At 40.0% G+C, this 72,089-nt stretch overlaps 1 protein-coding gene across 1 annotated transcript; it reads left to right on the top strand.

Moving 5' to 3' along the window:
- Positions 1 to 39,286: 39,286 nt before the first annotated feature.
- LOC140004712 (uncharacterized) lies at positions 39,287 to 53,903 on the top strand. Its single transcript, XM_072044855.1, has 4 exons — positions 39,287 to 39,431; positions 39,714 to 40,298; positions 40,971 to 41,380; positions 53,670 to 53,903. Exons 1-4 carry the CDS (start codon positions 39,287 to 39,289, stop codon positions 53,901 to 53,903), a joined length of 1,374 nt encoding a protein of 457 aa, XP_071900956.1.
- The last annotated feature ends 18,186 nt before the right edge of the window (positions 53,904 to 72,089 follow it).

The following is a 72,089-nucleotide window of genomic DNA, read 5'->3' as shown; positions in this document are numbered from 1 at the left end:
AATCGAGTCGAGCCGGCAAGGGCCTGGTCGATTAGATAACAAACCCTGGGTCACTAGTAATGTCGAATGGAGTGTTATCTCCTCAACTAAACAGTATACTCGAGTATTACCACCCATGTTTCGTGTGGCGTGCGGGCCCGGGAAAGGAGGTTGATCGGTGGGTGGAGACTGGCGTGTAGCGGAGTTTTATTTGGACTAGTTATTACTTGAAAGTTGACGGAGTGTCAACTACTGATTGATCAAGCTGGAATGGAGGCGAGACTTGAATTACTGTATCCTTACCTGTGAATGTGAACTCGATGTTGCTACACAGCTCAAATGCTATTTCTCTGATTTAACTTGTTTGCTCGCTGTTTCACTATTATTTTGCTATCCCTTGGTCGCTAGCCAATTTGATATCTGGAACTTCACTGAGCTTTGGTTCACCCCGTTAGTTTTGTTTTCCTTACAGGGGTACGAGCGAGGCGTGAGACTTGAAAAGACTAGTGTAGCCTTTTGTTTTTGATCTTTGACTTTTGGGCTTGTACTCGCGCTATTCCTCGAATGAAACATTTTGTACTTGGATTGTATACGATTTGAACTAGTTTGGTATATTGAGACTTGGTACCTTGATTTGTATCAATGTAAATTATAAGCTTGAATTGTGGATGTTATTTATGGTTCATGAATGTGTGTACATGATTCGAGTTCCATAGTGAGTGAGTCCTGGCGAGAGCTGGGCAAGCGGTCCGCCGAACCCTTTGGTACGCCTTAGGGGGAGGTGGGGTTGTCACACATTTAATCCTTGAATAAACCTCCTTATCCTTTTTTGTTCGGGGAGTACAAGCTCAGGGGCAAATTTGAAAAGTTTGGTGAACCGCTCCTTATACTCGACCATACTTAATAACCATTGTTTTAACTTAATAAAGTCATCCTCCCTCTTTTCTTGTATAATTGGCGGGAGGAACTTGACATTAAACTCCCTCTCAAAGTTTACCCAAGTCCAAGGGATTTGATCTCTTTCCCACTTTGCACTAACAACATTCCACCACGAGTGTGCCACCCTTTCAAATTGGAAAACGGTAAAATTCACTTGCCTTTTCTCGGTATATTCTAAAGCAGCAAAAATATCAACTATCATTTCAAACCAATTTTCCGCTACTTTGGGCTTAGACCCTCCATGGAACTTAGGGGGAGCGAATTTCAAGAATCGCTTGAGGGCTCTATCCTCACTCCTCTCTTGATTCCTAGGTTGGTCGACTGGTTCAGGTCCCTGGCACTCAGCTAAGCGCTCGAGAATATCGATTATTCAGTTAATGGCTGTAGCCACTTGCTCACCCTCTTCGTTTCTAGGGTTTTGGTTTGGTCCATTCACGGATCTCTCACCTCTCTCGGGAGTGCGAGGTTGCCGAAGCCCACGGCCACGTCCCCACCCACGTCCTCGCCGATTCATTTAGCAAGCTTCTAAACGCATAATAGAAGTAGAAAGTATAAGCATGTGAATCGAAAATAGGTACACATTGCAAGAACACTTTAAATCAAAGCATAACTATTTGCATAAGATAGAAGTCATGTCACATGTCAACGTGCATACAACGAGTTAATAGTATCAAATACAGGTCATAGGCAACTAAGTGCCACAAATATAGTACTTGCAGGCAAAATACAAAAGGCCTTACGACGAGCACCACCCCTACTATACTAGGCAGGATCAAAAGAAAAACCATATGCCTAGTTAGGGACAAAACTAGAAGAATCCATGATACCAAGCCACATCATTCAAATGATTATAAACTCCAAATTGCACTCAAAAGCCTAAGCTACCTCCTAAATTCTTAGCCTCCTAGCTAGATTCAAGGTGAAAGTTCTTATACAAGCTAGGGAGATAAGTCAAACCAAACGGAATGCAAAGATGTCTCATTTTCAAGTTCAAAGTGGAGCCCAAAATTGTTCAAATAGTTCAACTTTACTTTTGAAATGTTCGACAAGCAAAAGAGTGGGGAAAGCAAGGTTTCTAACCCTTAAACTCACTAGATAGCTATTTAGATTTTCTAATATTGACCCACCTCCAACCTAACTTGAAGAGTAAAATCTTATAGTATTTTGTGAGCAAAAATAGTGCTACAACCTCAAGCACCAAAATTACATTGCACTTAATACACAATCAAATCCCACAGTTTGGCATCCGAAACTTTTAGGCCTAGGATACACTACAAAGATATAAAGGCTAAATTCTGATATCAACTGTAACGCCCCCACTTCTCCCAAGGGCGAACCTGTGACGCCCCCGCTTCTCCCAAGGGCGAACCATAGGGTATCGGCGGGACGCCTGCCTAGCTCGCGCCAGGACTCAAAATTTCAAAACAATAAAATTAGATAAACCCAAAAGCATACTATTCACAATATGTCCAACGCCAAAAAAGTTCTATTTACATTCCCAAAAGCAGCTATTCAAACCACCATATTACATTATAATAAGAACCAGCAGAAAGTGGACCCTAAAGGGGGTCCTTGTACAAACCACCAAAACAAAAAGGAACATCTTAGTTGACCAACTATTACGAACTAAGCCCCGCTATACTAGTGCTAGTGCCAAAAGTTTCCCCGTGTCGGCCCCTGTTAAGGAAAACAAAGGAAAGGGGTAAGCTAGAACCTTAGTAAGTAAACAGGGATAAACACGTAAATTTCACATTAAAATAAACAATTATGTCACAAAATGTCAAATCAACAGATATAAGTAACAACACAAGTAAGGATACAGGTTGGCTCCAAAGCCAAGTCATTCGCCAGGCGTGACCTCCTGCCGACACTCCGTCGACCACATATAAGAGTCCGTAGAACTCCATTTGTACTCCCACCTAACACCTTATCACCCTCACTGGCCAGTCACCTCACAAACTTGCTCGAGTGAACGAAATCACAAACTTGACTTGAGTCATAAGCTCGGGTTACAAACTTGGTTCACAACTTGAACCTACGAACTTGGTGACCTCAAGACTAGGTTGGACTAGTTTCGACCAAGCCCCGACCGGCTCGAATAGTCCGTCTAGGTCTTGAGATCGGGCCCACAACTTCATCATATTTCACAAATTCATGAAAGTCACCCCGAGCTCCAAGCTCAAGGGGTTCAGCACCAAAATAATTCATGTATACACATCTCATGAAGAAGCATAGGTACAAACTAGGGTTTAGGTTGAGTGTGATAACGTACACTCTCACCTAGGTACCCTTTTCATACATATCAAAACACATAAGCAGCTAACACATAAGAATGGCCTGAATACTTACTCCAAAGATACGTATAGCAAAAATGCAAGGATCACGTCACGTATACAGCTAGTAGGCCCCACCGGCACCGTCTAGCCCGTCACCGTCTGAAATAGAAGATTGCATCACAATATATCACAAACGGCCACTAACATGCATAACTCAAGTAAAACGGCAAAATTGGCACATGCAAGTGCGGAAACGGCACACGGAAATGGAGACAGACATGGAAACAGAAACAGAAACGGCTAGATTTGCCATCCCAAACCATTTTGATCAAAAGTTAGGCTAGGAATTTCGGATCAAGGTGGGTGAGACACCGTTTTGAAGCTACGAGGAAAGGCTACAACTTTTATTTAGACATCTCAACCCAGATCTAAATGAAACAGGTCGAAATCATGGAAAACTGTACCAGAAGTTTGCATTTTAGGATGACAGACAGGGTCTGTTTGCTGGACTATAACTCCCAGCTCACAAATCCAAATTAAGAAATTCCAAAGGCATTAGAAAGCTATGTCATAAGGTTAAAACTTTTATGTTTTGGACAAAACCTGAATCAATACAGAGCATGGGGAAAAAGGGGTTCAAAGTTCCTGTCAGAACTGTCCAAATCCAAAGGTAGTTCTGAGAACCGATCTTGTTTTGGTCATAACTGAAGCTACGGAACTCAGATTTTGATACACTTTATACCGTTTCGAAGCTAAGACCAAGATCTACATTTCTTATTAAGGGGTCAGCACCCAGTTCGCACGTTATCAAAACGAACAGAGTATGGTCAGAAGCAAAATTCAAAAACGTAACACAATCCAGTGTACAAAACAGGTGCAAGTGTTTTGGCTATAACTCGGGCTACACTGATCTGTTTGACCGGAAATTTTGTAGGCATATTCAGGACTTAAGAAGATACAACTTTCATGTTTTGAGAAACTTCTGAATAATCACACAACATAAAGAAAAATGGAACTCAAGTTTGGATTTGTGGGCTGCCCTGTTTTTCCAGATTTGCCGGTTTTGTACATCGCAAACGCATGGTCTATCTCTATGCTTCTTATACCAGTTTTCTAACCAATTTTATACCAAATAATCATACATATACCAGATCCTAAAAGACCTACTAATGGTTCGAAACTTCCCCTCTAAGTCACAACAAAATTGCCCAAAAACTAACCATAATCCCTAACTTAACTTTATTTGCATCACTAAACTTAATCTATCAACCTACTAACCAAACCCTAACTCACTAAACATTAGCCAAGCTAAACTAACCTAAGGAAGCCTAGGGTTTCTTAACCCAAATCAGTTTTTACCATCCACTCACCAAACCAATGAAGCCAATCATCAAACACAACCACTACAAGTTCAATAACACAAGATTAGAGCTAACTAGAATGCTTAGCAAGAAACCCTAATCTTCCATAGCTTTAACCGAAATTTTTACAGCAATAACCCACTAAAATAAACCATCAATCAACACAATAATCACCACATGAACCTTACAAGTTCATAATCACAACAAAAACTTCACTTTCATGACTTCAAGATTAAAACCCCAAAATTTAACTTTCAAAAGAGGTGATTTACCTTCAATCCAACCTTGTTGATGATTAACCCACAACAATCAAGTAGCAAAGATGTTGTCTTAAACTCCAAGACCAAGATGGAAGCTAGAAGTTGAAGAATTTTGAAGGAAAATTTTCTCTTTTCTTTCCTCCTTGGTTCGGCCACCTCTCTCTCTCCCTCCCTTGGTTTGTTTTGTTTCTTTTCTTATGTTTATCTCACAAATCCTATGATATATAAGGCTAGTCAAGCCTTGGAAGATATTTTCTCTCTTCACCAATCACATAAAAGCTCACATTTTGCTCTCAAGCCCTTACACCTTCAACTTTGCATTTGATCAACTCTTGCATTTAAACATTTAAAAAACTTTCAATTAACTCCATAGGTTATAAACTTAATCTAGTCCAAAACACTTGACCATACTTAATTACTTCACTAATCACCCTCCTACATTAATCACCTATACTAAAACATACTTTATCCCACATAAAAGCAATTAAACAACAACTTTTTTGTCAAGGGCAAAATTAGGGTTTTAAACCCAACTTAAACTTCTAATATCTCATAACACTAAAGGTTTTGCTAGCTTTTAGGGTTTTCTAACTTTTAAACTCACTTAACCGATATAAATTAGATCAAATCCTATACTTACATGTACTAAAACACACACTAGCATAACTAACTTTAATCACCACTCGAACTTATGATTAATACAAAAACTAGGGTTTTCGAATTAGTCCCAAAACCTAATGTTACCGCACAAATAATGAATATAACCTAATATCAAACTTAAGAATTGACCAGGGTCTCACAGAACCCAAGGGTATTGGCGGAACGCCTGCCCGGCTCTCGCTAAGGCTCGGTACTAATTCAATTTAAACTCAATAATAACCAATCGATACTAAAAAAAATCAAAGAGATAAAGGAAGGTCAAATCTTTAATAATCGTTCAAGTCTTACATCATAATCTACCCAATTACTTTACATTCCCAAAATATACAGCTTCCAAAATCAAATTCTAAATAAATGCATTCACAATTCTAATCAAATGAAGCATCATGTAAGCGTCTCCAGAATTCCTCCCATTTCAGCTCCTGTTAAGGAAAACAAATCTAACGGGGTGAGCGGATGCTCGTGAGGCTAAGAAAACATGCAAGACAAATAATTCAATAGCAATAGCACTTACACAATAGTGAAAACTATAACATTCACGAAATTCACAATTTATAATAAACCTCTTTGAGTAGGATTTAGGAGCTCTCAGGAGCTAGATCTTTGCTTACTTTGCCCAAGTTCAATCAATACTTTCTCGTGACGACACCCCGTCACCCGGGTAGATAAATACATTCATAGCACTTTACGTATTCCATTTATGATTCTAAGACGACTCGAGAGGCACTTCTCACCCAAATCGATGTGGTACTTACTATCGCTCAGTTTATAGGTTCTGAGACTATTCGAGAGATACCTCCCATCCGAATCGGTGTGGTACTTGCTATCGTTCAGAGGTTTAGGGTACTGAGACAACTCGAGAGATACCTCCCACCCAAATCTATGTGGTGCTTACAATCGTTCAGTGGTCGATGAGGCATCGCTCCAATTGACTTAGTATGGTTTAGGGTACTAAGATGATTCGAGAGGTACCTCCCACCAAATCGGTGAGGTACTTACAATCGTTCAGTGGTCGATGAGGTATCGCTTCAATCGACTTATGCAGCCATAGCATAATTAATCATTTCATTCAATCATTCATTTCATTTCAATCAAGTCATTCACGATTCATTCATTTCAATTCAATCAAGTCGTTCATGATTCAATCAAATGAGACTGAGTGTGGTAAGATACACACTCGACTCAGTATTTTTAAAATCTCCAATCACTAATAACAATTAAGCACATATCAAGTTTATATACACTTGACACTCACCAAGTAATTCAAGAAGCAAGGACAAGCAATTGTTTAGGCGTCTTTCGTGAGATCCTCTTGCAGGTCCTCTTGAATGCTTGAGCAATTAATAATGAACTATTACATAATATCGTTTAAAACCCCTAATTATTGAGGAGGATTGCACTAGAGTACAATCTAAGAAAATCTCATAAAAACGAGCTTTAATTACTCGCAAATCGAGGCTTAAAGGTGGGGTTTTAAAACACAAGAGAAATCTAGTTTTTATCTTTGAAATCAAGTGTAAATTGGTCTATCAATATCAAAGAAAAATGGAGAGTTCGAAACCCTTAATTTTCTTTAAATTCGGAAATTTCAGATTTGTTGAGCGATTTTTGAAAAATCGTATCTCACTCTCTGTAAGTTCAAAATTGGAAAAATTGGTACCATTGAAAACTGCTTCTAAAGTAATAAAAGTTTCTAGAAGACACTTTTTCATGATTCCAAATGGAAGACATTCAAATTTTGGGTTCAAAATGCTATTTTGAATACTAAGGCAGTTTTTAAGGTTGGTTTTTGGCCAATTTTGAAAATTCAGAAAAATTCACACAATGCGAACTAGAATTTGAAATTTGGACCTCAATTAGATTTACAATCAAATTTTAAAACAAAACAAGTAGAATAAGAATCGGGGTTTTGAGCACCAAGATATGGTGGCTCAAAGTTACCCAAAAGTTGGGACTGTGACCATTTTCCAGGTTTAAAACACAGACTTTGAATCTTTGGTTGAGCATCGAAATGGACTCAGAATGGCACCAAATTTGGTATGATTACACTACCATATAAGGGTTATTCCTCTGTCAAATTTCATACAAAAATTTGTTCGGGAAGTTGTTTAACAAAACCATTAAAGTTCCACAATTTGCTAAAGCAAATCTGCCTTGAACTTGCGTTTTCCTTTTCTCAAACATTTGGCCAATGAAAATTCCTCAAACATGATTCATTTATGAAGAAAAAGTATAGGGAACATCCAAAATACATTTGGTAGGTGATTAACACCAAGGATTTCGAATAAAAAGTCCAAAATCAAGATTAGCTATAAATCAGTCCAGAATTAGGGTTTTCTTTCACGAAGACAGATCTGAAATCCGGCCACAACTCACTCAATTCAAATCAGAATTGAGAGTGATCCATGGCATTAAAAACTACATTCATAAGACTACAATTTCATAGAAGGAATTGTTTTAAAATTCTGTCCACAACTAGCTCAAATTTGAGCATCAAGTCGCAGCTCAAAACAGGGCTTCCAGTACAGACGAGAAACAGAATAGGCAATTTTATAAGGTTGGTACATCTCACTCAGGTGGAATCAGGGCATGCATTTTATACCGTTGGAAAACCGGAAGTGTCTAGTTCCTAATGCCGCAAACGGCACTCGATTTTGACATCGATGCAAAGAGTTATGGCTGAAACAAAATCACTGCCAAAGAGCCTCTGGTTACGTTTCCAGTTTTGCTATATTTTCGAAATCTCAACATTTACCTATCCAAATCGTGTAATTTTTTGTGAAAACTTTCCAGACAACCTATACAACATATATACATCAAAAACAAGTCAATTGGACCACAAAAAAGTGCACCAAAGTGCACGGCAATAGCAAGGGCAGAAACGATAAAATTTCCTTTTCACTTCCTTTGAGCTTTCTTCCACAATTCAACTTATTTTCACTAGATTAAGCACTAATCCAATATAAATAACATAAAATCTCATGAAATCAATTCATCAAGCCATTGTGGGATTTCATAGAGCCCACTCACAAGATTTCCAACAATATAAAGCTGCCCACATGAATTTATGAGCTTACAAGTGCAAGATAACTTCCATAAACCAAGTTTTAAGAGGTTGATCATTGTTTACCTTTGTAGATGAATAAGGCAGAAAATTTCGGTCCTTGGAAGCTAAAGAAAACAGTGAGAAGCAAGCCCTTTTCCTAGCTTAGGTTGATCTCCAAATGGTTTGCAAAGTGTGTAAATTTTGAAGTGATTTGGGTGAGATTTGAGTGGTGAAATGAATAAGAAATGTTGGTTCTTTCTTCCTCCTTGTGGCAGGCTACTATGAGTGAAGAGAGAGGGTGTTTTTGATGAAAATGAAGCTTCCTTAGGAAGCTTAAATGTGTGGTTCAAATTGCCTCAAAAGTCAACTTTCCCTCCATGCGCGCGCGCGTTTCGTGCTCGATTCCTCTTGAGTTTGTTTCACTAGTCCACTACACCTCTAATGCACTTCCATTCATACTATTATTATTCACTCTTAATGGTCTAGAATGAACTTCTCAAATCTCCAATTAACCGCTCCAGTTCGATATACGCGAATTTTCGATTTGCATGTGTTACGGCGAAACTTCCAAGAAATTCTTATAACGATAGTATAACTAACTAACACTTGAGCACTTATACGTAAAAATACATATTTCAAGACTAATGTACAAGTCTCCAATTTTCCAAACTTATTGTATTCTCGAATCGATTATTGTCTTCAAACGCGCATCTACTATTTACTCTAAACGAGCTTTCAAAAATAAATATTTCGAATCAAGGCATTTTTAAAATATTGTAGGTCATAGTTCCATGTAATTGAGTATAAAGGGGTTGAAATAAAATGTTCAAAATAAACGGCCAAATAAATATTTAAATGAGCTCGTAATAGGAAATTAAAGTAAGAAAATTTGCGACTCCGCCAACTTTCAAGTAAGTAACCAATTCAGTAGACCACCACTTAAACTACTCTCTGTCCACCATCCAAACCCCCTACAGGGCCCCAAATCCGCAATAAACACTGGTGGTAATACTCGAGTATACCGATTAGTCGAGGAGATATCACTCCACTCGACAAAACAAAAGACCTAGTGCTCGTTACCCAATCGACCAAGCCCTTGTCTGCTTGACTCGAGTAACTCGCCATAGAGTTTCTGGAATTCCAGGAAGTGCGCACCTTATACACAAATATATCAAATCTATTGTAACAATAAACAAGTATATATCATATTAGGGCAAGTGCGATAAAGTACACTCTTGCTCGATTAAACAAATTACATATCATTAAATCATATTGGTCAAGTATTGAAAACAAGGGTCCAGTTCAATCAGGTATTTGGAAGCACTCACCAAAGGTCTAATGCCTCTCAAAAGTCACGTTCAGGTTCAACTCCTTGGTTGGTTTCCAAATCTGTGATAAAATATCATTTTCGAATGTAAAACTCTCTAGAGTTCGAAACATAGGAGTTTCGCTTCAAGAAAATCAAGTCAATGCAACTTGTTTAAGTGGCATTCAAGATACTTATCAAATTTCAAAAAATTCATGCTCGCTCTTAAAACTTTGAAACTTTGAAGCAATTATACTTTGAAATACAATTTGAATCGAAGAAATGGAGAAAACGTATTTCTATTAGTCGTAAATTTCATTTTTTCAAGGGTACAAGTTTCGGCTGAATGCTAACTTATAGACCTCTATGAAACAAGACTTGAATACCCTAGACGATTCAAGTTCGATTCGTCCTCAAACTCTTACTCAAGTTGCTAGTACCTCTACCTAACCCTCGAGTGAAAATTTGGGTAGCACGCCTTTTATGTTTACCTATTTTTCAGTCATTTATGGCTTCATTATTTTTCTCAATTCAGCCCCAAAACACATACAAATTATCTCATCACAATAGCCATTCAATAGGCTCAAAATCATCCAAGTACAACACAAGTATAATAATCCAATCGGAAATCAAGTTTTGAAGGCAAAAGACTAAATGGCAGATTTGACATCTTATAACATTTTGGTCACAACTAGAGTTATGTTTATTGGATTGGTGTGAACTTTATACCATTTCGAAGCTACGGCAAAGGGCTACAACTTTCATGAAGACAACTCAATCCAGTGCACAATTGATCTAGGTCGAAAGTACAAATTACAGAACCAGAATGTCCTTGTTAGTACTGAATTCAAATAACAATAACTCAGGCTACACAATTCCATTTGAGGCATTTTTAGATGCGTTGGAAAGATGAAACATAGGGCTAAAAGTTTCATGTTTTGGCCAAAGGCTAATTTGATACAGATCAAGGTGAAAAAATGCAGCCAGAATGATGAAATGTCAAAACTGTCCACAAAACTATACCTATGGCAGTCAAGGGTATTTTTGTTATTTTATGTGCTACAGTACTCAGATTGAGTTGAAATTTTACATGCAGCTATATGACATCATTTCCTACAACTTTCATGTTTTGAGCTAAGCCCAATTCAGCCTATAACATACACGAATAAAACTGGTCAGAACATAGCAGTTTCAATCCTTAAATCTGGAATTTAATGCATTCAAGGTATAAATTTCACATTTCTAGCTTGAACCAATACTTCAACTTCCTATAAAAGCTTATCATCATCATATGATATATAAACAACAAGAAACACCATTGAACAACTCAAACCCTAGTTCAAAAAGCCACCATATCATCAAAATTACTTAAATAGCTATCGTAAGCCAAGAATACAAGCTGCTACATAAACTTAAGCAAGATGAAGGAGAAGAACTAAGATGGACAGCCATGATACCTCACTAAGATGCTTGCAAAAGAAATCCACCACCTCTCCTTGTAAAACTTTTAGCACCCGAAGCTTTCCAAGTGCCCAAAGAAGAGATTAACCAGTTTGGATTCTTGATTTTCACTCAAACTAAGCTAAACTCTAAGATGAAAATGAAGTTTCTTCTATCTTGTTTGCTCCCTCAAGAGTCGGCCACCATGGAAGAAAAATGGGGAAAGAATGAAGTCCAAGAAAGATAAGAACTTTGGACTTGAATTTGGTCAAAGATAGTTGGATGGTCTCCAAGTGTCCACACAAGATTTGATCTTGAAATTTCTTCTTTTCCTTGCTTTTTCTAGTCAAAATTTTCGGCCATCATATGCTGATTAAGGACTGATATTTTGTCTCTACTAACAATGAGATTAAGTTAATGAAGTGGTGGTCAAGTGGTGTGTTCAATCGGTAGTGAACGATACCCGTTGGTTCAAGCTGATTTTCTTAAATCGCGTGTACTAGGGTTTTAACTTATGATTCACTAACTTATTATTATCACTTCCAATCACACACTTAATATCATCTAAAACTCACTCTTAATCACTAAATTTGATACGCACTCCATACCGACGAAAAGGTGTAAAAACCCTAATTTATAATAACTTGAAAACGAAAGGAAAAACCCTTGATTCTATGTTTATTTGTACTTATTGTGGGGTAAATGAGTAGTAAGGCTATTCTAAAGTAATAATTTCCAAATAAAAGGGGATTTTAAGAAAAATATAAGGGATTTTACAAGTCCTCACAGTTTTCCTCTCAACTTCACAGCACAATTCAAACTCTATCTCCTCTCCTTTTCTCTCTTATTTAGCCGAACACATGATGATGTGAAACCCTAGGAGAAGACCCTCCTAGAACCTCCCAACTTTGTAATATCAGAGTGGGACCTTTTCTCCTAATGGAAGTTGAACTCGATTGTTCTCATGAACTCAAGACCTCTGACACACAAAGGTAATCAGCAACCTTAAGCAAAGAATGATGGATGAAGAGACACCACGAATAGGGAACAAACTAATCGATAAAGTTTGATTTGAATCCTAAGCTATGAACTCAAGAATTCAAGAGTAAGTTCGATTAAGAACTTGAAGGAAAATTCCTCATGATTTCTAGTTGTAATATTCTGTCTTTCACTCATACAATAGGTGCCTTTTATAGGCTAAAACTAGGGCAAATCCGGCCCACATAAACCTGGAATAGGAATTCGATCCGCATAAAAAGTGTGACAGCCCCACCTCCCCCTAAGGCAAACCAAAGGGTTCGGCGGACCGCCTGCCAAGATCTCACCGGGACTCAGTCGTTCACTACAGTCCTCAATTAAATTACAATATAAAATTCGAATATACATCAAATTCTGCAAGAATTACAAATCCCATAAGCAAAGCGGATCTAATTCTAAGCATGGAACCTACACATACATCCACTCAAATCCAAATATTTCTACAAGCCCAACTATTACACAACTGAATACAAGCAAATGTTGACTAACATTAACAAGTACACACACTTAAGTAAAATTCCATATACATAGGAGAAAATGCTTTCATCTATATACAGGGTATTCGGTTTACAAATCCAAAAGAGAACATTAGATTGGTACATTAGGGTTTCCAACTGTCGAGGAGCTATATAAAATAACAAAAGAATAACTAACTAGCCCACTCGTGTCTCAAAATCATGATTTCCAAAAGAAGTTCCCTGTAAGGAAACAAAGTTAACAGAAACGGGGTGAGCTACACTCAATGAGGTACCAATATAATAGCAGTTTAGAATCACTGAAATTCATATTCAATTATTCACATAGGCATATTCAATGCAGAAATAAACAAACATCTTAAATGGGAAGGATACGGGTGGCTCTTAGGAGCCCAAAATTCCTGTTGCAGTACTTGATCCAAACCCGTTGACTCTCCGTCAACGTATGAAGAATAACCATGTCCGTAGACCCCGCTTTACGCCAAATTCCGTCCACCAAACTTTCCTCTACCGGGCCCGAACACTTCAACAATACAGTAGTGGTAATACTCGAGTATACCGGAATCAAAGGTCTCAATACCCAAGGATTCCAAAATAGACCATTGTGGTTCGTTGTCTAATCGACCTAGCCCATGCCAGCTCGACTCGAGTAACTAGCCACAGGTTTTGAGCTCAGGGATCACAGAAAAGTCGTTGGGTACAAACCCCAAACGACACCAGAATAGTTACAGATACAGATAACGGTTTCAAATTTACACAGTAAATGATCACAAGGCAAGCTAACTCACATGTCTACAATTTTCATGTTTTGCACAAGGGCTGATTCAGTCTTTAACATGGTCAAACGTACAGTGCAAAAACAGGGCAGATTACTAATCCTAAGCTGGAATTCATGTACTCTAGCTGAAATTCTTTAGGCACTCAAACTAGCATACCAAGCTTTATTTACCACAATATCAAGCTACCATTCTATTATCAACCACTACTTATCACATGAAGGTAGAAATAATACCATAAAAACTAATCTTTGCAAATAACCATCACTACTTGTAATTAAGAGCTAGTAATTCCATCTTAACACTAGAATAGTCTCTACAAAACATATACATGGCAAATCAAAGGTGAAATCACTTAAATAAAATCCAGAAATATCACTAATATGAACTTAATCATCCCAACTTCCAAATCACAAGAATTTCCATAAAATTAATCAAGATCAACTCAAATTCAAAACAATCACATACTCTCAAAAATTGGACGGCATTACCCCTAAATTTCTTTATTTTTCCATCTTGCAAACAATCACCAAATTGCACCCTACCAATCACAATTGCACATACGGTTCATAGGCAATAAAACACATGTAATTAGAGCTACAATACCATTCATATCAAACCAAATAAGAGCTCCAAGATCATTCACATATAAGCCCCAATTCGAAACCCTAAAACTGAAATTTTTGCACAAGGTCTCAATTTTTCCGCAATTAACTATAATTAATACACCAAAGCTTCACTTTAAACCATTTCAAGCCATCATCCATGGCCAAACCACAATTATCCTATAAATTCAGAAAATTCACCGATAAATCCAAAATTGGCTAAGCTTTACTCTAGCCCATGCAATCCTCCACAAAATAGTATAGATAACATCGCTAATCCACCAATTTGCAATCAATTGAAGTAGATAAGGATTTATTAGCAAAATACCTTCAAACCTCAAGAAAATAGGTAGCTAAATGCTTCCTCCTCCAAAACAACTCTACCAATAGCTTTAAACTCCCTTAGTGAGCAGTAGATCGCAAAACTAACGGTGAAATCTCAAGTTTTGGACAAGGAATTGAAGTAGAAGTTGGAGAGCTTTCTCTCTTATTTTCTCTCTCAAAGTGCCGGCCAAGAAGAAGCACAAGAATGAAGAAATCTCAGCCAAAACAAGATAAATATGTAGAAAATCAACTGGTCAAAGTTGGCTGCCGGAGCTGCCACGTCACAATCCGGCCGGATTCTTGGCCAGATTCAAGGCAGTGGCAAAATGCATTTTTTTTTAAAACCCCTCAACAATCCGGCCAAGAACTGGCCGGATTTGACCCTTTCGCTTTTCGAACAATTTTCGTTTCTTTTCTCGTTCAACAGACATGCTCATCCACTGTTCCAACAAAGACATATATATATTCACACAATTACACCTAATACACGCAATCACACATTCATATATGTGAAATGAAACCCTTCCTTAGAAATGGATAGCAATTTTTTTGTTTCAATTCAAAAGAGAGAATGAGAATAAACAAAAGGTTGAGAAAATGTGAAAATTTTACGGTTCTCACAAAGAGCCAGCTCTTTAAGGCTTCCCGATAAGGCCCAATAAGTAATAAAATACTCAACGACTAACAACTACTAAACAAGGCAATCTTAAAACAACTACCAACTAAGCTAACAAGTATGAGATCATTCTTTCACTTCAAACGTACAAGTGAACAAGGCAACTTCATGGCCCATCAAATCTTTAAACTTAGCTTACTCCTTACTTATATGGTGAATGATCAAGGCTCGCAAAGTTTCCTTCACTTTCTTGGATCTTGATCTTGTCATCGGACCACCAATGTAGACCAAAGGGTCCTTGACCCAAGGTTGAAGTTGTTGCACACCCGTATCTGCATCATTCCCTCTCTCCTCGAAAGGATTCGTCCTCGAATCTTCAAAGTCTGTATCAAAATCAAAAGGGCATAGGTCAGACACATTAAAAGATGCGCTTATGCCATACTCATTTGGAAGTTCCAATTTGTAGGCATTGTTGTTTATCCTCTCTAGGACACGAAAAGGTCCATCTCCTCTTGGATGTAACTTGGTCCGTTGAGATGTTGGAAACCTTTCCTTCCTCATGTGCACCCAAACCCAATCACCAGGTTCGAACACAACATGCTTTCTACCCTTATTCGCATGTTGTGCATATTGCTCATTTTTTTTTCTCAATTTGAGCTCGAACTCTCTCATGCAAGGTCCGAACAGCCTCTGCCTTTTTGACACCATCTGCGCTTAAACACTCATCAATAGGAATAGGTGATAAATCTAAAGGGGTTAGCGGCTGAAACCCATAACAATTTCAAAAGGAGAATGATTAGTAGTAGAATGAGTGGTTTGATTATATGCAAACTCGGCAATAGGCAAACATTCTTCCCACTTTTTCAAGCTGTTTTGAACAATGGCTCGAAGTAAAGCACCAAGGGTTTGATTGGTTACCTCAGTCTGACCATCCGTTTAAGGATGACTAGAAGTAGAAAACAACAACTTAGTTCCCAACTTTCCCCAAAGTGATTTCCAGAAATAGCTTAAGAATTTCACATCCCTATCACTTACAATAGTACGCGGTACCCCATGCAATCTAACCACGTCTTTGAAGAATAAATTAGCAACATAGCGCACATTATTTGTTTTCCTACAAGGGAGAAAATGAGCCATTTTAGAATATCTATCCACTACAACAAAGATACTATCCATACCTCTAGAAGATCTTGATAAACCAAGCACAAAATCCATGGATAAGTCTGTCCAAGAAGCATGAGGTACGGGTAGAGGAGTGTAAAATCCATGAGGATTACTCCTTGCCTTTGCCTGCTTACACTTTAAACACTTATCACAATGTTAGCAACGTCACGCCTCATTTTAGGCCAATAGAAGTGTTCATGCAAAATGTCAAGAGTTTTATCAATGCCGAAATGTCCCATCAACTCTCCACCATGGGCTTCCCTAACAAGTAATTCCCTAAGTGAACAGTTGGGAATACATAGGCGATTTTCTTTGAACAAGAAACCTTCATGCCTATAGAACTTTTGAAATGCAGCATGTTCACAAGCTTGAAACACATTAGAAAAATCGACATCATGTGCATACAAGTTTTTAATGTGCTCAAAACCAAGTAACTTAGTGTTCATGTTAGTGATCAAGATATACCTCCTATAGAAACTTGCAAGACCATGAAAAGACCTTACCTAAGACACATTGGTTGGAGTCGGCCACTCCATGATGGCCTTTACCTTGGCGGGGTCAACACTTATGCCATTTCCACCAACAATATAACCAAGAAAGTTAACTTCAGGAGTGCAAAAGACACATTTTTTCATGTTAGCAAATAGCCTATTTCCACGCAAGGCACTTAAAACAAGTCGCAAATGCTCAACATGCTCATCTAAAGACTTGCTAAAGATCAATATATCATCAAAATAAACAATAACAAACTTCCCAAGAAAATGCCTTAAAACATGGTTCATTAATCTCATGAAAGTACTTGGAGCGTTTGTTAAGCCAAAAGGCATTACAAGCCACTCATAAAGACCATACTTTGTTTTGAACGCAGTTTTCCATTCGTCTCATTCCTTTATCCTTATTTGATGATAACCAGATCTTAAATCAATTTTAGTGAAAATGATTGCTCCATGCTATTCTTCTAACATATCATCTAGCCTAGGAATAGGATGACAACACTTAACAGTAATTTTATTAATTGCATGACAATCTGTACACATTCTCCAAGTCCCTTCTTTCTTAGGCACTAAAATAACTGGAATTGCACAAGGACTAAGAGATTCACGAACCTGTCCTTTTTCAAGGAGGGAGTTGACTTGCCTTTGAATTTCCTTTGTTTCCTCCGGATTTGCTCTATAGACTGGTTGATTTGGTAGAATTGCTCCAGGAACAAAGTTGATCTGATGTTCAATGTCTCGAATTGGAGGTAATCCTTTTGGTAGTTCCTCTGGAAACACATCCTTGAATTCCTGCAAAAGAGAGTAGATTGCACTAGGAAGAGAATCGGTTATGCTTAGTGTGTAAAAAGAAGAATAATCAGCTTCCCTGTAAAAAAGTACTATGAGAAGACTTTGTGCATTCAACGCCCTATCTACCTCACGCACACTTGCATAGAAGCTCTTTTTTTCACTTTCAAGCTCTCGGCCTCACTAAGTTTTTTTCCACTCGAATTTTCTTTTTCACTCAACTCGGCCTCTACTTTCTTTTTCCCCTCATTCTTTCTCATATTCGGCTTTTTCTTTGCCTCTCTCGGTTGCCTTTTCTTTCTCTCTCTTCTTAGATGCAATTGTTCTTCATACACTTGTGTAGGTGTCAAGGGTGAAAGAGTGATTTTGAGGTTGTCCATAATGAACTTATACTTATTGGTGAGTCCAATATAATCAGCCTGTCTATCATACTCCCAAGGACGCCCTAACAAGACATGACTAGCATGCATAGGAATTACATCACATAAAACTTGATCCTTGTATCGACCAATAGAAAAAGCAATTAAGGCCTGTTTGGTCACCTTGACTTCCCCCCCATCATTTAACCAAGACAATCTATATGGTTTAGGATGGTAAGTCCAGGGAATGTGTTTTTGCTCAACAAAATCAGCGGCTACACAATTAGTACAAGAGCCATTATCAATGATCATAAGACATGCCTCATCTCAAATTTTACATCTCGTATGAAAGATGTTGGTTCGTTGGAGATCATCCTCTTAAGCTGTGCATTGAGCACTCGCATGGTCACCATAGTTCGAGTTACAAGGTCCTCCTCTATCTCAACCATGTCATCATCCTTTCCTTCTTCTTCAAGCAGCGGCATGTCTGCATATTCCTCCTCTCCTTCGCTTTGCCACACTCCTTCTTCATTCATGTACATGATGCTTCGGTTAGGGCATTGAGCCATGAGGTGGCCAAATCCCTTGCATTTGAAGCATGCCTTTGGCTGGTTGGTAGATGTATTTGCCCCTGGAAGAGTCGGCCGCGGGGTTGGTTTAGAAAAAGTTTGTGAGAACCCGTAAATTTTCATATTTTCTAGGGTTTTGTTTTATTTAATCGCATGTTTTTCTGTAATTTCTTTATTAGAAAATTTTCTAGCTTGTTTTATGAGTAAATAGGGTTTTTAAAACATTTGTCTAGTATAATTGAGTTCATGAGATTTTTGGACCGTATACCAAGCGTGGGACCCGCTAGTGAGGAAAGTTCGATAATATTCGACCAATTAGGTTAAGTTTTGTATACAGGGTTTAATTTACTAGGTGCTAAGAGATAATTAGAGGATATCATTTGGATGAGTGTTGAGGAAACAAAAGGATAGCTTAGCATTTATGAGGGTGACAAGTGTCACCTTGTGATTTATTCTTGAATTTTGACCACTATTCATTACTTTACCAATTAAAACAAAAATTGACCAAAAATTTCTCATTTTCTTCATCTTCTTGGCCAGCCATCTTCAAGCAAAAAGGAAGAAAAACCTCTCCACTTTCTTACCTCTAATCTTGCCCAATCTTTCAATTCAATCGTTTAATCTTCAAATTACTCCATAAAACCTCTTAGTTTAGTGGTATTAAGGTTGGTTGTGAAGTGGTTTGGAAGACCAAAGTGCTAAATTGGGTCTTTTCTTGGGTTTGCAAGGTATGCGACCAAGAAACCTTCCCTTTGATCCTAATAATGTTCAATTGGTACCTTATGTGAGTTAAAGAGATAATTTTAGGTGCTATTTTGTGACTTTTGGTTGAAATAGGTGAATTTTCCTATTTATTCATGATTTTTCTGTTTTTATATGTTTAACGTTGTTCAGCTATGGATGATGGCTTGGAATGGTCTAGAATGAAGCTTGGATGCGTAAATTGTAGCTATTTGCGGAAAATTTCCGCTTTGAACCGAAATTTCCAGATTAGGGTTTCCATTTTTTTCCCTTCTGCCCGGTACTGTTTCCCCTAGTTAGAGGCCGAATTAACCTTGGGTTAAAACATGAAAGTTATAGAAAATTATACTTTATAGTTGCCTGCAAAATTTCAGCTCAATCGGAGCAATGTAACATATGAAAAGACCAAAATACCCCTGCTGCCCTGTCTATGTCCGAACCTGCTAATCCGCTTCTGTAATTGGTTAGTTTGACCAGGAATACTACTAATTTGGTTGTCATTGTCTTCTTAAGACTTATATACTTGTATCTTAGCTTTCAAATGGCTTTGGAATCACTTGAATTGGAGTTGTATATGCTGAGATATGACTGAATGAATCAGGACTGCAACAGTAAACTTTGAATTGGAAAATCTGGGGTTGTTTTGGTAAATTTGACTTAGATACATTGCAAACTGGACTGAGTGGCCTTCTTCAACATTGTAGCCCTTTCACTTAGCTTCGAAACGCTATAAATGACACCTCAATTCGATGAGGATAGCTTCAGTTGTGTTAATTCCGCTAAGCAACGGCAAATCTGCCTTTTGTTTTCCAACCCAAACTTCGTTTCCGCATATGTCCTAGTTTGATTTTGCACTTATATGTTCCATATGATTTTACTCTAGTGATATGTGGATTCAGTTTATGACTCGTATTCGAGCCTTATTGTGGCTCTAATTAAAGGTGTTTGATAGCTTGTGATTTGTGGGTGTTGAGGTTTGGTTGGAAAGTAAAGAAAGACAAGGGAAATGCTGTCAAAATTTTCGTGGAGCTTCTGCACAGTCTCGGGAAATTTACTATATCTTGTTGTAGGAATGTCGAAATTGAGTTCCATTTGTTGCGTTTTAAACTAGATTCATAGGGCTATAAACCGTGTAAATTTCAGACCCTGTTTATGTTTGTACCATTTATGGTGATTTTCAAAGTTGACTGAAATATTGTACCTGCTCTGTCTTTCACTGGATAAAGCAGCAACTTGAGGCTTGAATTTGACTAACTTGCATTCTGAATCTTATGAGGGTGTTCTCTGGAAAGTTATATCCCTTTGAATGTATTTTCCAACGGTATAACTTTTACTAATTTTGGACTTATAAAACTTGAGATATGATTTTTCATATAGGGTTACGCGGAACTGGAAAATCCTGTTTTCCTAGTATCGATTTTACTTTAATTTTCTACTTCAAATTTGGAGTTGGTCAGTCATTGTAGGTAGGGTTTTGAGATTGTTCATGCCTTTACGACTAATCGTTATCTTTTCACTCCAAAGTCACCTCTTCGCTTTACATTAATGGTTCATTTGGATAGGCACCTGACTTGTAATCGAGTTTTACTTGCGAATTCCACTTATTAGGTCTTGGAGTCCAGTCTTAAGTGTTTGCCTTGATTGTTCTAGGAGGTGCCGGCGAGTAAAGCCATACTTGGGAAGGAAACTTTTGAAATTATCCTTGTTTGATCAGGTGAGTGCACCACCCCCCTGATTTATTGCTAAACTGATTTTCTGTACTTGCAACTTGCTATTTGAATATCTTTCCTGATCGTTTATCTTGTATGAGACGAGGGTATACTTTATCACACTCGTTCTCTTGCCTGTACTGAACGAACTGGAATCTATTACTCGTACTTGCTATGTACTTGAACTTGTTACTTGTACTTGTTATGCGATCGTTTGGAAGTGTGTCCAACGATCGTCCTGTTAAACTTGAGCTAACCTCATGGGGAGTTAATTAAATCGAGCCAGCAAGGGCTTGGTCGAGATAATTGACAATCCATGGGTACCTGTTCCTAGGGAATCTTTGGGTATTGAGACTCTTGATTCCGGTATACTCGAGTATTACCATTCCTGTTCTTGTTTGGCGTTCGGGCTCGGTAAGGGGTATGTTTGGTGAACGGGGTTTTGGCGTTAAAGTGGTGTTCTACTGGACTGGTTTCTTTTTCGAACGTTGACGGAGGGTCAACGAGGTGGGATCAAGTATAGCAACGGGGATTTGGCTCCTGAGAGCCACCTATATCCTTTACACTGTGATGTTCATTCATTTATCGTATTTGATGTGAATATGTGCCTCCAAAGTGCTTTCTCATGAATTCTACTGATTCTACTGTTTATACTGTTGGTACCTCATTGAGCTTTTAACTCACCCCGTTCCGTTATCCTTGTTTTCCTTACAGGGAACCATCTTTTGGAACTGCAATGTTTTGAGAAACGAGTTGAGCTAGTTAGAAATTCTTTTGTTCTCTTGGTATAGCTCCTCGACAACTTGGAAACCCTATATGTATCTTAATACAATGTTTCCTTTTGGATTTGTAAACTTACTAATATGTATATTTAAAATGTTTCCTCATGTTTATGTGATATATATATTCGGGAATGTACATTCTTTCATGGCAAACAAAGTGTACGTGTACTTGGTTGGATCCTACATGGCGGCGGCCCTTCCATTTCGTCGTGATTCGTGTAGTTTTATTTCGGTTTTGATGGAGGTATGACTGAGTCCCGGCGAGAGTTGGGCAGGCGGTTCGCTGAATCCTTTGGTTCGCCTTAGAGTGAGGTGGGGCTGTCACAAAGTTGCACTCGGATGGGACGGTTGTTCCATCCGCTTGTTTTTCCTCTCTCAATTACCTTGCCTTGGCCAAATATTAGATGTTGGCAATTGATTTCTTCTCCAAGAAGTGAAAAAGGATGTAGTGGTTTGGTCACTAGGTGTCTTTAGAGGTAAAGCCTGCTTTTCCACCTTCTCTGCATAAGACACCATTTGTTGAAGCTCACAGCGGTCTTGAAGCTCAACCTTCTTCCTAATTTCAGGATTTAATCCATTAAAGAACCTCGCCATGGTTGCTTCCGGATCCTCTTGTACATTGGCCCTTATCATTGCTACCTCTATTTGTTTGTGGCACTCATCAACCGAATTAGAACCTTGAGTGAGTCGTTGGAGCCGATTGTACAAGTTCGTGGTATAATGGAAGGGTACAAGTCATTTCCTCATCACTTGCTTCATTTCAGTCCAAGTGTCAATCAGTTGTTCCCTATTTTTCCTTCTTGTGGCATATACTTGCTCCCACCAAATAGATGCATAATCTTGAAATTCAATAGCTGCAAATTTCACCTTTTTCTTTTCAGAGTAGTTGTGGACTTCAAACACTTGCTCAACTCGCCTAACCCAATCCAAGTAAGTTTTAGGATCATTTTCCCCATGAAAGGTAGGCATCTTGATCTTAATGGAACCAAGATTGTCATCGGTTCTCCTAGGTCGGTCTCGACCTTCCCTCGCTCCCCTTTCACTTTTCCTTGTTCGAAAGGAGGTGTTAGAATGATATCCGTTATCATCCGCATCATGATCAGCACTCTGAATACTCGAAACCCTATTGTGTGTATCTCTGGTATCTCGCATATCAATGGCAGCCAACCGGTCGGATAATTGTGTCATCACCAATTCATGTCTCTCCGTTTGTTTTTGAAGAGCTTGGAGCACCAGTTTGAGTGACACGTCGATCTCAGACGGCTCGGGCATGTTCCCTTCTTGAGACATATTGTCCAACCTGCAAAACAAGTGTATCCCAGTCTACCTTGCAAGCACTCGTGTATTACTCAAAGGTGCGACAGCCCCACCTTCCCCAAAGGCAAACCAAAGGGGTTAGCGGACTGTCTGCCCAGCTCTCACCAGGACTAACGGTGTAGGCAAACACGATCTAAGACGTTTCGGGAAATAACGTGCGCTCACACAAGCTGAAATTGCAAAATAGCCAAACGCAACTAAACCGTCGGTGAGTAGTGGGTGCCATGTCATATAACTCGGAAAAACATTCCCAAACTAAATAGGACACATAAACGGGGTTAAACAGTGTTATACACATACGTTTGTAAATTTACAAAACAAAAGGGAGATAATTGGATCAAAATACATTTAGGGTTTTGCCCACAAGGAGGTATTCAAAATATATATATACACAAGCTCAACTCGGCAATCCATATTCATCGCCTTTCCAAAAGTATTCAATTTCCTGTAAGGAAAACAAAAGGAAAAGAGTGAGCTTACGCCCAGTGAGATACTATCACTCAAGCAACCAAGTTCATATAAGCATAAAGCTTTTCATTTCAAATCATCAAAAGTAAACCAAGAGCACACATTAATAGAGTTGATAAAAGGATACGGACAGCTCTCAAGAGCCCCTTTCCTCGCTTACATTCTTAATCGGACCTCATTGACCCTCCGTCAATGTTTAAGAGTAACCAACCATAGGCTCCACTTTACTTCCATTCCTTCCACCCAACATACCCCTACCGGGACCGAACTCCAAACAGTAGAAATTTGGTAATACTCGAGTATGCCAGAATCAAGAGTCTCACTATTACAAGATTCCATATAACAGTCCCCATGGTTCGTCAATTTTCACGACCAAGCCCTCGCCGGCTCGATTCAATCGACTACCAATGGGGTTGAGCTCAGTAGTAACAGTAATGGCCGTTGGATACTCGTCCAAACGACACCAAATCCAGTATATCAGGTATCATTTAAATACCACAGTAAAACAGTAGACAGTCGTATATAGTATCAAAAGGGGTGAGGGCGATCAAGAACACTCTCACTTTAATCAGTTTCAATGGCACATAGGCCCTCAAGGCATCAAGTTCAAATATAGCAAAGCCACATTGTAAACAAACAAGTGAGTAGTACACTCACCAGGCAAGCAAGTGAAATTTTATAAACTTTCGCCCAAAGAGCGTCTTTAATCACCGTCACGCCTTAAAATATTCAAACAAGCACAATAAGACTCGATTACAAGTCATAAACCAGTTCCGCATACTACCAAAATAGGGCTCCATAAGAATGTATAAGCACTAGAGTAAACCAGATAATCCGGAAATGGAATTAAATTTTAAACCCTAAAAACAGTTTTTGACATCATTTTGCGGTTTTGGCACCATTGGCACTACGATTATCGGATGGAGGTGAACGATACACCGTTTCGAAGCTAACAGATAGGGATACAATGTTGTAGAAGGTCACTCAGTCCAGTTCATAGTGCAACTAGGTCAACAATTCAATATACTAAACCAGAACCGCAAAAATAGGTGAACAAATCGTATTCTGGTTAACGAACTGTAATTCAGGCTACCTAAGTCCAAATCAAGTGATTCCAAAGCCATCTGAAAGCTAAGACACCAGGCTACATTTCTTAAGAAGATATCAACAACCAAATCAGAAGTATTCCCAACCAAATTAACCAATTATAGAAGCAATTATCAAGTTCGGGTAGAAACAGGGTAGCAGGGATATTTCGGTCTTTTCACAAGCTACCTACTCCGATTGGCCTGAACTTTTGCAGGAAACTCTAAAATATCATTCCCTACAACTTTCATGTTTTAACCCAAGGCTAATTCAGCCTCTAACTATGATGAACAGTGCCGGGCAGAATGAGGGGAAATGATACCCTAGTTTCCACAATTTCCTTCCAAAACAGAAATTTCCTGCAATTAACCACACTTTCCACCTTCTAGCTTCCTTCAATATCATTTCCAATCATCATACATGGCCACACAATAATAATCATATGAAAACAGAAAAGTCAGAAATAAATATAAAACTTCACCAATTTCATCCAAAAATCACAAAATAACCACTAAAATCATCACTTAAGCTCACATTAATCACTAATTAAGCATTATTGAAAAGAGAAAAGGAGTTCCTCCACCACTCACCTTACCAAGTCAAGAAAGAAGCAACTTAACACCTTAAGCTTCCAAACCACTTCACAACCAAGCTTAACTCCACCAAACTAAGAGGTTTTATGGAGTAATTGGAAGATTAATCGGTTTAATTGAGAGATTGGGCAAGATTGAAGACAAGATTATGGAGAGTTTTCTTTTATTTTGTTGCTTGAAGAGGGCTGGCCAAGAGAGGGAGAAATGGTGAATTTTTGGTGAATTTTAATATTAATTTGGTAAACGCATGAATAGTGGTCAAAATGGCAAGATTTAATCACATGGTGACACTTGTCACACCATTAAATGCATGAATATCCTTTTGTTCCCTCTCACTCTAATCCATAAGGTATCCTCTAATTATCTCCTAACACCCGATAATTTAAGCCCAGTATCCAAAACTTAACCTAATTGGCCGAAATTTTCCGCACTAGCGGGTCCCACGTCCGATATACGTTCTTAATTTCTCAAAAACTAACCGATACTAGAAAAATCATCTAAAAACTATATTGACTCATAAAAATTATCTAGAAAACTTTCTAATAAAGAAAATGCATAAAAGGCGTGCAAATAATTAAAAGGGTTAAATACCAAAAACCCCCCTGTGGTTTGCCTAATGTTCACTTTACCTCCCTATGGTTTGGAAACCTACAATTTTTACGGGTTCTCACACTTTCTCCCCCTTAATAGAATTTCATCCTCAAAATTTCTCACCTTGATTCACAAACAGTTCAGGGTATTTCTTTTTGCATTTTTCTTCCACTCCCCAGGTATCCTCTTCTATCCCAAGATTTCTCCACGTTTCCTGAGCGAAAACAACTGCGACTAACTCCAGATCGTGGGTTGGATAGTTTTGTTCGTGAGGTTTCAATTTCTTAGAGGCAAAAGATATCACATTCTGGTTTTGCGTCAACACACACCCCAAACCTTCCCTCGAAGCATCAGTGTAAACAGTAAAACTGTCCTTACCTTTAGGCAAGGTTACAACAAGAGTCATGGTTAACCTTCGCTTTAATTCCTGAACACTATCCTCTCTCCTACCCAATCGCGGCAATCCTTACAAACCATACCAGTGCTCAAACGATGTTTCCCCATAGAAGTACTACTTTCAGGTTGTAGGGTAGATGAGCAGGTTTTGTATCTATTCCGTACATAAAATTGGGGTTGACAAATGAATGAGTAACACCGGGATCTACTAAGATTTTCGCAAATCGGTGGAATACCGAAATCGTACCTTCCTCAATTTCAGAAAAATCGGGGACCTGTTGTTGCTCCAGTGAATACACTCGAGCCGCTTGTAGACACCAAATTTTGAATAATTTGTATGTGGCATCTACTTCATGATTTTTATTTTAGATCGCTTGCATTTAGTTCATTGTTGTGTGTTTTGCATTTCTAGTTGTTTTTTTTTTATTTTAGTTTTAGTCATTTTGCCCTTTTAGTTCGTCTATTCATTTTTGTTTTGTCATTTTAGGTTTTTAATCACTTTTAAGTTTTAGATTTTAGTTTTTAGTTTTTAGTTTTTAGTTTTTAGTTTTTAAGTTTATAGAGTTTTTAGAAAGAAAAGAAAAATCATTTTAGTCATTTTGTTTTTATTCAATCCTTTCTTGAAAGAAAAATGAAAATGCAAAATCATAAAAAGGAGAAAAGAAGAAATTAATGAAAAAAGAGGGAAAAGAAAAAAAAAGGAAAATTTGTTCATAAAAATATGTTTATTTCTTTAAATTCAATCTTTGGGCACTTTAGTTATTTTTATTAAGTTATTTTGAGAAAAAGAAGCAAAGAACAAAAAAAAAAAAATCAAATTGGAAAATTAAAAATGGCCATTTTTGTTTAGTTTCTTTTGTTTAAAATTATTTTTGTTTTGTTATTCTTATTATTACCTGGTTTGTGTAATTTTGTTATTATTGTTATTGTTATTTTATTATTTATATTTTCTGTAATCTTCAAGTTGTTTTCTTTAAAAAAAAAAAAAAACAACGTTGGCGGCAGGCAGGCTGCATTTGTTTTTGCAGTTTGCCAAGGACATTTCATGCGTGCCATGGAGGGGCAGGATGAAGGCAGAGGCTGGCCTTCATCCTGACCATTCAGTGGAGGGTTTAAGGAACTTGGAGTTCCATATAAAAGGGCAAAGAAAAGCATCAGCCGCAGGAGAGGTTTTTTTGGGGGGAGCATCGACAGGCAAGCAGAAAAACTGAGCGAGGGTTTTGGGGAGAAGGGAGTTTCAGGGCAAAAACAAAGCACAGAGAGCTAGGGTAGGAGGAAATCTGAAACGAAAGGGAACGGCTATAGGGAAAAAGCTAACGGGGAAAGAAAGAGGAGAGAGTTGAGACCGAGAGAGAGTGGGAAAAGAGAAGAGTGGAGCGTGAGAGTGCTGCGACAGTGGAGGAAAAGGAGGACAGCGGAGGAAAGAAACTGATTGCCGGGAAGGAGGGAGGATAAAGACCTCATCTTTTGACTGCGTCAAGTCTCAGCCGGGAAGGAAGAAGCCCAAAGGTAACAGCTTTCCACTTGGGAGTTTGTTTACAAGTTGTTGAGCTATGTTCAAATGCAGAAAAGTTTCTGCCTTTACGTCTGTTGTCGTCCTCCATGCGAGTTTTATTTGTAAATCTGCGTTGGGTTGGGCTGGAATTTGAACGGGTAGGATTTGTGTTTAGCTGTGGGGGGGTATGTGATGAATTCATGAGGTTGCTATTTAACATTCATGACCGATTCTGTTGTGTTTGGATGAACAAATCCAGAAGAATGGCATACGACTGCTGGACAGCTGCGTTTGATTTCTTTTCTAGTTGCTTATGTGTGGTGGTATTTCTTGCTATTTGCCTTTCCCTGCTATGTTTTGTACCTTGTCCCTGCTATTCTAGATACGCTAGGACTGCATTTGAGAATCCTGGTAATGGGTAAACTTGTCTGCATGTTGAAATGAAGAGAAAGCTGCAGAAAATTGCATCTGAAAAGTGCAGAAATGTTTTCGGTGTTTGCGGTTGGTCTTTCTTTTGTTTGTTCATATGTTCCAGTAGTAGTTTTCCTTGCGTTTCTGTGGAATCTTGAGGATTGCTTAAGAGCTTGTTTGAGGGGTTTTGGCTTGGGCAGCATTGCGCCAAATTTTGGCTTCTGTCTTTCTTTTACAAGGCATGCGTGTGAGTAAGAACTTAGAAAATAGCAGCCATCAACCCAGATTTTTTCTGTTTTGATCTAGCAATGATAGTGTATTGTTGGGCTTGGTTGATGATTTGGGGTTTGTCTTATGGTCATTTGATTCAAAAGTTGTTTTTGATTGGTAATGTTTGGATTGGTAATGAAGCAACAGGCTGCGGTTGAAGGTAAACCAGAAAATTGCAGCCAACTTCATTCTTGCTTGTTGGGTGTTTGGATTGTTAGAAAGGTTTGATTCATGGTTTGCTGGCAGTGTTTGGTGTGTGAACCATGGTTGTTTTACTTACTCCTACATTAGATATTATGAAGATTATGTCGTGAGCTTTACTAAATTGCAGATGCTTTAATAGCGAGTTGGCCAGCCATCTTTTGCATGAAAATTTCAGAAAATGATTGTCTTTTGGTGTTTGTTTGGATGTTGAGGTCACGTGGTCTGTTGTTTAGCTTCAAATTACGATTTTTGTCCGAGCCAAACTGCATGTTTAGGTCTGAAATCTGGAAGGAAATTCATGGCAGAAATGGTGCAGAAAAATGGTTCTTTACGTAGGCATGCATGAAAAACCAAAGAAAATTTGCATTTTGACCCCCCAAGTTTCCCCTTGACTCACTATGGCCCAAAAAGTTAGAAAAATTAATCAATTGGGGCCCTGTGTTTTTGCAGCAATGCTACGAAGACCCAACTAGGTTCCATTTTCTTGCAATAAGACCCTATGATGGTTGAAATTGAACCATTCCTCAACCTTTTTCTAGCCTTTGGACCTTTGAAGTTCCTAAAAATATTTGATTGAGCTTGAATGCTTGGTTAGTGTTCACATTTGAGTATTTGGTAGCATTAATGTTTTAATTCAATTGCTTGTTTGCTTTCATTGGTTACCATGTTTTGCTAAGGTGATGCTTAATGCATGGATTGGTGAACCATGTGTCTAAATGAGCTTGTGATTGCCTATTTCCTTTAATTTCCCTAAAATAAGTTGATTACTTGACTTTTTCTTGCTTTTGGGACCTTTAAAGTTCTTAAAACGTTTTAATTGGTTTTGGTTTGATTAATTGATGGTTGCTTTTGGATCCCAAAATGCAAAGTGAAACCACTCATTGACCCTTATTTGATCTTGGGCTCTTGAAATTCTATAATGATTAATCGGACTTGAGGGGTTGTTAATATTCATGTTGAGATGGTTTAGAAGATCGGTTGGTCTAATTTGTTTTTTATTTGGTCATTTCTAAGTTGCAAAGTGAGGACGGATTCGATGTTTGATGGATTCCGATTGTCATATTTGTCTTTTATCATTATATTGGTGCATTAATCCTTTCCTTTGAATGGTTTTAGCCCAAATTAGCTTCTTCTTTAGTGACCATAGCTCAAGTTGAGTCTTGTTCACCTTACTAGCATTACACACGGGGGGAGGTACAATTTCTCTTACCCCTTTTTGTCTCTCCTATGTGACCTTATGTGTTATGTGAATATGCCTGTCTACTTCGCTTTCCTTACCTCCTTGCATGCATTTACTTACTTTTTACTTTTATTTAAGTTTTATGGGGTATGTGTACACCTCTTGGCTTGTAATAGATAGGGCGTAGCAAGTAATTTGGTCCATTTTCCCTTTCCCTTTTGTTTTAGTTAGCAAATGTAATGGTTGCATGCCTATGTGTTATATGTTAAATGCTTTGTTAGGCCCTTGCATCTAGTCAAGCATGCTAAGTGTTATATGCTACGTGTTTATAAGTGATTCGCATGTCTACTCGCTTTTTATAGTGTGGATGAATGAAATGGATGAATGTACGTCACCACACTAGTCCAACGCTAGTTGTGGCTTCTTTTATCGTTTCCACTAGTCCAACGCTAGTCGGAATTCATAGAATGGGCTAGTCCAATGCTAGACCCAATAGGTTCTTTTTTCCCTTTTTCATTAAGTGCATGATCACCACATATCACGCATTTTTCCTTAGTTTGTCATTTGGTATGTTCCTCAAACCCCTTCCCCTTCATTTTAGGACTTGCATCTCATGCTAGTTAGGGTTCATTTGCGTGAAAACCCCTCTTGATAAGGGAAACGAGCGAGTGTGGCTACTCGATAGCCTTAGCACGCTAGTTTCGCCTTCTAATCAAAGGGAAAATCGAAGTCGAAAAGTTAGGAGTCAACCCCCGTACCCGACTTGTTGCATTCCCCTAGGGTCATACTTTCATTTTTATCACTTCCATACTCTTTTAATCACATTTTTCTTACATTTCTCAATCCATATTTTTCACTACATCTTTATCATTTATTTACTTTACTTCACAAATGAAATTCAAGTTTCACTTATATATGTACTATTCTATCTTCATTCATTTGCACACACTAATACTTTGATTTTTCATTCAAATTCACACGTGCACTTTCTTTACACACTCACACACTAATACTTTGATTTTTTTTTCATCCAAATTCACACGTGAACTTTCTCTTCACATGCGCACACAAACACTTTGTTTTTTCACACCATTTCATACATGAATCTTTTCATACACTTGCACACTTGCACTTGAGTCACCATTTGCATCAATCGACCTCTATGAGGTTTCCCTTTATTGGCCGCCACAATTCATGTGGTCTGGGACCAAAAACCTCACGAGAGACATCGTAGAATTTAGGATTGCATTTTTTCGTTTTTGCATTCATATAGGCATAATCCAACATGCAATACATACCCTGGGTAGAAAGTCAGGAAAGTTAGGGTTAAGTCACGCAACTAGCCTTGGCTAGGTCAAAGGGGTGCCTTGGAGTCTATCCTTGCCTTCCCCTTTGTCAAACGTGACTCCCGAACCTTTTTCTTTGTTTTACGTAGACTAGGAGTCGTTTTAAAAAGGGTTTATTACTACTTGACTTTAAAACTCATTTTTTAGGTGACTTGGTACACCTTAAATCATTACCAAGTGGCGACTCCAAACTTTTCATTTCAAAACCCTTTTTAAAACTATTTTTGGGTCAAATCGTCGCTTTTTCAAGTCCCATATTAGACCCATATCTTTTTCAACTCGCAAAAATCATTTTCCAATCAAAAGTGAATCAAAAACATCTTTCTCAAACAATTTATTTTTCTTATCAAAAAATGGGGCGCGACAGTTGGCGACTCCACTGGGGACTTCCTAAGTGGGTCCAAGCATTTTGACTTAACCATTTGTTTCCTTTTTCTACCCTTTCTATGCATGGCATGTGGATATTAGGATTGCATTTTTCATTTTTAGGACCTTTTGTCTTATGAACGTAATCAAACCAATCGCTCGACTCACGAATGTATGTTTGAATGAATGTTTACTTTTTATCTCGCGCTTGCATTGCATTTGGGGGGGGTGTGTGTCACCTTTAGAGCCTCGCGTGGTTCTCAACCCCTTCCCTCAAAATAGGGAACACTTCATACGTGCACGTTTATTTATTGTTATCCCATTTTATTTTATTTTTCGTGGGCGCTATCCCACACCGCCTTGTAGGATTAGGATCGATTGCCTTGGGTAGGTGGATGGTGTGCCCTGCGCCCATAGCACTACCTAAGGGATCACTCGAGCCACCGATCGAAGGCCTTGGGAGTGATGACCTTTGGCCTTTAGGTCTGAAGGCTTGGGGACCTTTTAAACCTTATCGAGTCTAGTCGCATTAGTGAACCCCAACCTCATGCATCCATGTTAGAATCTTCCTAGGGTTAGAGTCAGCCTTACCCTCTTATAAGCACATTAGGCACGAGGGAAGGGGTTCCACCCCTTTTACTTGTTTGTATTTGTATTTCTTTTCTTATTTGCTCCTAATGTGTTATGTGTACTATCAATTGTGCTAACCATTTCATTGTTTTCTTGTCTTACATTCATATGCCCTAGTAATAAGAGGCCCCTTAGGCACTCTTTAGCGACTTACCCATTAGATAGCTCACATGTTTAAATTTCAGTTGTTACATTTGATTCTCAATAAGTACATTTCATTTTTAGACCTTTTTCCCCCGATGCATTATTCATGTCCTTTAGGCCATATTTGCCACATATTTACATCGCTTTAATAAATGCCATCATGCATTAAACCTTAGAAGGAACGCCAATTAGGCAATTCCCATGTTAGGGAAGCCAACCCTAATCCCATGGGTATTTAACCCGACCTTTGGGGATTTTGCACGTCTATTTTTGCAATTTAACCTAAGGGGTAAATCCCAAGGTAAGGTACTAAAAAAAGTGAATTTCTCCCTCAGATGGCTCCGTGTCGAATGTTAGACCATATACCTCGTGAGCTGATTGATTGGAAGAACAACATGGGGCATGAAATGAACCGACTGTTCCCGTACATAGGTCATCTACCAAATCTTTTGAATATAACCCCGAACACAGCAATCATTCAAGCACTGCTCGAGTACTGGGATCCCAATGGCTCCGTTTTTCGATTTAGGGAATGTGAGTTAACACCCACTCTAGAGGAGATAGAAGGATTATTGCAAATGACTGGGCAAGGTAGCCCTATGGTGTACCCAACTAATGGAACTAGAGAGCAATTTTGCAAGTTTCTAGGTTTGAAACAAGATAGCATGGATCAACACCCGGATGCAAAATCATGTCCACTCGAATTCTTGTACAAACGATTTGGGGAAAGGGATTCTTACGACCGACACCACGACGACTTTTTCATTAGCAGAGAACAATGGGAAGGAAAACGAGTACAAGCCTTAGGACTAGCCTTGATCAGTTTACTACTATTCCCGCAAAAACATGGAAAGGTTGCCTTCTCAACAGTTAACATGATTCAAAGTGTGTTTCTAGGAATCAAGGAAAAGACCCCTACTTTGGTGCCTATCATTATTGCTGATATCTTCACCGCTGTTACCGAATGCCAAAAGAAGAGGGGGTTTTTCTATGCATCCAACTTAGTGCTTCAAATGTGGGCGATGGAACATCTGTCAAAGAGAACACTGAATCCATTGGGGTCATGTCTTCCAACAGCAAACTGGGTTGAATCGCACCGAGAAAGAGTTATAAGATACTATCGAGTCGCATCTCCTAGTGTGTTTTTTCAGGAATTCAATGCATTAACTTCAGATAAGATACAGTGGGTTCTCGATTGGACGAAAGTAAGGGATCCAGCCTTCAAGACTACACAATTTGACTTCATTCCGTTAGCAAGCACTAGTGGGTTGGTTATGTACATTCCACAACGAGTTATGAGACAGTTCGGGTACCCGCAGAGAGTGCCAACCATACAAGGAATGGGACGTATCGAAATCAATACAGTTGCTGAATGCCGAAGTATGGTGTTGGAAGCTTGGGGGAATCTGTGTAGTTTGGACAACCTGCATTTGGACCAAGTGAATAAAGAAGAGCCTAGGGTCGTCTTGGAGTACAACGACTGGATCAAATCAATAATAGAACAAGGAAGAGAAAGGGTACCGTCAGTCGCTATTACTTTAGAAGAGCAGAATGAGAAATTGAGGAGAGAATTGGAAGACCATCAGCTGCAGATCATGGTGGCTGACCAAACATTGGAAGCAGCCCGTGCGCAATTGAGGAAAGAGGCAAGGAAGACCGAGAAGTTGGAAAAGGCATTGAGTGCATTTGATAAAATCCAAGATGAAATTCGAAAGCTTAGTATCGGGAGTTCTAGGGAATCCCAACACACTAGACTAGCCAGGCATGAAGATTTTGTAAGAATGGTCAGTCGAACCATCAATGAAGTTGTAAAGAAGAACTGAGTTTATCCGTATTTTAATGAGAATTCCTGCTTTTATATTCACTTACAGGTTTGAAAATGGGATTTTACCCCGAAGGTTTGCATCATGCTAGGCCTACCCTTGGCACAAAAGGGCCCCCCAAATAGGACATGCATCCGAATTGTTCAAATAGTTACTAACTCATGTCTTTTTCTTTTTCTTTTTCTCTTTTGAATAAATTGCAGAAATTCAATAACGATTGGTTTATCTAAAGCAGTCTTTTGCACTCTCAGGTAAAATTTCCAAAAATAGCTTTCCGGAAAAGCCCCATTATTACGCGATCCCGAAGTAAAGCTCAAAGGAATCGTGTAAACATGAATATTCAACCAGAATCATCCGACAAGACTACAGCGACTACACAGCCGGAAGTCACGAGTCCTGGGGTCCAGTTGGCCGAGTTACTTGCTAAGTTTGGGGAAATGGCCTCTGAAATGGCCGCCCAAAAGAAATTAATAGATGAGCTTGTCAGTAGCGGGGTACAGCCGGAGCTTCCGCACGTAATACAATTGCAATCTGAACCCTTTGTTATTCCTACAGTTCAAACTACTGTTCCCATGCAAGGTCCACCCGAAGGGACTTTCACCTACCCCACCGTTCATCTGCCATACACTTACCCTCCTAATCCTTCATTTTTCCCTACTCATATGCAAGGCCCACAACCTCAAGTCACTGCAAATATACCACCTGAGACACAAGCTTTTTATTACCCCACCACTGAGCCTTATCTGCCGGACCATTTTATTCAAACCAAACCAGAGGTGGGAGGATCCTCTGCTCCCATTGATGTGAAGTTATTAAAGCGCCTGGACCGTTTCGATGAATTCATGAGGAAGAGTCAGGTGCTGAACAAGCAAGGAGTTTTGGATTACGATGAGCTGTGTCTCTTTCCGAATGTGCAACTGCCTGAGGGGTTCAAAACTCCTAAGTTTAACAAATACGATGGGACGGGTAATCCCAAGACGCACCTCCGACTATTTGCAAACAAATTGGGAAAGCCTGTGGACGATGAAAACTTGCCTCTAAGGTTGTTCCCCGAAAGTCTGGAAGGGGACGCACTTGACTGGTATTCAAATCTGAAACCTGAAGACGTAAGAACCTGGATTGACTTGTCCAAGGCTTTCGTAAGGCAATATGAGTATAATTGTGAGTTGGCACCGACTAGAACCACCTTGGAAGGAACCAAAAGAAAACCCTCCGAAGATCACAAGACTTATGCCAAGAGGTGGAGGAAAATAGCTGCCAAGGTGGAGCCTCCGATGACCGAGGAAGAAATCATCCGTACTTTCATCAAGGCCCATGATCCTCCATATTTTGAAGAAATTTTCCGTATGACTGGATGTTCATTCGCGGCAATTGTAAATAAACTTGAAGAATTCGACGACTTTGTACGAGCCGGGAAAATTGTTAATGTGTCTGCCCTGAAATCGCAAGTGGAAGCTTTGCAAGGGCGAGGAAGCAGTGAAAAGAAACCACAATTCAAAAAGAAAGAAGGAGATACAACCTTTGTTTGGAACCACAATCCTTCACCCCGACCCCGATACCAGCACAACCCAACCTACCAGCAACCTTACCATTACTACTCAAACCCACACCCTGTATATACTACCAACATCCACCACCCTCGACCTCGCCCAAACTATACTAACCCACCTTCAGCCCCTTTTCAAATTTCTCAACCAAATCCACCCCAAAACCGACCTCGACCTCCATTTAACCCAAGATTTCCTCCTCCAAATAGACCTGCTTACAACTATCCTCAACCCACTGAACCCTACAACAGACCCCCTAGCCGTACTTTTACCAATTTAGGCAGACCTTTAGACCAATTATATGACCAGTTAAGGGCCTCCGGAAAAATTGGCACAGTACCCCCTCCTACCTATCCGTATGGCATGCCCGCCTGGTATAACCCGCAAGCTGTTTGCGCGTATCATTCAGGGGCACCTGGGCATGCAACTTTGGATTGCAAGGCGCTTAAGCATAAAGTTCAGGATATGGTTGAGTCTGGAGAAATCGTGATCAGAAAAAGGGAGCCACAAGGGCCAAACGTAAATCAAAACCCCTTACCAGAGCATGTTGGGGTTATTATGAATGATGCGGAGTACGAGGAACAAATCAAGAAATTGGCAATAGAAGCTGAAGTGTTTGGTGTCACGGACCAACCGTTTGTCATAGAGTTGCCATTCGAAGAAGATAACAAGCCTTTTGTCTTAGATCTCACGCCAGCAGAGAATGAAGCTTTGAAACCGGTAGTCATCGAATTCCTGAAGCAGGAGCCCGTATTAAGTCTGCAACAAGTGCCGTGGAATTACGATGAGCCTAGCATACAGATCGGGGAGAATTCAACCGCAAAGAAGGAAGTGTCAGTAGTTACCAGATCGGGGAAGACTGTAAATCCATTTGAGACTACTACTCCAATTCAAGCCAATAGTTCTGAGCCACCCATCAAACCAACAATCACCGAGAAAGAAGCTGTGGATTTCCTTAAACGACTCCAGAGAAGTGAATACAACATAGTGGAAAAGCTAAGCAAATCACCTGCCCAGATAACCATGTTGGACCTACTTTTCTCTTCGGACGTGCATAGGGATGCATTGATCGACGTATTAACAAGAGCTCAAATTCCGAGGGACATTTCTGTTGATAATTTTTCAAACGTGGTTGGGAGCGTATTATTCAACAAACAAATTGCCTTTTCTGATGATGAATTGCCGACGGAGGGCATTGGACATAATAAGGCGTTGTACATAACAGTGAGGTGCAACGGAAAAATGCTGCCGAAGGTGCTAATTGACAACGGGTCCGCACTTAATATCTGTCCTTGGAGTACTTTGGAGAAGCTAGGATTGCAAGACATCAAGCTGAGGCCTTCAGGGACTATCGTTAGAGGGTTTGATGGAGCACAGAGGGAGCCAATAGGAGAGGCAGATTTAGTAATCGAGATGGGGCCGGCCCAATTTCAAATAACTTGCCAAGTCATGAACTTCCCGAGCATTTACAATATCTTACTTGGAAGGCCATGGATTCACAAGTCGGGGGCTGTGCCGTCTTCGTTGCATCAATTGCTCAAGTTCGTGGTAAATGACAAACTAATTACTATCTTTGCTGAAGAGGACTGCCTGGTGATTACCGATTCTGGAGTTAAAGAGAAGGGTAGTCGAAGTGTTACCATGTCCCCTCACAGCACATCCGATATAGTCTCCGTAAGTTGGATAACCACGGAGGAACAAACTCTCTCAAAGGCCAGTGTAATGATGGCCAGAGAAATGATTCGTGGAGGATACAAATTCGACAAGGGGTTGGGACGTGAACTGCAAGGGATCCTGAAGCCAGTGGAGATTATGGAAAAAAGGGATACGTTTGGTTTGGGTTTCCGGCCAACCACCAAGGACATCAAAGAGATGAAGGAGCGTAAAAGAGCAGAAAAAGAGGGCCGACAAAGGGTTTTTGACATTCCACCACTGCGGTATACCTTTCCACGGCCAACTGAGATAATCACAGCAGAGGGTAATTCAACTGAAGAAATCGAGGATAGTTTGTCCCAATTGTTCATTGGGGCAACATTTGAAGACGATTTCCCAAACGAGGCTGAATTTCCTGACGTCCCTGAGGGATCCATTTCTAATTGGACAGCCGAGTTCCTGCCTGTTCAGAAGGAGTTTCGGTAAACCTAAGGGGGTTTGTCATGCATGCGAATTCATGGAAAAGAACTTTTGTATCTATAAATAGTTAATGAAAGCATCTTTACTTTTGGCCAAAATTTGCATATGTAAATATTGTTTCCGTCCGCTTTCTTTTGTTTTGCTTTCAATCAAAAGGTTTTATGAAAATGCACAAGTTGTTCTTGTCATGTTGTTGTTTATTCGTTTGTTTATATTCATATTGCTTGTTTCATTTGTTTGTTGTATGTTTATTTGCTTATTGTCCCACATTCGTTAATTCTTTCAGATGGCCAAAAATAAAACTGTTTGACCCGTTGGATATTACTATTCTGGAATTCGATAATGGCAATCTCTATATCACTCACGACTTGGAGGTCTGTGAATCCGAGCTCCAAAGCGAGAGTGATAATGAGGAGGTGTTCGATTCTTTTGCAAAGGATTTTGAACAATGTGAGGAAAAACCAAAACCGAACTTGGAAGAGACAGAAACAGTAAACATTGGCACTAAGGATGAAGTTAAGGAGGTGCAGATCAGTATTCATTTGAATGAAAGGCAGAGAAAAGAGATGCTTGAATTCTTGACCATGTTCCAGGATGTCTTTGCGTGGTCCTATGATGATATGACTGGCATTTCAACCGATGTGGTAGTGCATAGGTTACCCACAGACCCTTCTTTTCCACCCGTAAAACAAAAACCCAGAAAATTCAAACCAGATATAAGCCTCAAAATAAAAGAGCAAATTGAAAAATAACTCAAAACCAATATTATCATTGTTTCCCATTACCCAATTTGGCTTTCAAATCCAGTCCCTGTTCCAAAAAAGAGTGGAGAGGTGAGAGTTTGCGTTGACTATAGAGACCTTAATAAAGCCAGTCCTAAAGAAGATTTCCCTCTACCAAATATTCACATTCTCTTAGACAATACTGCCGGACATGAGATTGAAACCTTTTGCGATTGTTTTGCTGGCTACCACCAAATTTTGATGGCAGAGGAGGATAGGGAGAAGACTGCTTTCATTACCCCTTGGGGTACCTTTTGCTACCGAGTCATGCCTTTCGGTTTAAAGAATGCTGGAGCAACATATCAGAGGACCATGACAACCCTATTTCATGATATGATCCACCGGGAGATGGAGGTCTACGTGGATGATATTATAATCAAGTCTAAAAGGGCAGAGGACCACTTGATTGATCTGAAGAAATTATTCGAGAGGTTGCGGAAGTACAATTTAAAGCTAAATCCTGCGAAATGCGCCTTTGGGGCACCAGCTGGTAAATTGTTGGGTTTCATCGTGAGCAAGAGAGGCATAGAGATAGATCCAGTAAAAATCAAGGCGATTCGAGATATGCCAGTGCCAAAGACTCAGAAGGACGTGAAAAGCTTTTTAGGGAAGATCAATTTTATTGGGAGATTCATTGCCCAGTTAACGGCCACATGTGAGCCGTTGTTCAAATTATTAAGAAAGAATGTGCCGTTGTACTGGAATGAGGAGTGCCAACAAGCTTTCGACAAGATTAAAGATTATTTGCTGCAGCCTCCGGTCCTAGTGCCACCCAAACCGGGCCGACCGCTGATCATGTACCTATCTGTGCTCGACGGAGCAGTTGGTTGCGTTCTCGGGCAACACGATGACTCGGGAAGGAAAGAACAAGCCATTTATTATCTAAGTAAGAAGTTCACGCAGTACGAGGCTAATTATTCGTTCATTGAGAAGAGCTGCTGTGCGTTGGCCTGGGCGGCTCAAAAGCTGAGACATTACCTGTTGAGCCATACCACTTATCTTATTTCCAGATCTGATCCTTTGAAGTATCTCTTGGAAAAGCCAATGCTAACTGGACGTCTAGCTAAGTGGCAGATAATCCTCTCAGAGTTCGACATTATTTTCACTTCACAGAAGGCCGTCAAGGGGCAAGCTATAGCTGATCATCTGGCGGAAAACCCAAGGGACGATGATTATCAGCCACTTCACACCTATTTCCCTGATGAAAAGATCTTATTTGTAGGCGCCACGGACGATATAAGTGAGCAGTGCCCTGAATGGAGGCTTTTCTTCGACGGAGCTTCAAATTCTCTAGGAGCTGGAATTGGAGCTGTTCTGGTTTCGCCCGAAGGAAAACACTACCCTGCCGCTGCCAAGTTGCAATTTGCTTGTACCAACAACATGGCTGAATATGAAGCTTGCATTTTTGGTCTCAAAGTGGCTTTGGAAATGGAGATCAAGGAGTTGGTAGCTTTCAGTGACTCAGATTTACTCGTGCACCAAACCTTGAAGCAGTGGATAACCAAAGATTCAAAAATTCTGCCCTACCATTGTAGTTTGCTCACTCTGGCCAAACAAATTCAAAAATTGGAGTTCAGACACCTCCCACGAGCCCGAAATGCATTTGCCGATGCTTTGGCCACCTTAGCTTTTATGATTCAGTATCCAGATGAATTGAAAATTGAACCGATCCAGATTCAACTTCAAGATAAACCTGCTCACTGTTGGGTTGTAGACAAGTCCTCCGACAAAGTTCCTTGGTATAATGATCTTAAGGAATTTCTCAAAACTGGATCTTACCCCCAGCATGCTAGTACCAAGGACAAAAGTTTTCTGCGTAGAATGGCTTCCAAATTTTTCTTAAATGGTGAAGTGTTGTACAAAAGAACCCCGGATTTGAACCTTTTAAGGTGCGTTGATGAAGATGAAGCTCAATATATGATGAAAGAAGTGCATAGTGGCGTTTGTGGACCTCACATGAATGGCCATTTGCTAGCGAAGAAAATCATGAGAACCGGATACTTCTGGCTTACTATGGAGCATGATTGTATAGATTTTGTCCGGAGATGTATAAAATGCCAAATGCACGGTGACATTATACGCGCTCCACCCACTGAGTTGCATAGCATGACCGCCCCGTGGCCCTGTTCAATGTGGGGTATGGACGTGATTGGTACAATCGATCCTCCTGCTTCAAATGGACATCGATTTATATTGGTGGCGATCGAGTACTTCACCAAGTGGGTTGAAGCGGAATCGTTTAAACATGTTACGAAGAAGGTAGTTGCCAATTTCTTGAGAGATCATATCATTTGTCGCTTTGGAGTACCCGAAACGCTTATCACTGACAATGCCAAGAATCTGAACAATGACATGGTGGATGGACTATGCGAGCAATTCAAAATCAGACACCGCAACTCCGCCATTTATAGGCCTCAGATGAACGGAGCTGTAGAAGCCGCAAATAAGAATTTGAAGAAGATTATCCGCAAAATAACAGAAAGGCATCGCGGTTGGCATGAAAAGTTGCCTTATGCATTGATGGCGTACCGGACTTCTATTCGGACATCAACTGGGGCAACACCGTATTCACTCATGTATGGAATGGAAGCTGTGTTACCAGCCGAAGTTGAGATTCCTTCGTTGCGAATCCTCATGGAAGCTAAGTTGGAAGAGGCTGATTGGATAAAGCAGCGCCATGAACAATTGACGTCGATCGATGAAAGGCGATTCAATGCTATTTGTCATGGTCAGTGTTATCAGAAACGGGTGGCCCGAGCTTACAGCAAAAAGGTCCATCGGCGGGTATTTGAAGAAGGTGACAAAGTGCTAAAGCGAATTTTGTCGATGCAAGATGAAGTTAAGGGCAAATTCGCTCCAAACTGGCAAGGGCCGTTCATTGTCCAAAAGGTATTACCTGGCGGAGCCCTTATTCTAGCAGAAATGGATGGACGAGCATTCCCTCAACCCATCAACTCAGATATGTGCAAAAAGTTTTTCATTTGATCATGCAAATTTTCTTTAAGAAATTCATGCAAATGGCGAAATGCAAGTCAGGCCATCTTCTTTTACACTAAAAACATTTTATCTCTACTTGTCCCCTTTGAGCCATCAGAATTGACAAATTTCGTTTGATAACCCCTGAGAATTGCAAACCCCACACTGGGGCAAAATTTTAATTTTAAAAGAGAGAAGAGCAAAAGAAAGGGAAAAGAACCCCACACTGGGGCAAAAATTTAGTTTTAAAGAAAAATGCAAAAGTGAGGGAAAAATGCAATGAAAGAATGCAAAAGAGAAAATCCAATTAAACTGGGGCAAAATTTTTCCTCGGTTTCATTTCAAATGGTGCAATCTCAGTTCATTTCACACCTCTTATCAAAATCTGCTTTTAAGCCTGAACTTTTCTTGAAAACACCCCACCTGACCTCATTACAAAACCCAAAGTCCTGGCTTCCGTCATTTGTCACATTTCTATTAGCAAAATTTGATAATCAACTGGCAAGTGATGTCCGTAATGCCTTCGCCTAATCTACAAGGGAAGTGCATTTTACTGATGCCTGAAACCTTTAACTCATATTTCTGAGTCGATCATGGTCGAGACGTGTCTTTATTCTTTAGGTGAAAACCCGAAAGGGCGCCTTGTAAAAAAAAAAAAAAAAAAAAAAAAACAAAAAGGGTAGGGGCAACCTTGGTGAAAACCCGAAAGGGCGCCAAGGCGGGTTTTTCACAACGGACGAGCGCGAGAAGGAACAACTGGTGACCTGGTTCGTTTGGGGTTTTTCCTCATGTTTGTGATACTTCTGCCAATATCGGATTCCGAGGAGAAAATATCCGAAGTCTCGAATATGATATTCGTTGGCTAAATTTGTATTGTTCTTTACAAATATTCTTTTGCAAAATGTATCTTTATGAATCTTTTGGTTGTTTTCAATTATTTGTGTATGACTGCTTATGATTGTCTACATTCTTTCGCATGCTCATCTTTGCCCGACATAGGAAATAATCTTGCATGTACATTGATCGTTATATGACAAATTTTCACGCATCATTCTTTTACCATTGAATTCAAATGAGTGATAAACCCAAAGGTTTGAGCAAAAATAGGGGATTCAATCATCAGATACAGGGAGTAACATGCAACAAAGCTACCACCTGGATTGGGTGACGTGGGCAATCCGTATTTTATCAGTCTTAGAATTTGCAAAGTCACAAGTTCGAACAAGACGGATGCCGCGGAACAGAGAAAAAAATAGTACAAGACTCATGTTTACACGATTCTCAAGGCAAACCGGATCAAATAATGGTGGCAAATCCATTATTATTATTTATTCTTTTCTTGCAGGAACACTGCGTTCACAAATGACAGCGATCATTCTCTTTTTCAAACCTAAAGCAATGTTATTTGCAAAGTTGGGTTTTAAGGACCAACATCGGCCATCGCTTCAACTACAGAGATCCAATCTCTCTCTAGGTACAAAAATTTGAACTACTCTCAGGTAAAATTCAATTCATTGTCTCAAACTTCCCCAGTGAATCCCGTTTAAATTTTTGTTCGGGTCAGTCCCGTTTAAATTTTTGTTCGGGTCAGTCCCGTTTTAAATTCCTGTTCGGGTCAGTCCCGTTTAAATTCCTGTTCGGGTCAGTCCCGTTTAAATTCATGTTCGGGTCAGTCCCGTTTTAAATTTTGTTCGGGTCAGTCCCGTTTTAAATTCTGTTCGGGTCAGTCCCGTTTAAATTCTGTTCGGGTCAGTCCCGTTTAAATTCTGTTCGGGTCAGTCCCGTTTAAATTCATGTTCGCGTCAGTCCCGTTTTAAATTCTGTTCGGGTCAGTCCCGTTTAAATTCCTGTTCGGGTCAGTCCCGTTTAAATTCCTGTTCGGGTCAGTCCCGTTTAAATTCAGGTTCGGGTCAGTCCCGTTTTAAATTCTGTTCGGGTCAGTCCCGTTTAAATTCCTGTTCGGGTCAGTCCCGTTTTATTTTTCATGTTCGGGTCAGTCCCGTTTAAATTCTGTTCGGGTCAGTCCCGTTTAAATTCTGTTCGGGTCAGTCCCGTTTAAATTCCTGTTCGGGTCAGTCCCGTCTTATTTTTCATGTTCGGGTCAGTCCCGTTTTAAATGCTGTTCGGGTCAGTCCCGTTTAAATTCCTGTTCGGGTCAGTCCCGTTTAAATTCTGTTCGGGTCAGTCCCGTTTAAATTCCTGTTCGGGTCAGTCCCGTCTTATTTTTCATGTTCGGGTCAGTCCCGTTTAAATTCCTGTTCGGGTCAGTCTCGTATTAGAATTCTTGTTCGTCGGAATTTTTTGCAGCCCAATAACACAGGTAGGTATTTGGTGTCCACTTCTTTGTCTCAAGTTTTTTCAAAACTCAGACAAAGAGGGGCAAACTGTAGACACCAAATTTTGAATAATTTGTATGTGGCATCTACTTCATGATTTTTATTTTAGATCGCTTGCATTTAGTTCATTGTTGTGTGTTTTGCATTTCTAGTTGTTTTTTTTTTATTTTAGTTTTAGTCATTTTGCCCTTTTAGTTCGTCTATTCATTTTTGTTTTGTCATTTTAGGTTTTTAATCACTTTTAAGTTTTAGATTTTAGTTTTTAGTTTTTAGTTTTTAAGTTTATAGAGTTTTTAGAAAGAAAAGAAAAATCATTTTAGTCATTTTGTTTTTATTCAATGCTTTCTTGAAAGAAAAATGAAAATGCAAAATCATAAAAAGGAGAAAAGAAGAAATTAATGAAAAAAGAGGGAAAAGAAAAAAAAAGGAAAATTTGTTCATAAAAATATGTTTATTTCTTTAAATTCAATCTTTGGGCACTTTAGTTATTTTTATTAAGTTATTTTGAGAAAAAGAAGCAAAGAACAAAAAAAAAAATCAAATTGGAAAATTAAAAATGGCCATTTTTGTTTAGTTTCTTTTGTTTAAAATTATTTTTGTTTTGTTATTCTTATTATTACCTGGTTTGTGTAATTTTGTTATTATTGTTATTGTTATTTTATTATTTATATTTTCTGTAATCTTCAAGTTGTTTTCTTTAAAAAAAAAAAAAAACAACGTTGGCGGCAGGCAGGCTGCATTTGTTTTTGCAGTTTGCCAAGGACATTTCATGCGTGCCATGGAGGGGCAGGATGAAGGCAGAGGCTGGCCTTCATCCTGACCATTCAGTGGAGGGTTTAAGGAACTTGGAGTTCCATATAAAAGGGCAAAGAAAAGCATCAGCCGCAGGAGAGGTTTTTTTGGGGGGAGCATCGACAGGCAAGCAGAAAAACTGAGCGAGGGTTTTGGGGAGAAGGGAGTTTCAGGGCAAAAACAAAGCACAGAGAGCTAGGGTAGGAGGAAATCTGAAACGAAAGGGAACGGCTATAGGGAAAAAGCTAACGGGGAAAGAAAGAGGAGAGAGTTGAGACCGAGAGAGAGTGGGAAAAGAGAAGAGTGGAGCGTGAGAGTGCTGCGACAGTGGAGGAAAAGGAGGACAGCGGAGGAAAGAAACTGATTGCCGGGAAGGAGGGAGGATAAAGACCTCATCTTTTGACTGCGTCAAGTCTCAGCCGGGAAGGAAGAAGCCCAAAGGTAACAGCTTTCCACTTGGGAGTTTGTTTACAAGTTGTTGAGCTATGTTCAAATGCAGAAAAGTTTCTGCCTTTACGTCTGTTGTCGTCCTCCATGCGAGTTTTATTTGTAAATCTGCGTTGGGTTGGGCTGGAATTTGAACGGGTAGGATTTGTGTTTAGCTGTGGGGGGGTATGTGATGAATTCATGAGGTTGCTATTTAACATTCATGACCGATTCTGTTGTGTTTGGATGAACAAATCCAGAAGAATGGCATACGACTGCTGGACAGCTGCGTTTGATTTCTTTTCTAGTTGCTTATGTGTGGTGGTATTTCTTGCTATTTGCCTTTCCCTGCTATGTTTTGTACCTTGTCCCTGCTATTCTAGATACGCTAGGACTGCATTTGAGAATCCTGGTAATGGGTAAACTTGTCTGCATGTTGAAATGAAGAGAAAGCTGCAGAAAATTGCATCTGAAAAGTGCAGAAATGTTTTCGGTGTTTGCGGTTGGTCTTTCTTTTGTTTGTTCATATGTTCCAGTAGTAGTTTTCCTTGCGTTTCTGTGGAATCTTGAGGATTGCTTAAGAGCTTGTTTGAGGGGTTTTGGCTTGGGCAGCATTGCGCCAAATTTTGGCTTCTGTCTTTCTTTTACAAGGCATGCGTGTGAGTAAGAACTTAGAAAATAGCAGCCATCAACCCAGATTTTTTCTGTTTTGATCTAGCAATGATAGTGTATTGTTGGGCTTGGTTGATGATTTGGGGTTTGTCTTATGGTCATTTGATTCAAAAGTTGTTTTTGATTGGTAATGTTTGGATTGGTAATGAAGCAACAGGCTGCGGTTGAAGGTAAACCAGAAAATTGCAGCCAACTTCATTCTTGCTTGTTGGGTGTTTGGATTGTTAGAAAGGTTTGATTCATGGTTTGCTGGCAGTGTTTGGTGTGTGAACCATGGTTGTTTTACTTACTCCTACATTAGATATTATGAAGATTATGTCGTGAGCTTTACTAAATTGCAGATGCTTTAATAGCGAGTTGGCCAGCCATCTTTTGCATGAAAATTTCAGAAAATGATTGTCTTTTGGTGTTTGTTTGGATGTTGAGGTCACGTGGTCTGTTGTTTAGCTTCAAATTACGATTTTTGTCCGAGCCAAACTGCATGTTTAGGTCTGAAATCTGGAAGGAAATTCATGGCAGAAATGGTGCAGAAAAATGGTTCTTTACGTAGGCATGCATGAAAAACCAAAGAAAATTTGCATTTTGACCCCCCAAGTTTCCCCTTGACTCACTATGGCCCAAATAATTAGAAAAATTAATCAATTGGGGCCCTGTGTTTTTGCAGCAATGCTACGAAGACCCAACTAGGTTCCATTTTCTTGCAATAAGACCCTATGATGGTTGAAATTGAACCATTCCTCAACCTTTTTCTAGCCTTTGGACCTTTGAAGTTCCTAAAAATATTTGATTGAGCTTGAATGCTTGGTTAGTGTTCACATTTGAGTATTTGGTAGCATTAATGTTTTAATTCAATTGCTTGTTTGCTTTCATTGGTTACCATGTTTTGCTAAGGTGATGCTTAATGCATGGATTGGTGAACCTTGTGTCTAAATGAGCTTGTGATTGCCTATTTCCTTTAATTTCCCTAAAATAAGTTGATTACTTGACTTTTTCTTGCTTTTGGGACCTTTAAAGTTCTTAAAACGTTTTAATTGGTTTTGGTTTGATTAATTGATGGTTGCTTTTGGATCCCAAAATGCAAAGTGAAACCACTCATTGACCCTTATTTGATCTTGGGCTCTTGAAATTCTATAATGATTAATCGGACTTGAGGGGTTGTTAATATTCATGTTGAGATGGTTTAGAAGATCGGTTGGTCTAATTTGTTTTTTATTTGGTCATTTCTAAGTTGCAAAGTGAGGACGGATTCGATGTTTGATGGATTCCGATTGTCATATTTGTCTTTTATCATTATATTGGTGCATTAATCCTTTCCTTTGAATGGTTTTAGCCCAAATTAGCTTCTTCTTTAGTGACCATAGCTCAAGTTGAGTCTTGTTCACCTTACTAGCATTACACACGGGGGGAGGTACAATTTCTCTTACCCCTTTTTGTCTCTCCTATGTGACCTTATGTGTTATGTGAATATGCCTGTCTACTTCGCTTTCCTTACCTCCTTGCATGCATTTACTTACTTTTTACTTTTATTTAAGTTTTATGGGGTATGTGTACACCTCTTGGCTTGTAATAGATAGGGCGTAGCAAGTAATTTGGTCCATTTTCCCTTTCCCTTTTGTTTTAGTTAGCAAATGTAATGGTTGCATGCCTATGTGTTATATGTTAAATGCTTTGTTAGGCCCTTGCATCTAGTCAAGCATGCTAAGTGTTATATGCTACGTGTTTATAAGTGATTCTCATGTCTACTCGCTTTTTATAGTGTGGATGAATGAAATGGATGAATGTACGTCACCTCACTAGTCCAACGCTAGTTGTGGCTTCTTTTATCGTTTCCACTAGTCCAACGCTAGTCGGAATTCATAGAATGGGCTAGTCCAATGCTAGACCCAATAGGTTCTTTTTTCCCTTTTTCATTAAGTGCATGATCACCACATATCACGCATTTTTCCTTAGTTTGTCATTTGGTATGTTCCTCAAACCCCTTCCCCTTCATTTTAGGACTTGCATCTCATGCTAGTTAGGGTTCATTTGCGTGAAAACCCCTCTTGATAAGGGAAACGAGCGAGTGTGGCTACTCGATAGTCTTAGCACGCTAGTTTTACCTTCTAATCCGAGGGAAAATCGAAGTCGAAAAGTTAGGAGTCAACCCCCGTACCCGACTTGTTGCATTCCCCTAGGGTCATACTTTCATTTTTATCACTTCCATACTCTTTTAATCACATTTTTCTTACATTTCTCAATCCATAGTTTTCACTACATCTTTATCATTTATTTACTTTACTTCACAAATGAAATTCAAGTTTCACTTATATATGTACTATTCTATCTTCATTCATTTGCACACACTAATACTTTGATTTTTCATTCAAATTCACACGTGCACTTTCTTTACACACTCACACACTAATACTTTGATTTTTTTTTCATCCAAATTCACACGTGAACTTTCTCTTCACATGCGCACACAAACACTTTGTTTGTTTCACACCATTTCATACATGAATCTTTTCATACACTTGCACACTTGCACTTGAGTCACCATTTGCATCAATCGACCTCTATGAGGTTTCCCTTTATTGGCCGCCACAATTCATGTGGTCTGGGACCAAAAACCTCACGAGAGACATCGTAGAATTTAGGATTGCATTTTTTCGTTTTTGCATTCATATAGGCATAATCCAACATGCAATACATACCCTGGGTAGAAAGTCAGGAAAGTTAGGGTTAAGTCACGCAACTAGCCTTGGCTAGGTCAAAGGGGTGCCTTGGAGTCTATCCTTGCCTTCCCCTTTGTCAAACGTGACTCCCGAACCTTTTTCTTTGTTTTACGTAGACTAGGAGTCGTTTTAAAAAGGGTTTATTACTACTTGACTTTAAAACTCATTTTTTAGGTGACTTGGTACACCTTAAATCATTACCAAGTGGCGACTCCAAACTTTTCATTTCAAAACCCTTTTTAAAACTATTTTTGGGTCAAATCGTCGCTTTTTCAAGTCCCATATTAGACCCATATCTTTTTCAACTCGCAAAAATCATTTTCCAATCAAAAGTGAATCAAAAACATCTTTCTCAAACAATTTATTTTTCTTATCAAAAAATGGGGCGCGACACCGCTACCTTAGGTTTGGTTCCTTCCACCTTGGCCGGTTCGAAACTAGTCCTTGTCGATTGCTGACTCCCCTTTCTATCTTGTGATAGGACTGGACAAGTGGCGAGCTGATGGTTTGCACTTCCACAGCGTAAACATTTTCCCTCCTTCTTCCAGCAATTGTCCTCCGAGTGATTTAACTTTCCGCAATACCTGCAGGGTTCACGTGCTGCAGAAGCCGAGCCTCCTTTCCGGTCTCTCCCCACTTGGCCGCCTCGTAACAGGCCCTCTCGTGAAACTCCCGGCATCCTTTCTCCTCCTGTTCCCCGCCCAAATTTGGAAGGGGTACTCTCATTCCCCTGCCCCGAACTACTTCCAGGAAATCCTCGCTTTTTCGCCTGGAAGTTTCTCACCTGTAGCCTAGCATTCTCTACTCGTTGCGCCTTCTCTACTGCGTCGCTGAAGGCGTTAATTTGGGCTACCGCGAGGTCCTTCTGGATTTCTACGTTCAGGCCCTGGACAAATCGTCGTATTCTTCGTTGCTCGGTCATGATGAGTTCGGGCACAAATTTGGATAGGCGGGTGAATTGGCTCTCGTACTCCGCTACAGATTGGGCCCCCTGACGAAGCCGAATAAATTCATCCTCCTTCCGCTCCTGAACTAGAGGAGGGAAGAATTTAGCATTGAATTCCCGCATAAAATTCACCCAGGTCCTGGGCGTTTGTTCCCGTTCCCATTTTTGCCGAACAACATTCCACCAGGAACGGGCCGCCCCTTCCAGTTGAAAGACGGCGAAAGTCACCTGCCTCTCCTCCGTATAATGTAGGGCGGCAAAGATATCTACCATCTTTTCTAGCCACTTTTCGACCACGTCCGGATCGGGCCCCCCGATAAACTTTGGTGGGGCAAACTTCTGGAACCTCTCGAGAGCCCTATCCTCGCTCTCCACGTGATTACCGGGGTTCCCAGGGTTGGGGTTAGGGTTTTGACCCTGTTGGTGTACCACTTGGGCAAGTAAATTAGTCATTTGCTGTATGGCAGCCGCTATTTGGATGTTAGGATCAATCCTAGGTTCAGGGTTAGGTCCAGATGAGGTTTTCCCAGTGCCCCTTTCAGGCGTGGGTTGCCTACCTCCGCGTCCACGGCCTCAACCACTACGAGTGCCTTCCGTCAATCTAAGTCAATCTAGGTCACAAAATAAATATACTGTTAAAGGGCACATAACCCTCCCTTTCGTAGCACTAAACAGGAACAATTAAACAAGAACAATTAACTAAAACAACTACCTCGTAGAGCATGTAAACACATAACACATATACATAGAACACATAACCGGATCAAGTAATTATACAGAACAGTCAGTCAAGAACATCCCATGAAACAAAAAGAGGTCCTCCAAAAGTACTATAGACAGACTAGGTCACAAGTACAAAAGAACTCACGAAAAGCTTTTCCCCCTCTAGGGCTCCGTCCATAATCTACGAGAGCAACACCATTTATATCTTAATCAAGGTTGATCATGCTTAACCACACCCGAACAAACCACACGACGTTCCATAGAATCGCCTTTCTAGTTCGCCCAATCCTTTCTAACCTAGGCTCTCATCACTTTCGTATGCGGACGCAAGAATCCCATCTAAGATGATTCACAACTCGAGCCGGCCGGTCCCAAGCATAAATCATCCATATTAAAGATTCCTACCCGACATGCATACCTAGCTTCCTCAAGTCCCATGGTAATGATCCTTACACTTATGACATGCACGGTTCATAGCTTACGCTCAAAAGAGCACTTATACCTTTTAATGCATTCATGAAAGCAGGACCATAACACCACTTGGTCCAAGCTCTCTCCGCGCAGAGACCACGCGAAGTGGCTCTGATACCACCTGTGACAGCCCCACCTTCCCCTAAGGCGAACCAAAGGGGTTAGCGGACTGCCTGCCCAACTCTCGCCAGGACTAATTGATAGCATCATGGTAGGTGGGCAGGCTAACAATGGCTCGAGTAATCGAGGAGCTGAGGATCACGTGCACGCCCCAAGTGGACCCATTACTAGGGCTCGCGCAAAGAAACTTCGTGAGCAACTCAATGTACTTATTTAGGCCATACACAAGTCATTTGAAGGATTCATGCACTCAAGTGAAGGTGGTCGCGGTCCGATAATGAGCATTGAAGCTACACCTGAGGATTAGGGTTTTTTGCCAAACCCTAATTTCCATTTTAGCATCATAGTTGGTTATTTCCACATTAGTTGATTAGATTGAATAATTGGCTAAGTGCATATTGCACGTAGAATCGCCAAAGGTAGGATTGCTAATTTACTCATTATTATTTGCTAGAGTGGGTTGTCTAGGAAGGAAAGCCCACGTGAGGCCCAACCCGTCGGGGGGTTAAGCCTCCCTTATCAGGGCCCATATCCACTGCACCCTTAGTCCATTTTCTTACTAGATTAGGGTTTTCACTTGTAGCCTATATAAGGCACCATATTACATCAATAAAGGGTAGACACTTTTATCATAAAATATTTGAGAGAATTTTCTCCATAGCTTTCAAGCAACCTTGAACAACTTAGAGTTTTACTCTCGTGTTCTTGTTTGGCTTATCAATTCAAGAACCACACTTGAATTGTGGCGCCTTCTACACTTGCCTGAGGTTCGCTAATTCGTTTGATTACGGGTTGAGATAATATCAACAAGTTCGTAGTGACGGGGATTAGAGGGGTCGTAGGGTTTCCGCTGCTACCGTTTCTTGCATTCGAAGTCAAATCCAACAAGTGATCTTGGGTCGTGAATCTTCTCACCAACGAGATTCGTATCAGCTGGCATCAGAGCTAGCTTGTTGGTAACATCGTTTATCCCTCTTTTGTGTCTTAATTCGTACCTTCCGTATCTGTCTCGTTAGTTAAATTCTGTTCGCACCTCCAATCTGTTCGCAAGTTTCCTTGTTATCAAATTCTGGTCGCCGTGTTTGGAGTCTGTTCTTAGTATCGCGTCCTTATTGCTGTTTCTATTGAGTCTTGTGTGTTACAATCTGGTCATGTATTGCTGATTGTTTCCACCGTCTATGTCCAGCAAATTGAGGTGTCGGTCAGTGTTGATAATTGTGCCAAAGACGCACAACAAAGCATTGAGTCATTCAGATTTCGGTCTTGCCGCACTTAACATTATCCCTTGCATGGCCCAATCTGACCGAATTGTCTCTTAATTGTTGTGCCTGTCCCTTGTTCAACATCTTGTTGTTGTCGGTAGTAAGTCTCAACCTGAGTCAAAAAAAAAAAAAGATCAGTAGCTAATCCTTTTTCTTTGTCTCCCCGTTGCTGTCCGCAATTTCCAGTTGGTGTACATCGTGTCTTGCGTTAGTTTTCAGGTTGTATCACCACGTTTTGTGCCTAGTTGTTGTCTATTGTTGCTCAGACTCGCTGTCCATTGCTGTGATTGGGCCCTACTCAGAAAACAAGTATATATATACATATAGAACCAGCCGCTAGTCTTATTCTTTGTAAAAAAAAAAATTCTGCTCGTTAGTGTTTTGGTGTCTTTCTTGTGCCGTTTTAATTTCTGGAAATTCTGGGAATTATTTGTGTTATTCTTAGGCTATTTGTTTGGTAGTTACATCATTTGGGTTTAAAGAAAAAAAAAAGAGAAGAAGAAGAAATCTGTTCATTCCTTCTTGCTGAGTTTTGGTAGTTTCCAAATCTGTTCGTTCTTTCTTGTTGAGTTTTTTTGTTTCCAAATCTGTTCATGTCACTTTTCTTCAGTTGCTTATCATCTAGGAAAGTATTGGTACCTTGTTCTTGAAATTCTTGCATCAAATTTGCTGGTTTCACGAAGATCTTGAAGGGATTCTAGATATTCTTGAAATCTGGAAATTAGCCTTGATATTCTTGAAGTTATTTGCTGGAAATTGTGGTTTGATCTTGAATTCTTGAAATTTTCTTGTGCATGACATTGAAACATACCTGAACTTTGAGCTCTAATTGTTGGGAACCAAGAATCACAACCTGTCCAAACATTAAAATCACCAAAACAGGGCGCACCAAAGCGGCAACCAAACCTGGAAATTTGTGTGTTTGAGCCGAACCCATAGTTCATCTTTTGGCTGTATAAAAAAAAAAAATTGTTGCAGCAGCCAATTTGATCTTGAAAGGAACAAAATAAACTGCCCATCTTGTTCTGCAACCAAGTAAGGGGAATCGGGTAACACCAAGCAAGAAAAAGAAAAGGCAGCTTCCTAATCTCCAAAACCCGAAAGATTTCTAAAAGCCAAAGACTTCCAAAACTGATAGGCTAACTTTTAGCCGCATCTTGTTCCCTATTTTATAGCTGCAAAGTGCCTAAATTCCTGCCTATATTGTAGCTGCATCACCTGCTATATTTTAGCAAATGACCCAAAAAAAAAATTTTCCAGCAAAGCAAAAGGACCACTTTCCTTGTCGGTTAGAGTTTTTTTTTAGTGTCGTTCTTAATTTTTTTTTCAGCTTTTGTGTCAATTCCTTTTCTGGTTTTTATTCGTGAATATATTCTACCACTCCATCCTTAGTGTCCTAATTTTGTTTTCCAAGAAAATCTCCACTCTTACGAACCTCAAATTCTAGCGTGAACTTGATTTTTGAGCTACACTTGAGCACTTGAGGAATTCTACTTTCTTCAGGGTTTGCAAGGGGCTGTGAGAAAATTTTGGTGAGCTCATTAGAGTGATCTAAGTGACCATACATGAGTGTGAGAGTATACACTTAGGGAGTGAAGTGAGGAAAAAAAAAACAAAAAAAGGGAGACAAACGTTTCTTTCTCCTTTTTCCCTTTCTTTGCTACTAACCCTTGCAGGCACACTTGAGACTTCATGTCTAGTAGCAACGAAGGAGTATCCCATCCCATGGACTTTGAACAGATGATGGAGCAAATGGAGAGGCGTTTCCAACGCATGCTAGAACCCATTCAAGATGAGTTGCTGCAACTCCGAGCGTCTGGAACACCAAAAACTTCTAAGACCACACGAGGGCGAAGAGACGTGGAGTCGTCCGATGGTTCCAATAATGATGAAGATGATAAGGAACCTCGAGTTCGACCAAGGCAAAGGAACCAGACTGGGCCTACCGTTGTATTCAAGGGAATCAAGATGTAAATCCCTAAGTTCAAAGGACGGTCCGATCCCGAGGCCTTTCTCGAATGGTTATCCAAGATCGAAATGGTCTTTTCTTGCCAAAACTACACCGAGGTGCAAAAGGTGCAATTGGCCACTGTGGAATTTACTGAGTACGCTGTGGTTTGGTGGGACCAAATCAAGAAGTCTAGAAGGAGAAATGGCCTACCTGAGCTCGTTCCATGGCCCGAGCTTCGAGCCATGATGCGCACCTGCTTTGTACCTGGACATTACACTAGGGATTTGTCCCACCGATTACAAACCTTGGTCCAGGGCAACCGGAGTGTGGATGAGTACCACAAGGAGATGGAGATCCTAATGCTTAGAGCGGATGTACAGGAGGATCCTGAAGCCACCATGGCGAGATTCTTGAGCGGGTTACGACCCGATATTGCTGAACGAGTGGAACTTCAACATTATATGGAGTTGCATGAGCTTGTAGACAAGGCTATTAAGGTCGAGCAAAGGCTCAAGAGGAGGGGTACCACTCGATCGAATTTCGGCAATACCACCTACTCTACCAACCGCCCATTCCAACCAAGGAATGATTTTCGGACTTCACCAAATGCTCATACTCCAAAGCTGAGATTCGAGGGAGGTAAGGTGGGCAACCCTAGTTTTAGTAAGCCGCCCTCTTCTACTCCAAAATTCGAGGAGTCTAGGGCACAAACTAGGGCTCGTGATACTCGATGCTTCAAATGTCAAGGTAGAGGCCATATTGCTAGTCAATGTCCCAATCAAAGGACTATGATTATGATGCAAAATGGCGAGATCGTGAGTGAGGACGAAGCTGAGTACGAAGGCATGCCATCCCTTGAAGGAGGTAGTGATGGTGAGTCACCAAATGAAGAGGAGTTTAGTGCACCCGAGGGTCACTTTGGGACCGCCTTCGTTGCAAGGAGAGCATTGACAGTACGTGTTAAGGAGGACGAGCTTCAACGGGAGAACATCTTCTACACTAGGTGCTTCGTCAACCAAGCACTTTGCAGTGTGATTATTGATAGTGGGAGCTGTACAAATGTGGCTAGTTCACTCATGGTGAACAACTTGAAGCTGCCTACGAGGGATCACCCGCGACCCTACAAACTCCAATGGCTCAACAATTCTGGGGAGGTTCGAGTAACCGAACAGGTTCTTATATCCTTTCAAATTCATAAATATACTGATGAAGTATTATGTGATGTAGTTCCTATGCAGGCTAGTCACATTATACTAGGTAGGCCGTGGCAGTTTGACAGGCAGGTAACTTTTGATGGTGTGACTAACAAGTATAGTTTCTTGTACAATAGTAAGAAAGTCATCCTAGCTCCCCTTTCTCCAAAACAAGTGCATGAGAACCAATTGAAATTGCAACAAGAGTTTGAGAAGTATAGTGCAAAAAAGAAAGAAAATAAGAAAGTCGAGGCAAAAAAAGAGAGGAAAAAGGCTTTAGATAACTCGGCAAGTGAGGTAAAACCCGAGGGAAAACAAATGCTCCTGATAAAAGCCAAGAAAGTGAGGAAGTTAATGAGGGATGAGCAACCGCTTCTTATGTTTGTTAGCAAAGAAGTAGCTCAGAATGTGGATGACCTTGATACTAACTTACCGTTTGAGGTTAAGTCTCTTTTGCAGGAATATGCTGATATCTTTCCTGATGACGTACCAAGTGGATTACCACCGCTTAGAGGCATTGAGCACCAAATAGACTTCGTCCCTAGAGCTTCGTTGCCAAATCGCCCAGCTTACAAGAGCAACCTGGAGGAAACTAAGGAGTTGCAAAGGCAAGTGGACGACTTGCTTGGCAAAGGATGGGCACGTGAGAGCGTAAGCCCGTGCGCTGTCCCAGTCATTTTGGTGCCCAAGAAAGATGGTACGCGGAGAATGTGCACTGATTGTAGAGTCGTAAATGCCATCACGGTAAAGTATCGCCACCCTATACCTCGCTTAGATGACATGCTTGATGAGTTGCATGGGGCTGTGTTCTTTACCAAAATTGATCTCAAAAGTGGGTACCATCAAATTAGGATAAAGGAGGGGGACGAATGGAAAACTACCTTCAAAACTAAGTATGGATTGTATGAGTGGTTAGTGATACCTTTTGGGCTAACTAATGCACCTAGCACCTTCATGAGGTTAATGAACCATGTTCTGCGTCCATTCTTAGGGAAATTCATGGTAGTTTACTTTGACGATATCCTAATTTATAGCAAATCTTATGATGAACACCTAGAGCATATTAGGGATGTTATGGATGTACTTCGACGAGAAAAGCTCTATGCCAATCTCAAGAAGTGCAATTTTTGCACTAATGAGCTTGTGTTTCTAGGATTTGTTATAAGTGCGCAGGGAATGGAGGTGGATGACCAAAAGGTGAAAGCTATCCAAGAGTGGCCAACACCAAGATCAGTGGGTGATGTTCGGAGCTTCCATGGACTTGCGGGTTTCTATAGGAGATTCGTGAGGGATTTTAGCACCATTGTTGCACCCTTGACCGAGTTGATCAAGAAGAATGAGAACTTCCATTGGGGAGATTCTCAAGAACAAGCCTTTCGCGCTTTAAAGCACAAACTCACACATGCACCTGTACTTGCTTTACCTGACTTTTCTAAGACATTTGAAATTGATTGTGATGCTTCAGGTATTGGAGTTGGAGCTGTGTTGAACTAAGGAGGAAGACCTATTGCCTACTTTAGTGAGAAACTCAATGGGGCTGCACTGAACTACTCAACTTATGATAAAGAGTTGTACGCCCTCATTCGAGCACTACAAGTTTGGCAGCACTACTTAAGGCCTAAAGAATTCGTGATACACACTGATCATGAGTCCTTTAAATACCTTAAGGCCCAGCACACCTTGAGCAAAAAGCATGCAAGGTGAATCGCATTCGTGGAGTCCTTTCCGTACGTGATTAAATACAAGGCTGGTAAGTCTAATGTGGTTGCGGATGCACTCTCACGAAGGTACTCTCTACTCACTTCCTTAGATGCTAAGTTGTTAGGGTTTGAGCTGATTAAAGACATCTATGCACAAGGTAAATTCTTCGTTTCTGATGGTTACTTGTTGTATGCCAATTGGCTTTGCATCCCACATGGATCCATCCGCGAACTTTTGGTACAAGAATCCCATTCGGGTGGCCTTATGGGACATTTTGGGATTGATAAGACTCTTGCCATGCTGCAGGAGCACTTCTATTTGCCGCACATGAGGAGAGATGTTGCACGGGTGGTGGAGCGATGCTTAGCTTGTAAGAAAGCTAAATCCAAGGTACACCCGTATGGCCTTTACACCCCGTTACCTATTTCTAGTGCACCATGGGTTGACATTTCTATGGATTTTATACTTGGTTTGCCTAGATCCAAGTATGGCCATGACTCCATTTATGTGGTTGTTGATAGATTCTCTAAAATGGCACACTTCATTGCTTGTCATAAAACGGATGATGCATCTCATATTGCTAATTTGTTCTTTAAAGAGATTGTGAGATTGCATGGCATTCCTAGGACCATTGTATCTGATAGAGATGTTAAATTCCTAAGCTATTTTTGGAAGACACTTTGGTCTAAGTTAGGCACCAAATTGCTATTCTCTACTGCTAACCACCCCCAAACTGATGGTCAAACCGAGGTGGTAAATCATACATTAGGTACCTTGTTGCGTGCCATCATCAAAAAGAACTTGAAATCTTGGGAAGAGTGTTTACCTCATGTTGAGTGTGACAGCCCCACTTTCCCCTAAGACGAACCAAGGGGGTTAGCTGACTACCTGCCCAGCTCTCGCCAAAACTAACGATGCAGTTTAGAGCGATCTAATACGTTCCGGAACATACAAACGCGCGTAAACAAGTTAAAATGTTCAAATAAAAAAAAATGAAACCAGAGTCAGCCATGAATAGTAACCGACACGTCAAAATCCAACCAAACATCAAGCAAATATTTACAAGTTGAAATTAAGCATATACAATCCAAAGTGGCATACAAAAGTTATTCAAAAGTGGATACATGTACGGTTTGCCAAATCAAAAGAGAAACGGACCCAAAAGTACATTTAGGGTTTCAATCAAAGAGCTATATAAAAGATATGTCCATCTAACTCAATTCGGCAACCAACTATCAAATCCAGTCCAAAAGTATTTATTTTCCTGTAAGGAAAACAAAAGGAATAGAGTGAGCTTACGCCCAGTGAGATAATACCACTCAAGCAGCAAAGTTCACATAAGCATAAAGCTTTTCATTCCAATCCATCAAAAGTAAGCAAAGGCACACATCAATAGTGGTGATAAAAGGATACGGGCAACTCTCAAGAGCCCCTTTCCTCACTTGCATTCTTGATCGGATCTCATTGACCCTCCGTCAATGTTTAAAAGTAACCAACCGTAGGCTCCACTTTACTTCCATTCCTTCCACCCAACATACCCCTACCGGGCCCGAACTCCAAACAGTAAAATTTGGTAATACTCGAGCATACCGGAATCAAGAGTCTCACTACTACAAGATTCCATATAACAGTCCCCATGGCTCGTCGACCTTCACGACCAAGCCCTTGCTGGCTCGATTCAATCGACTACCAATGGGGTTGAGCTCAGTAGTATCAGTAAGGGTCGTTGGATACTCGTCTAAGCGACACCCAATTCATGAATTAAATTCAGTATTTCATGTATCATTCAATCATTACAGTGAAACAGTAGACAGTCATATGAGATACCAAATGGGTGAGGGCGATCAAGTACACCCTCACTTAATCAATTTCAACGGAGCAAATAAGCCTTCAAAGCATCAAGTTCACATATACCAAAGCCACATTATAAACAACAAGTGAGTAGTACACTCACCAGGCAAGCAAGTGAAATTTCATAAACTTTTGCCCAAAGAGCGTCTTTAATCACCGTCACGCCCTAAAATATTCAAACAAGCACAATAAGACTCGATTACCGATCATAAACCAATTCCAAATACCACCAAATAGGGTTCCATAAGAATGTATAAGCACTAGAGTAAACTAGGAAAATCCGGAAATGGCATTAAGCACTAAGCTAGAAAAATAGTTTTTGACGTCATTATGCGGTTTTGGCACCATTGGCACTACGATTATTGGATGGAGGTGTAAGATACACCATTTCGAAGCTAAGAGATAGGGTTACAATATTAAAAAGGTCACTCAGTCCAGTTCATAGTACAACTAGGTAAAAAATGCAAGATACTAAACCAGAACCGCAAAAACAGGTTCACAAACCGCATTCTGGTTCAAACATCATAAGTCAGGCTACCTAAGTCCAAATCAGGTGATTCCAAAGCCATCCGAAAGCTAATATACAAGGATACAATTCATCAGAAGACATAAACAACCAAATCAGAAGCATTCCCACTCAAATTAACCAATCACAAACGCAATTATCAAATTCGGGTAGAAACAGGGCAGCAGGGGTAATTCAGTCTTTTCACAAGATACGTTGCTCCGATTGACCTGAAATGTTGTAGGCATCTCTACAATATCATTCCCTACAACTTTCATGTTTTAACCCAAAGCCAATTCAGCCTGTAACCATGAGGTACAGTGCCGGGCAGAATGTAAGACAATGAAACCCTAACTTTTCCAATTTTCTTCCAAAACAGAAATTTCCTGCAATTACCCACTTTTTCTACCTTCTAGCTTCCTTAAATATCATTTCCAATCATCATACATGCCCACATAATAATAATCATACGAAAACAGAAAATTCACCAATAATTATAAAACTTCACCAATTCAACCAAAAATCATGAAATAACACCAAAGATCATTACTTCAACTACCTCAAGTCACAAATTAAACATCATTAGGTGGAGAAGAGGGGTTCCTTCACAACTCACCTTAGCAACACAAGAGAGAGAGCAACTAGTCACCTTAGCTTTCCAAACAACTTCACCAATCACCTCACCAACATTAATTGAAGAGGTTTTATGGAACAAAAGCAAGTTTAAGTGGTTGATTTGGTAGATTTGAGCAAGATTGAAGCCAAAAACTTGAAGAGTTTTCTTTCTTTTGTTGCTTGAAGAGGCCGGCTATGAGGAGGAAGAAAATGGTGAATTTTTGGTATTTTTTTTGATTTATTTGGTCAATTGGTAAGTGTAGACACCAAATTTTGAATAATTTGTATGTGGCATCTACTTCATGATTTTTATTTTAGATCGCTTGCATTTAGTTCATTGTTGTGTGTTTTGCATTTCTAGTTGTTTTTTTTTTATTTTTATTTTAGTTTTAGTCATTTTGCCCTTTTAGTTCGTCTATTCATTTTTGTTTTGTCATTTTAGGTTTTTAATCACTTTTAAGTTTTAGATTTTAGTTTTTAGTTTTTAAGTTTATAGAGTTTCTAGAAAGAAAAGAAAAATCATTTTAGTCATTTTGTTTTTATTCAATGCTTTCTTGAAAGAAAAATGAAAATGCAAAATCATAAAAAGGAGAAAAGAAGAAATTAATGAAAAAGAGGGAAAAGAAAAAAAAGGAAAATTTGTTCATAAAAATATGTTTATTTCTTTAAATTCAATCTTTGGGCACTTTAGTTATTTTTTTATTAAGTTATTTTGAGAAAAGAAGCAAAGAACAAAAAATCAAGTTGGAAAATTAAAAATGGCCATTTTTGTTTAGTTTCTTTTGTTTAAAATTATTTTTGTTTTGTTATTCTTATTATTACCTGATTTGTGTAATTTTGTTATTATTGTTATTGTTATTTTATTATTTATATTTTCTGTAATCTTCAAGTTGTTTTCAAAAAAAAAAAAAAAAAAAAAAAAAAAAAAAAAAAAACGCTTGCGGCAGGCAGGCTGCATTTGTTTTTGCAGTCTGCCAAGGACATTTCATGCGTGCCATGGAGGGGCAGGATGAAGGCAGAGGCTGGCCTTCATCCTGACCATTCAGTGGAGGGTTTAAGGAACTTGGAGTTCCATATAAAAGAGCAAAGAAAAGCATCAGCCGCAAGAGAGGTTTTTTGGGGGGAGCATCGACAGGCAAACAAAAAACTGAGCGAGGGTTTTGGGGAGAAGGGAGTTTCAGGGCAAAAGCAAAGCACAGAGAACTAGTGTAGGAGGAAGTCTGGAACAAAAAGGGCACGGCTAAAAATCTGGAGGGAGTTTATAGAGTTGGGTAGCGGCTGATTAAGGAAAAGCAGAGAGCTTTAGAGGAAGGAGCCTGTGCGAGAAAATCTGGAGAAAAGGAAGATTCATAAAGCAGGGTCGAAGGAAGATTGAGTGTCTCCATTGCTCCTTGGGTCTGTTTAAACGAAGCAATACATCCAGTCCATCCGCTGGAGCGTACTACACCTCAAGGCTGAATCGCATCTTCCCTTTCATTTTTACAGGTAAAGATGCTTCCTTTTTCTGTTTCTTTCGCTTACTTGGGATGTTTGATGGTGAAGTTAGAAGCTTTCTTTGGTTTTGATGATACCATCGCTGATTCATCAGAAACAAAAATAGGTTCTCGTATGGCTGTTCATTGTAATTATCCCTGGTTCATGTATTAGTTAGTTGTGGCTAGCTTTCATGTTTTCCGTATGAATGTGACTCATGGGTTGCAAGCCCTGTTCTTGGTATCTTACTTGTTTTCATGATTTGGGTTTTTGCTTGAACTTTTGGAGTTTATTTGCTATTTCTGAGTTACATCTCGCCTTTCTATAGCTTTGGGTCAATCTTGAGTAATGGGTTAGGGATTGAAATGGTTCTCTTTGCAAGAGTTTTTCAAAACCAGAATTTCAAAAGAAGATTTGAGTTGTTGCCGTCTCCACGTTCTTTCTTTGGCGTTTCGTCATAATCTTATGGATGTGTTAGAGCTTTTTGTTGGGACATTAGTTCGAGTTCTGTATGCTCCATTGGGAAGCTTATGAATGTGTCGTGTGTGCTGAAATGGTAGGGAGGAAGTTGCAGAGTTTCTTTTTCGATTTGTGAAGTCACAGAAAATTTCTAGCCTTGCATATTCTTTACGTTTAAATCCGAAGGTTCTATGTTGCAAAGTATGGAATGTTTGATGATTTTAATGTCTGGGTTTAAATTGTGCTTGGTTGAAGTTTTGTACATAAAATCCGCTGCTGCAACAAGCTTATAATTTTTGGCCTGCTACAGCCGTGGAGCTTGAAGTTCTTACCTGTAGCCTGGAGTCCATGGTCTGATTTGCAGTTGTTTGTGTAGCTTGATGCCTTGATTTCAGCATTAAAATGTTGAGTTGTGCATTTTCTGCTAGCTTGGGATTCATTTGTATGATGTGTATGTTTAATGAGAAAGGGAAAACAAAACTGTTGCGCGAAAGATATGCATGCTGCCGCCAGTTTCTTTTCTTTTTGTCATTTGTTCTGCAATCTTTGCCCGTAATAGCTCAAAGCTGGGCTTCCTCACCGTGTTTGCATGATCACCTTGGGCTTTGTTTATAACTTTGGCCATTTTTCTGGGTAGGTAACAAGCTGCGAATTTGCAGCAGAAACTTGCAAAGCTGTAGACAAAAATCTGCAAAGAAGAATTACATGATCCGTTTTAATTCTGATTTTTCTTTCCTTTGCTTGTTCGGGTGTTGCAGTTGTGTGTTTGAATGCAAAGGTTTTGTGTATTTGGGTCTAGAGTTTGACAAACAAATGACATGTTCTTGTTGGATAAAGAACCCAGAAAATTTCTCTAGCTGCCAAATTGGTCTCGTAGCAGAAAACTTGGTTCATATCTTTGTTTGCATGAACATCTTCATCATTTTTGGTTCTGCCATTCTCTTTCACGCCTCTGGAAATGATTAGTTTCGATAAAAGTTGGAGGTTGAGTTTTGAGTTGAGAGATTTGTGAAAACCTGTCGCAAGAAGTTGATTGCCGAATTCTTTGCATAGAATTTTCCAGCATGGGCATGAATTTTCTTCTACGTTTGAGTTGGTTTGAATGTTGAAATTGTGTGTTATAATGCTTAGATTAGCTTTGAATGTTTGGTTGAAAGATTTTTGATAAAAAATTAGTGTTGAGGTTGATATTTGCTTGCGAGAATGCAAGTTGCGTTGTTTTGTTGGCTGCAGAAATGTTTGTTTTTGGTTGCAGAATGTTATCTTACGTTAGTCTGCATGCATGCAAAATAATTCTGAAAATTGCCCTTTGGCCCCTTGGCTTCACCTTATGTTACTATGACCCAACAAGTAGAATAATTTCTTCAATTGGATCCCTGTGATTTTTGCTATAATGCTACAAAAGCCCACCAATACTCCAAATTCTTGCAATTGGGTCATGAAATAGTTGCATTTTAACTCTTACTTGACCTTCCTTGGCTCTTGGACTTTCAAAATTCCTAAAATGTCTCAATTGACTTTGTTGATAAGATTAGTGGTTGCATTTGGGTCTTTGGTTTGTAATTGAATTCTAAGTTTATTGCAATTTTGAACAGTTGTTTGGCATTCTATCGTTTGGAAATCTTTGAGACTCTTGAACATTTCATTTGGACTTGAATGACTTCATGTGTTTGCAATTAGGTCCTAAAACAACGGCAACATAACCTCCATGTCTACTTTAGTTCTACCATGGCTCAATTATTTGAATTATTTGATCAACTTTGCCGTTCTGGGATCTTACTTGATGGTTATATGTTTTGGGCTGACCCTTGGATAGATTGGTAAGGGGTTTTAGGATGAATTCAAAGAGTTTCAAGAGCTTCATCTAGATTCATGTGGTAATGTGCATTTGTGTGGATTTTGGATGTTTTGATGATTCAATCAATAGTTGGGGTCTTTATTTCATGAATATGGAAATCTTAGGCATTTAAACGCTTCTAATTGTTCAATTCCATGTTTATGTGTTTGATTGCTTGACCCTTGCTTTGTTTTGGACCTTTAAAGTTCTTAAATGTTCGATTGACTCGAATGTTTGGGTAAGGGTTATGTTTGAGTCCTTAGTAGGAAATTTCTTTTTGATGGTTTGATAGATGTCATTTGATTTATTTACATTTTTATCATTAAATTGGTGCGTTAATCCTTTGCTTTGAATGGTTTTAGCACATGTTATCCCGTTAGTTGGTGACTTAGCCCAGTTTAAGTCTCGTCCATTTAACACTACAAAAGGGAGCGGTATAATTCCTTTTATCTTTTTTGTTTCTCTTATGTGACTCAACGTGTTAAGTGAATTGCATGTCTACTTTGCTTTCCTAGCTTTTCTTTAATGCCTTTTACTTATGTCATTTACTTTTTATTTTCATTATGTTATTCTTATAATGGGGTATGTGTACACCTCTTGGCTTGTAATAGATAGGGCGTAGCAAGTAATTTGGTCCATTTTCCCTTTCCCTTTTGTTTTAGTTAGCAAATGTAATGGTTGCATGCCTATGTGTTATATGTTAAATGCTTTATTAGGATTCTGCATCTAGTCAAGCATGCTAAGTGTTATGTGCTACGTGTTTATAAGTGATTCGCATGTCTACTCGCTTTTTATAGTGTGGATGAATGGAATGGATGAATGTACGTCACCACACTAGTCCAACGCTAGTTGTGGCTTCTTTTATCGTTTCCACTAGTCCAACGCTAGTCGGAATTCATAGGATGGGCTAGTCCAATGCTAGACCCATAGTTTTTTTTTTTTTCCTTTTTCATTAAGTGCATGATCACCACATATCACGCATTTTTCCTTAGTTTATCATTTGGTATGATCCTCAAAACCCCTTCCCCTTCACTTTAGGACTTGCATCTCATGCTAGTTAGGGTTCATTTGCGTGAAAATCCCCTCCGATAAGGGAAACGAGCGAGTGTGGCTTCAAATAGCCTTAGCACGCTAGTTTTTCCTTCTAGTCAAAGGGAAAATTAAAATCATAAAACTAGAGGTCATCCCCGTACCCGACTTGATGCATTCCTCTAAGTTCATACATTTTCATTTTCTCATTATTCTCCTCATTAAATTTTTTAATCCATATTCACACACCTATTCACTTCTTTATTTTTCACCTCACACATTGCACCTATCTTTTTACTTATATATATTTACTATTTTTGTTCACTTGCACACGAGCACTTATATTTTCATTCATTTGCACACAAACACTTTCAAATTGCACACATGCCCTCCTCTACACTTTTGCACACTTACACTCTTATTTGAGTCCTCATTTGCATCGTTCACGATTTTCTATGAGGTCTTTCTTATTGGCCTTCACAATTCATGTGAATGGGACCACAAGCCTCATAAGAGACATTTCTTAGATTTAGGATTGCATTTCTCATTCATTAGTCTTTGTCCAAATTGCAAATACATACTTTGGGTAGGAAAAAATTAGGAAAATAAGGGTTAAATCACGCAACTAGCCTTGGCTAGGTCGAAGGGGTGCCTTGGATTTTTTTATCCTTGCCTTCCCCTTCGTCAAATGTGACTCCCGAACCTTTTTCTTTGTTTGCGTGGACTAGGAGTCGTTCAAAAGGGTTTCTTACTTTTTTCCTTAAAAAGTTCACTTTTTTTGGGTGACTTGGTACACCCTAACTCTATACCAAGTGGCGACTCCATTTTTCATATAAAAAACCCTTTTTGAACTGTTTTTCTTGGGTCAAATCGTCGCATTTTCAAAAGTCCCATTTAGACCCATTTTTATTTTTATCAAAAAATTCATTTTTTTTCAAACCAATAAAATCACAAAAACTATCATTTTATTTATCAAAAAATGGGGCGCGACAGTTGGCGACTCCACTGGGGACTTCCTAAGTGGGTCCGAGCATTTTTTATTTAACCATTCTTTTTCCTTTTTTTTACCCCTTTTATGAATTGCATTTGGATATTAGGGTTGCATTTTTTTCATTTTTTGATTCGCTCACGTATCAAGCTCCCTCACTCACGTATGTATGATTGGATGTTTGAATGAATGTTTAATTGTTTATACCGCGCTTGTCATTGCACTTGGGGAGGGTATGTGTCACCCTTAGAGCCTCGCGTGGGTTCTCGATCCCTCCCTTCCAAAACGTGCACTATCATACGCGCATACGCTTTACTATTCATCCCCCTTTATTTTTCTTTTTAGTGGCTTGTCACGCCACTCCACCCTATTAGGATTAGGAGACCCATTTGGACGTGTGATCGTGACACGACGTGTGCGTAGCACGATCCAATGGGTCACTCACTCTTCCGCTTTAAACTTTGGGTTAATATCCTTAGTTTTTAGTCGAAGGTTGAGGTTTTTTATAGATTCACTCAAACATGCGGCCGTGACACGACGTGTGCGTAGCGGTGTTTGGGGAATCGCTCGAGCCACCGATAAAGGGCCATGGAATTGATGACCCTTGGCCCTAAGTCTGAAGGCTTGGGGACCTGAGCTTATCGAGTTAGATGCATTAGTGAACCCCAACCTCATGCATCCATATAGTTCACCTAGGGTAGAGTCTGCCTAACCCTATTAGGGACACCATTCACGAGGGGAGGGATCCCATCCTTTTCCTTATTTACTTTTCCTGTTTTTTATCATTTAATTGTCCAACGTGTTATGTGATTAAATGTGGAACTAACTTTCCTTGTTTCTTGTTTTTTGCATTCACAACCCTAGCAAAATAAGAGGTCTGGCATGACCCTCTTTTAAGAAGCCTACCCGTGTAGATAGGACATGGCACGTTTAAGAAGTTTTGTATATTTTTGTGCATAAATAATAATAATGTCATGTCATTTTGGGCCTACCCTGGCAAATCAAGGGTCCTTTAGGTCATATTGCATATTTTACTGCTTTAATAAATGGCATCATGCATAAGCCCTAGAAATGGAATGCCATATAGGGAATCCTATATTAGGGATAAGCCAACCTTTTTTTTCCCGTGGGTATTTAACCCTATTTTGGGAATTGCACGTTTAAATTCATGTTTAACTAGAGGGGTGGGACCCGTAGGTAAGGTATTTGACATCGATTTTCGTTCTTAGATGGGAAATCCTCGCCGCGTCCAACAGATGTTAGCAATACCAGTTGAGGTGCAAAAATGGCCCACATTGCTTTCGCCAAGCGAGATTAATCAAGTATCCACTCGATTGGGACCTATCGGGGATTTTAAAGACATTAAGTCCGATGGATATTTGGTAGAGGCTTTGGTGCACTTATGGGATCCCATCTGTTCTACTTTTAGGCTAGGGAAAGAAGAAATGACCATAACTATCGAGGAAATTGCTGGATTTCTCAATTTGCCGGTTCAGGGAACCGCCGTTATATTCCCATTAGCATCTGACAAAGTGGAGTTTTGTCGTTTTACCGGTATAAAGGAGTCAGTAATACAAGGGTTGGACCAGAATATAGAGGCAAAATTCTTGTTTGATCGATTCGCGTTAAGGGATGGTTTTGAAAGACATCGAGGGGATTTCTCGTTTACTTCTAGGGAAATATGGGATCGAAAGAGAGTTTGGGTGTATGGATTAGTCATGGCGGGAACTTATCTTTTTCCCAGGAAAGACAAAAAGATAGCCTTCAAGCTCACCAAAATCATGTATGACCTGTTTTTAGGAATCAATAATAAGCCCTGTTCTATCATTCCAACCATTCTAGCCGATATTTTCATAGCTTGCTCTACCTGTCAGAGAGGGGGAAAGTTCTTCTGTGGTTCGAATTTAATCTTACATGTATGGGGGATGGAGCACTTCATGAGACGACCGGCTATTCCCGAGAGTCTACCAATGTCCGGATATAACTGGGTAATCACACATCACAAAAGGATTGATAGCAGCAATTTGCCGTGTAATGCGTCCGATTTTGTGGATTTCTTGACGAATATGACCAGTCAAAATGTTAGATGGGTATTGGATTGGACCAATTGTTCCAAACCTATTCTTCATACCAAGGCATCCGAATTTGTTCCTCTATGGGGTACCCAGGGTATCATGGCATACAATCCGAGGAGGTTTCTCCGACAATTAGGGCGAGTCCAAGATGTACCACCCGCAGTGGATCTGACTCCATTTGTCATCGTTTTCGACAAAGGGATATGTCCGAAGGAAATTCCAATGAAGACTCTTATTGATGAGGCCTGGGAAACATTATCCGATGACGAACGCGTTAAGTACGTTCCGGAACTCAAACAAAGGGGATTGACCACTCCGCAATATGAAGACTGGATAGGAAGGTCCATCATACAAGAAACACAAGATGAGCCAGCCAAGGAGGTGGAAAGGTTAAAAGCCATTATTGAAGCAAGGGATAAGGAGATTCTGCAATTAAGTAAGTCCGTCGAAGCATACAAAGGGATGGCGGAGCAAAACAAGCAAATGTATGAGGGTGAGCGAGAAAAGCGTCAGGAGATGAAAAGAAAATGTGGGGAATTATATGATCAAGCCGAACGTGTCAAGTTGCCATATGCTAGGGAAACTAGGGATTCTATATTAGATAGACTCAAGAGCTTTGGTAATCTTGTACGGAATCGTCTTCATGACATGATGTAAATATTGGCAAGTTTATCAATGAAAGTGAATTTTCTTTTGCAATCATTTGGAATTATTGTCCAAGTAGGTTTGTATAACGGGTCCCACTTCGAAGGTGTTGCATCATGCTAGGCCTACCCTTGGCACAAAAAGGGTCCCCCCCATAAGACATGCATCCGAATTGTTCGAATAATTACTAACTCATGTCTTTTTCTTTTCCTCTTTTGAATAAATTGCAGAAATTCAATAACGATTGGTTTATTTAAAGCAGTCTTTTGCATTCTCAGGTAAAATTTCCAAAAATAGCTTTCCGGAAAAGCCCCATTATTACGCGATCCCGAAGTAAAGCTCAAAGGAATCGTGTAAACATGAATATTCAACCAGAATCATCCGATAAGACTACAGCGACTACACAGCCGGAAGTCACGAGTCCTGGAGTCCAGTTGGCCGAGTTACTTGCTAAGTTTGGGGAAATGGCCTCTGAAATGGCCGCCCAAAAGAAATTAATAGATGAGCTTGTCAGTAGCGGGGTACAGCCAGAGCTTCCGCACGTAATACAACTGCAATCTGAACCCTTTGTTATTCCTACAGTTCAAACTACTGTTTCCATGCAAGGTCCACCCGAAGGGACTTTCACCTACCCCACCGTTCATCTGCCATACACTTACCCTCCTAATCCTTCATTTTTCCCTACTCATATGCAAGGACCACAACCTCAAGTCACTGCAAATATACCACCTGAGACACAAGCTTTTTATTACCCCACCACCGAGCCTTATCTGCCGGACCATTTTATTCAAACCAAACCAGAGGTGGGAGGATCCTCTGCTCCCATTGATGTGAAGTTATTAAAGCGCCTGGACCGTTTCGATGAATTCATGAGGAAGAGTCAGGTGCTGAACAAGCAAGGAGTTTTGGATTACGATGAGTTGTGTCTCTTTCCGAATGTGCAACTGCCTGAGGGGTTTAAAACTCCTAAGTTTAACAAGTACGATGGGACGGGTAATCCCAAGACGCACCTCCGATTATTTGCAAACAAATTGGGAAAGCCTGTGGACGATGAAAACCTGCCTCTAAGGTTATTCCCTGAAAGTCTGGAAGGGGACGCACTTGACTGGTATTCAAATCTGAAACCTGAAGACGTAAGAACCTGGATTGACTTGTCCAAGGCTTTCGTAAGGCAATATGAGTATAATTGTGAGTTGGCACCGACTAGAACCACCTTGGAAGGAACCAAAAGAAAACCTTCCGAAGATCACAAAACTTATGCCAAGAGGTGGAGGAAAATAGCTGCCAAGGTGGAGCCTCCGATGACCGAAGAAGAAATCATCCGTACTTTCATCAAGGCCCATGATCCTCCATATTTTGAAGAAATTTTCCGTATGACTGGATGTTCATTCGCGGCAATTGTAAATAAACTTGAAGAATTCGACGACTTTGTACGAGCCGGGAAAATTGTTAATGTGTCTGCCCTGAAATCGCAAGTGGAAGCTTTGCAAGGGCGAGGAAGCAGTGAAAAGAAACCACAATTCAAAAAGAAAGAAGGAGATACAACCTTTGTTTGGAACCACACCCCCTCACCCAGACCCCGATACCAACACGACCCAGCCTACCAGAAACCTTACCCTTACTACTATTCAAGCCCAAACCCTGTATATACTACCAACATCCACCACCTTCGACCTCGCCCAAACTATACTAACCCACCTTCAGCCCCTTTTCAAATTTCTCAACCAAGTCCATCCCAAAACCGACCTCGACCTCCATTTAACCCAAGATTTCCTCCTCCAAATAGACCTGTTTACAATCATCCTCAACCTCATGAACCTTACAACCGACCCCCAAGCCGTACTTTTACCAATTTAGGTAGGCCTTTAGACCAACTGTATGACCAGTTAAGGGCCTCCGGGAAAATTGGCACAATACCACCTCCTACCTACCCGTATGGCATGCCCGTTTGGTATAACCCGCAAGCTGTTTGTGCGTATCATTCGGGGGCACCTGGCCATGCAACTTTGGATTGCAAGGCGCTAAAGCATAAAGTTCAGGATATGGTTGAGTCTGGAGAAATCGTGATCAGAAAGAGGGAGCCGCAAGGGCCAAACGTAAATCAAAACCCCTTGCCAGAGCATGTTGGGGTTATTATGGACGATGCGGAGTACAAGGAACAAATCAAGAAATTGGCAATAGAAGCTGAAGTGTTTGGGGTCACGGACCAACCGTTTGTCATAGAGTTGCCATTCGAAGAAGATAACAAGCCTTTTGTCTTGGACCTCACGCCAGCAGAGAATGAAGCTTTGAAACCGGTAGTCATCGAATTCCCGAAGCAGGAGCCCGTATTAAGTCTGCAACAAGTGCCGTGGAATTACGATGAGCCTAGCATACAGATCGGGGAGAATTCAACCGCAAAGAAGGAAGTGTCAGTAGTTACCAGATCGGGGAAGACTGTAAATCCATTTGAGATTACTACTCCAATTCAAGCCAATAGTTCTGAGCCACCCATCAAACCAACAGTCACCGAGAAAGAAGCCGTGGATTTCCTTAAACGACTCCAGAGAAGTGAATACAACATAGTGGAAAAGCTAAGCAAATCACCTGCCCAGATAACCATGTTGGACCTACTTTTCTCTTCGGACGTGCATAGGGATGCATTGATCGATGTATTAACTAAGGCTCAAATTCCGAGGGACATTTCTGTTGATAATTTTTCAAACGTGGTTGGGAGCGTATTATTCAACAAGCAAATTGCTTTTTCTGATGATGAATTGCCGACGGAGGGCATTGGACATAATAAGGCGTTGTACATAACAGTGAGGTGCAACGGGAAAATGCTGCCGAAGGTGCTAATTGACAACGGGTCCGCACTTAATATCTGTCCTTGGAGTACCTTAGAGAAACTAGGGTTGCAAGACGTCAAGCTGAGGCCTTCAGGGACTATGGTTAGAGGGTTTGATGGAGCGCAGAGGGAGCCAATAGGAGAGGCAGATTTAGTAATCGAGATGGGGCCCGCCCAATTTCAAATAACTTGCCAAGTCATGAACTTCCCGAGCATTTATAATATTTTACTTGGAAGGCCATGGATTCACAAGTCTGGGGCCGTGCCGTCTTCGTTGCATCAATTACTCAAGTTCGTGGTAAATGACAAACTAATCACTATCTTTGCTGAAGAGGACTGCCTGGTGATCACCGATTCTGGAGTTAAAGAGGAGGGTAGTCAAAGTGTTACCATGTCCCCTCACAGCACATCCGATATAGTCTCCGTAAGTTGGATAACCACGGAGGAACAAACTCTCTCAAAGGCCAGTGTAATGATGGCCAGAGAAATGATTCGTGGAGGATACAAATTCGACAAGGGGTTGGGGCGTGAACTGCAAGGGATCCTGAAGCCAGTGAAGTTAGTAGAAAAGAGGGATACCTTCGGTTTGGGTTTCAGACCAACCGCCAAGGATTTCAAGGAGATGAAAGAGCGTAAAAGAGCAGAAAAAGAGGGCCGGCAAAGGGTTTTCGATATTCCACCGCTACGGTATACTTTTCCCCGGCCAACTGAAATAATCACATCAGAGGGTAATTCAACTGAAGAAATCGAGGACAGTTTGTCCCAATTGTTCATTGGGGCAATATTTGAAGACAATTTCCCGAACGAGGCCGAATTTCCTGACATCCCCGAGGGGTCTATTTCTAATTGGACTGCCGAGTTCCTGCCTGTTCAGAAGGAGTTTCGATGGCCAAAAATAAAAATATTTGACCCTTTGGATATTACTGTTCTGGAATTCAATAATGACAATTTCTATATCACTCACGACTTGGAGGAATCCGAGCTCCAAAGCGAGAGTGATAATGAGGAAGT

The sequence above is a fragment of the Coffea arabica genome, chromosome 1c (genome assembly GCF_036785885.1).
Source record: "Coffea arabica cultivar ET-39 chromosome 1c, Coffea Arabica ET-39 HiFi, whole genome shotgun sequence".
Classification (NCBI taxonomy): domain Eukaryota; kingdom Viridiplantae; phylum Streptophyta; class Magnoliopsida; order Gentianales; family Rubiaceae; genus Coffea; species Coffea arabica.
The sequence above is the reverse complement of the archived record's forward strand: the minus strand, read 5'-3'. Positions and strand labels throughout refer to the sequence as shown.

Bases quoted from the DNA above. Each gene is read 5' to 3' on its own strand.
- LOC140004712 (XM_072044855.1), top strand. From the start codon at position 39,287: ATGTACCTATCTGTGCTCGACGGAGCAGTTGGTTGCGTTCTCGGGCAA. The intron at 39,432-39,713 runs GTGCGTTGGCCT...TCTTATTTGTAG, and splicing joins GTTCATTGAGAAGAGCTGCT to GCGCCACGGACGATATAAGT. The intron at 41,381-53,669 runs GTATTACCTGGC...GACTTTGAACAG, and splicing joins GGCCGTTCATTGTCCAAAAG to ATGATGGAGCAAATGGAGAG.